Source organism: Gossypium arboreum, chromosome 6 (genome assembly GCF_025698485.1).
Source record: "Gossypium arboreum isolate Shixiya-1 chromosome 6, ASM2569848v2, whole genome shotgun sequence".
In the NCBI taxonomy this organism is placed as follows: Eukaryota; Viridiplantae; Streptophyta; class Magnoliopsida; order Malvales; family Malvaceae; genus Gossypium; species Gossypium arboreum.
The window spans coordinates 5960536-6030922 of record NC_069075.1 but is presented as its reverse complement, the minus strand read 5'-3'; the positions used below and the strand labels follow the sequence as shown (position 1 = coordinate 6030922).

Sequence of the window (70387 nt, the reverse complement as noted above, 5' to 3'; positions counted from 1 at the left end):
CACCTTCTCGTATACTTCTTCAGATGTGAAAACAGGTGTGCTGTATCCAGACGTCCTGGACAAAGGTTGACATGATAGTTGTCAAATTGAACATGTAAGAAAGGTTCAAATGCAGGATTAAAAGAGAACCATGACAACAAACATATGTTTTACTCAGAGCATGTGACTAAAATATCGGGACCATTAAGTTTGGGATCAAGAAAAGCAAATATTCAATAATAAAAAGGCCCCAAGTAATGATTTGAATGTTTAGCATAAAAGAAACCAGTTCCAGAAAACTATAAGAACTCAAAACAAAATCATCTATGGGGGAGAAAGAAGATCAGAAAAGGCATGGCATCATTAAGGGCTATGTTACTTGGACTCTGATATGAGTTGGTTATAGGGGAATATGGTGTCATCAATTATTTTTCAAGATTTCCATAATTTTGGAAGGTCGATGAAGGATCATATCCTCATATCCTATACCTACAACGAGACATGGATTGGACTGTTTAGCATAAAAGAAACCAGTTCCAGAAAACTATAAGAACTCAAAACAAAATAATCTACGGGGGAGAAAGAAGATCAGAAAAGGCATGGCATCATTAAGGGCTATGTTACTTGGACTCTGATATGAGTTGGTTATAGGGGAATATGGTGTCATCAATTATTTTTCAAGATTTCCATAATTTTGGAAGGTCGATGAAGGATCATATCCTCATATCCTATACCTACAAAGAGACATGGATTGGACATGGCTACTAAAAGAAAAGTGAAATGGATATGGATGCTTCAAGAAAAATAAAATCAGAGAAATACAGATTAAGGGTCCACAAGGGCGAGCACACAAAACGAGTCATAACTGGGCAGGGTCATCACTCAGCATAACCATATTATCATAAATGAGCTAAACAGGTCCCTCCTTGGCACTGATCTTACAATGGGAGGAGCCAAGTCTGGCTCCTGCGGGCCAAATCATATGAGGAAAATCCTTGTATCTTCTAACCCAAAAATCCTTGTATCTTCATTAAATTCAAAAATGAAAAAAAAAAAAACGCTAACTTTAATGACATTAATAATTCAAAAATAATAGAAGTTATTATGATGTCTGTCACTTTTACTTTCTCAGTTTTCTTTTGCCATAAAAGGTACCTTTTCCTATTTTATCTTTCACCTATGCAGATGATCTATATAATACTTTAGAGGGAGATCAGTGTATGCACATAAAAATATAAATTTCTAAAGATCCAAGATCTCACTGTGCTATATGAATGACTTCAAACATAATACTAAGAGCAATAACTTACTTCTTTTGCTCTGCCTCCTTCTCATCCAACCAAGTCTTCAACTTGTCCATACTGGTCGACAACTGAAAAGCAAAATGTTTATACGTTTTTGCCACAGCTTAAGCAGATACCTAATCTAGAAAATATCACAAAGAGAATTTCAAAAGTGAACAAATACCTCGTCTATTCTTTCTTTCGGCAGCCAGGGTTTTTCTGTCTCCCACCCATGAATAGTCTACACAGATACCCACAAAAGTAAATATCCATATATCAGTTAACTAAATCTTTTTGTCTCAAAGATGATGGTCTTTTGATAGATGGGTCTGAATTCTGATTTATTAAGGCATAACAACTACATAAAACCTTATAGGTAACATTTAGTAGAAAGCATGCCACAGATAAACAATCTGATGTACCTGTTTCAAGTCAGAGAGATATTGTCGAGCAACTTCTACTGCTTCTGGCCGTGCAGTCAACTCCTTAAATCTACACATTAGTTAGTCATAGAAATTGTTTCAGTCCACCATTAAGCCCTTTTAATGGAAAATTATTCAGATTATATTGCCACATTTAAAAAAGAAAAAATAATCCCAAGAAAAAAAGAGGATACCGGAAAAATATTGGATCAGCTGTTGTTTTTAATGAATTTAGACGATCTTGAAACTCCGAGGCATTCGCATCTTCACCATCAGTATACAACCATTCTTGAACCTGAAAAAAGAATGCTCTATGCTTAGTTTTTATGAGTGAACTTACTAAAACAATCTCTGAAAAGATGGTACTCACCTCATCAAGCTTTTTGATAACAGATTGGCGTTCATCATTTGAAGATACTTTTTCAAAGTCTTCAGATGTTTCAAGCTGAAAATAATACAAAACATATTACTAAAACTGAATTTGTTCTTTAAAAGAAAGACTGTATGCCGCAGACAAATGAAAAACTCATACAATTGACCAGACAGTGAAAAATTAGATAAAGTGCAGAAACTAAAACAATTTCCGTATGCAGAAAATCTGAAAAAAGGGGGAGACGTAACTCAAAAAACATCCATCATGACAGAAAGCAAATATAACAGCTAAATAAAATTAAACAGAAAAACAAAAAACCACACCTTCTCTTTCGTAGCATATATATATTCTTCAAGGTTATTTTTTAACTCTGCTGTTCTTCTTCGCTCTGCATCCTTCTTGTCCAATGCTTCCAATCTATGTTTAGATTCAGCCATAGATTCTTTTGAAAAAGGCATTCCAGGTCCTGTTGTTTTCTCCACTATCTGCAGAGAAAAGAAAATGGGAAGAGGGATAAGATAAAAAAGCAACAGTAATGAGCTAATACAAAAAAATATATATTCTAGCAAAAGCAAGGCAAATAATCGCATGTAACTAAATGTTCCAACATTGTGTGCACCTTCAGTGGAATTTTGAAGGTCCGCTTCTTTAGTTTTCTTTCTGTACCAAGATCCGTTGTACTTGGTTCTTCAACAGTACTGTTAGACCCAGTACTAACTCCGCCATCTGACTCTGAGTTACTGTTACTTTCTTCAGAAGTACTATTAGTACCATTGTCAACAGAAGCATTGGGGGAAGCACTGGTTGTGTTCTCTACAGTCAAATTCTTTTTAGGAACTTCTATCCATTCTGTTATTTGGATAACAGCATCTGCTTGATCCAAAGAAAGAATTCCACTTCTACTAAGAGAGAAATGCAAGTTTGTTTTGATGGGAGCAGACAAATTCCTTGATAAGTACCTGCATAAGGCAGATAACAAAACACCTTCGATTATTTCTTGCAGAAGTAGTAAAATAAAATTATAATAAACCATTAAGTAAGTTTTTTCTATGAATTAATTCATAATGTCTCCATAACTGATAAGTTCACATTTGACCCTCACCCTCCCAACCAAAAAGTATGAGGTCTTTCCTAAGTCATTTTCATTTGTTTCAAATGTTATGATACCAGATCTTTTATACAGTCTCAAAATCCCCTTCAAAAGAAACTAAACCAAACTATTAACACCAAATCATTGCAAGGTGACAAAGATCTGCATAGATCCTTACTTCTCAGCTGTATCTGTTAAACCAGACACCGCATAGTGAGCAAATACAGGAGAGGCTATCCCTGGAGGTAAAAGATCTTCACGATCGTAGGCAAGAAATACTTCAAAATCTTTACCGTGATTAATGGACTTGAAAATCTGTAAATGAAAAATCAGGCATTACCATTAGTAAAACTACTAAGAAGATAAGTACTCCTTTTAAACCATACCTCTACAAGGGTTCAAACAACACATGTTTTACCTTGCTGGGAAGTTTTTTCATCCTTGGAACAAGTAAAAGCCTGGTCACCTCATCTTTTGAGAGATCAGCCCCATCTAATTCAACAACAAAACCATAGGAGGAACCATCAACCATCCCCAGCTTACGATTCAACTTAATTCCATCACTTAAATTTGCAGCATGTAGTGCAGAACCAAGAACGATAGCTTCATCAGCATCGAGATGTTTGTCTAGATCTTTCCTTCCAAAATATTCCTGGAGTGTAGCCTGTTAAGGAAAACAGAAACAAGAATAAAATTTTATACCACACCTCCTCATGTATAAAAATGTGAACCTTCGACAAAAATGCAACTAGGTAATTCTACATAAAATAAGTAAACCTTCTTTCTTTCAATTCTTTTTAATGATTTGTTTCTGCACATATGCAACAGGGGAAAATGTAGAACAAACCTGCAACTTTGGAACTCTAGTAGCACCTCCAATCAGCTCCACAGCATATATATCATCAGCTTTAAGACCTGAATGCTTAAGCACTTCTTTTACAGGTACAAGAGATTTATCCCAAAGATCTGCACAGAGCTCTTCAAACTTCTCACGAGTTATGGTGCTCCTGAAGGGAAGAAAGAACAAAAAAGCAAATTCAGACAAGCACAAGCACAAGCATAGCACCCAAAGATTACCACAAATTCCAGATAATGTTCAAATTTATTTTCTCTGTGATTGTGTGACGAAATCATTGCATGACGCCTACAGACCCTTTCTAGCTTAAAATTTTGTTGTTCATTTAATTTTCTCTATTTTATTTAATATTCAAATTATGAAGTATCCATAAATATAGACACCTAGCTGTCCACTAACATTTATTTGATAAGAAAAAGCAAAACAATTTATAACTTCTAAGGACAGGATGAGAATGAATGGGTAAAGAACAATTAATAGATTTTTTTATCATTTTTGCGAACTCCACAGAAATGATGATATTTCCTAAAGGAATGATCTAAGGCCCTAAAGGGGAAGGTCGAAGAGAGCAATATCTATAAATTGTTCGCAGATTCTTACATGATATCCTGGAATTAATAAGATAAAAATATGAAACAAGTTAGAAGAGAATACAGAAAACTAGAAGATGCAAATGTTGATCCCAGAAGTACTCAAGCAGTTAAGACTAGTCAACAGTTTTAGAGAAACAGTAAACATCTCAATCCTTGGCTTCAATCATAAGTTTTTTTTCTAAGAGGAATATGAAACAAAGTCATACTCAATCTCAAGTTTTTCTATCATGGATAAGAAATATACAAATCCATACATAAGCATGTACCTAGAATTAGATAAGATGATTTAAAGGCTACATACCTGAAATCCCGATCATCATAGAGGGATTCAACAGATATTGGAGCTGCTGTATTTGCACTTAAAATTTCTTTTGTACGCTTAACCTGTTTCTTCAACTTAGCCATTGCCTTGGGATGCTTCCTCACATCGACCCCATTTCCAACTTGTTTATTGAACTCATCTGCAAAATACTCCACCAGCCGTAATTCCATGTTCTGTCCTCCTAATTCTGAGTCCCATCTAACATCCTTCACCTGAAAAAGATGTTAAATGTCAACGAACATGGAAACAATATCCAGATATGGTATGATGAGACATTTAACTGTGAGACCAGATTGGAATAATAGGCAACAGCTGGTTATCAGAAGAGTAAATCCAAAGTCCATTCGATATTGTCCTAGGAAGAAAGCAGATGCAGGAGCAGTCCTCCTTTTGGAACAACTATCAGTAGAAAAGCATTTTAAAAAGTGGTTAAAAGGTTCTTGTTCAGTGGAAATATAAGTCAGCAAGAAAGAAATTGTGGATTACAGTGATGAAATTACAGCATTACTAAATCTTTTACCAACTTTCAGTAAGTTTAAGCTCAACCAGACCCATTCTTCTCAGCATGGAAGGTATTGATGCAGTCAACGAAAAGCCTTATAAAAGAATAAAGATTCGTTCCTAATGTCAAATAAAAGAATAGACTACTGGATCCGTTAGAAACAGCGAAGCTTTTAAGAGAAACCTAAGCTTTTAGCATCTTGGTATTTCTAATCATAGAATTGTTAACAGAAAAAAGAAATCAATGATCAATCCAATTCACTGATTTGATTACAGACTATCAATCAAATTCTATTGATTAAAAGAATAAAACTAATGATCTTATCTAATTCATCGATTTAATTACAGTTTACCAATTATCCTCTATTGATTAACAGAATAAAGAATCAATGATCAATCTAATTCACTGAATTACAGGTTATCAACAATCAGATTTCAATTCCTAACAATTGCATTCATGACAAACCCTATAACTCATTAACATATCACCAACACTAACACTAAGAGATTTCTAGTTGGATGCTTAACAGTTTAAAGGCGATAGCAAAAGTAGGTTCCATATACGTTTTAAAATTGTAAAGTTTTTTGCTTTTTACCTGAAATTGGTTGACAGAAACAGTTTTCCCGAACTCCTTCGCATTATAAGCAGAATAAAAAATAAGAGCTGCATAAGTACTACTCGAACCCATATCATACAAAATCACATGTCTCGACTCATTCGAGAAATCTTTATCGATCCCATACTGTAATGCCGCCCCCGAATGCTCGTTTATCAGCGAAATGACGTTTATTCCGGCCATTTCCGCCGCCTTCAACAACCCTTTCCTCTCCGCCTGTCCAAAATACGGCGGCACCGAAATTACCGCATCTTTAACCGTCACTTTAGAATGAAACTCCGCCAAATTCGACGCGTACTTCAAAATCATCCCCAACAACTCCTCAACGGAGTAACTAACGTCGCTCGAAACTCGAATCTTGGCAGCGCCTCTAGAATCTTCAACTACATCAAACGGAAGGTACATTGAATCGGCGGAGCGCTTGACGTCTTGATAGGGCTTCCCAATCATGTCTCGAAGATTAGAGAACACTTTGTCGGGATAACGAGCAACGATCCCGGCGGCTTCTTCACCGAGCAAGCGAGTCTCCGATTGGAATGCGACCAACGCTGGGGATTTCCGCTTGGACATCTCGTTGATGGCTATGGTGATCGGACTTTGGCCAGGTTTCAGGTTCACGACGGCCACTTTTAGCCATTCTGAACCTAGATCTATGCTTGAAACAGCCGACTCCGACCTAATTAGGAATAACGATAGCAGGGATAAGAATATCCCTAATCGGAATAGCATATTCTTCCTCAAAAGTATTGCTTACAATTTTTTTTGTTCTAAAGTAATTTGAGAGAAGACTTCAGAGAAGAGACGAAGGTTCTTGACGCAGTGAGTCAGGGAGGGGCTGCTGCAGATCGAGTTCTGGTTATTTATACAGTAAGCTGACTAGGGAGTGTGTTTGACGTGGAGAGTGTAAATGTCCTATAAAAAGAAGCCACGTGGAATAACTGGCACGTGGCAATTTTTTAGCTGCTTAGATGTGTTGTGTTTTCGTGTCCATTACTTGGTCGTTTGCGGGTTCTTTGGGCAAATTCACCTTTTAATTTCACACCTTATAAAATAAATATCCTCAAAAATAAAATAAAATAAACTTTTTTTTTCATTTTCAATAGAAACTTTCATACTAAATTTATTCTTTTAAAACAAGTTTCATATCTATTATAAGAAGATCATCTCTATCCCTTTCTAGCGAGAGAATGATAAATAAGATTTTTCTTTTTAATTTTTAGCTTTTTCCTACTGACAAAAAGGGTAGGAACAACGTAAAATCATAGTTTCATACAATCTTCTCTTATTATAAAGTGAAATTAAAGTTATATATTATGAATTGTTTTTAATGTACAAGGATGTGTATTCGAGTGCATTGAAGCTTATTATCCCCATATTTATGGGTTGAGAGAGGCTATGGTTATTTCTAGACATTATGTCAAAAAACTAGATATATATGATTAGAATATATAATGAGATTGTTCAAAAAAATTCATGCATGTTTGAGATGATAGTTATGAAAAAATTTGTTAGTAATTGCATTATGTCGGACTTTCGTGTTTGAGATGTAAATTTTATCCATACAATTTTTTTACTCTGTACATGATCTCATTGGTTATTCTTAGAGGTGTTCATGGGCCTGGCAGGGCCGGGTTTGGGTCGGGCTCAACTAAAAAATCATGCCCATTTATTGGGCTTCGGTCGGGCCGGGCCTAAAATTTTGCCCAAGTCCGACCCAGATAAAAATACTAAAACCCAGCCCTCCCTCCCTCACTGTTTTAATTTTTATATTATTTTATTATTTTTTAAATATATATAATGCATCAAAATACTAAAAATATCAAAATAAATATTTCCCAACAAATTGAAAATAAATTTTGAAAAATATGTAGACTTAAATAACACTAAGATAAATGCAACTTAACAAGCAATTGCTTCTAAAATAATAAAAAATTAACAAATGCCTTTTAAAATAATAATAAAATTAACAATAAAATAAAATTTATACAATATCCAAACAATAACACCAAAATAATAGCAACATAATAGTAAAATGGTAGCAAAATATGGAGAAAACAACAAGAAAATAACATTTAAAAGTAAAAAAAAATACAGATTTTTTTTGTCCTTTAGTGAATTCGGGCCGGGCCAGGCCGATCCCGAGCTAAAAATATCTTACCCGAGGCCCGGCCTATTTTTTAAACGGGCCTTATTTTTTTGTCCAAGCCCATTTTTCGGGCTTATATTTTTTCCCAAACCCTCCCACATTTCGGGCGGGCTTTCGGGCCGGGCCAGGTAGCCCGGTGCTTGCCCATGCACACCTCTAGTTATTCTTAGTAGTTAATTGATTATGCAAATTTCTCGTGATTGAATTTGTGAAAGTATGAGTAGCACTTTCAGTGATTTTACATTTCAATGCAGAAAAGTGAAATTAGTATTCGGAGTATTTCAGTGATTCTGCACTTCAAGACAATTTAGTGTTATTTTAACATATCTTGCTTGTTCATTTGAGTCAATCATGGGCTATCGACTAAAGAGAAAATACATGGTAAGTGATTAAAAAATATTAAAAAGAGAGATATATGACTAATTAAATAAGTGTTAAAGAAAGATATGGTAAGGAAAATACGTAGTGAGAGCGTTATTATATCTAAATGCGTTATACCAAAATATAAATAGACATATTATATTGCATTAATTAAATTAAAGCAACTTAAATAAAGAGCTAGTGATATTACTTAAATTTATAATGCTTAATTAAAGTTATGATTCATATGAGTACTTATTAAGCTTTTGTGAAGCTTAACGGGTAGTATGAAATAGTATTCGAAAGGAAAAGAGTTCAATTAAGCTATATGAATCACATCTCATCATTGGCAAGGTATGAATTATGAATTGTAAAAATAAATTATGAAATTAAAGTGGCATGAACATAGATATACAATTTGGTCGAAATCGAAAAATAGTGTTCTAAATGAATTGTAATATTGAATTCAAGTAGAAATGTTCAAGTACATTGTGGATAATTGCTAAGTGGTGAACATGTGTGTTTTGGATGACATTTTGAGGTATTTTGAGAATTAAAAATGGTTAAGAATGATCGGGATTGGTTAAAGGTTGTTTATACATAAATTTGAGGTGTTTTAGGCTTGATTCTAGGTCCCCTGCACCCTTGATCGATACCAGGTGAACTTGTATTGGTACAAGTAATCCAGAGAGTAAAAATGAACAATGTCAGGAGAGTTGTACCTATACTTGGAATAGTGAGTATCGTCGGTACAAGTGCCCTGTTTTACCTTTTTTTTTTTTGTTCAAAGTTGGCTCAAACAAGTCCCAAATGATCTCCGATTGCAACCAAAACTTTCAAGCTTAAAAATTATTCAAATTACTCCAAAATATTCTAATAAACTTCACATTAAGTGTTTGATATTGTTTATAAAGTTTTGTGAAGTCGATGAACTTAGTGCCTAAATGTGGCATCCTTTGCTTGGGTTATCATTTTAACTCGAGTAAGGTGTCTTACACTATAAATAGAGGTTTGAACATCTCATTTAGAACTTTTTCATCTTTTGACAAGCTTCAACACTCTAAAAATTCTCTCCATCTTTCTACAATCACAAAAAATTTCATAGCTTTTAGTTTTCTCAATCCCCTGTTACTTCCATCATCGTCACCTACCACTACACTTGTTTTTTAATTACTGCAACACTCATTTTCACTTAATTGTAAAATTTCCTCGGTTAACCAAAAGAACTATTGTTGTATTGAATCAAAAAGCAAATATCTTCTTCAAATCGTTTGACAAAGAACTATTATTATTACCTATAATGGATTATTAGTTTATTATACTTTTAAAAAAATATTTCACTTTAGCAATTAACAATGTTGTGAAAGATAAAAATTACTTGGTGGAAATTTCATCACAATTTGATTCATCCTTTACAAAATCTGTACAAGAGGACGTAATTTTAAATACGTTGAAGTGCATTATCCTCTTATTTAATGGTTGGAGGAGGGCTATAGGTAGAGATGTTCATGGGCCGGACCGGGCCAGGTTCGGGTTGGGCTCAACTAAAAAATCATGCCCATTTATGGGCTCGGGCAGGGTCGGGCCCAAAAAATGGGCCTAAAATTTTGCCCAAGCCCGACCCGGATAAAAATACTAAAATCCGAGCCCTGCCTTATCCTCTCTTTGTATTAATTTTATATTATTTTATATTATTTTAAATATATATAATACATCAAAATACTAAAATATCAAAATAAATATTTCCCAACAAATTGAAAATAAATTTTGAAAAATATGTAGACTTAAATAACACTAAGATAAATGCAACTTAACAGTAAATGCTTCTAAAATAATAATAAAAAGTAACAAATACCTTTAAAATAATAAGAAAATTAACAATAAAATAAAATTTATACAATATCCAAACAATAAGAACAAAATAATAGCAACATAATAGTAAAATGGTAGCAAAATATGGAGAAAACAACAAGAAAATAACATTCAAAAAAAAATATGTAGATTTTTTTGTCATTTAGTGAACTAGGGCTGGGCCGGGCTAAAAATACCTTACCCGAGCCCGGCCTATTTTTTAAACGGGCCTTATTTTTTTGTCCAAGCCCATTTTTCGGGCCTATATTTTTGCCCAAACCCTCCCACATTTCAGGCGGGCCTTCGGGCCGGGCCGGGTAGCTCAGCCCATGCACACCTCTAGCTATAGGTAGTTCTAAGCATTATATCTAAAAGAGCAGATATAATAAGAACTTATAATGATATTAATGTTTTAAAAAAAAAATCATAAAGATGCAATTCACACGGTGAGCAGGGGCGTAGTCAAGGGAACTGGCAGAGGCCGCAACCCCTTTTAAAATGGAAATTTTTTCATTTAGGTCATTTAAATTTTTTAAAATTTTAAATTAATAAAGGTAAAATTATACTTTGACCACTTTAAAAATGATAAAATTTTTATTTAATCCTTTAAAATTATAAAGATATAGGCTATTCAAATAGTAAAATTGTATTTTTACTATCATAAAAATTAAAATTTAATTTTAGCCCTCCTAAAAAAATTTCTGCCTTCGCCCCTTACTTTGAGAGATTATGTAATGATCAAACCAATCTGATCAATTAGAATATTTTTTAATAAAATTTAAAGTGTTTATAGTAATAGTACGAGTAATATGACTTGCAAGAAATAAGTAGATACACGAAGCGACAAGCATTAAGATCGATGATTTGTTTATTATGGGTGTCGAATTCAATAAAAATAAATGCCCTACAAAAAAATATAAACTTTGTATATAACGGTGAGCAGGGTTGAATTTACAAATACCGGTAATAATTTTATTTCTTAAATAAAAACAAGTGAAATAAAAACAATTGGCGAGTTTTGAAATTAAAAACTAAATTATAATTAAAACTGTCAAAAGAAATATTGCAATATACAATATAATAAAGGGTCAATATATATTTTAACCCTTGAACTTGTCCATTTTTACCTAATTGGCCCCTAAATTTTTTGGACCTAGATGATCCATGAACTTGTATTTTGTCAACCAAGTTGGTACCTCCCTATAAGAAAATCAATATAATGTGAATCTAGTCAAAGGTAAAACCAATATCAATGTAAAGATAATTTTGATGTGTTATGATAAATCAATTACCATCTCACCTAACTCTCATGGTTTAAATTACGTAAATTTTTAACGACCATAGGTTATTCTAAGTTTACAAGTACAATATATTTATAATGAGTTTGGTTTTTAACTTATGTTTTACGTTGCGATTATATTTTTTTCTAAAATTCAGTGGGAAAATTTTAACGATGTTAACCATTCTTAAAATTCAAATTAACATTTTAATCAAAATAAAATATTTAGACTAACTAATAACATTATAAACATTGAGGCATCAAATTATGTCAAAATTTATTTATAAAATTAAATCTCAAATTTAAATATAATATAAAGATCGAAATTGAAATTAAAATGTGATATTTTTATATAATCTAAAACCACAATTAAAAATTAAGCATTTTTTTATAATGTAAAAACAATTTTGAAATAAAATTTAGCCTTTATTTATGATTTAGCCCTCGAATTATATGTGTTTTCTCATTTTGAAACAAAATTTCTTTTATCTTGCATTGCTATATAAAATATCATTTTTATTCTATTTTACCTAAAAATTGTCGGTTTTCAATAAGCATATGGCGTATGTCACGTTATTAAAAATATATATAAATCGGGACATTTAATAAATGTATAATGAGTTATTTGGCCCTTTAATTTTATAGAAAAATGTCCTTTTAGTTATCTATTTAATTATTTGTCTCTTTTAACCCTTAAACTTACATTATTTTCAAATCACTTCAAAATTGGATAAAAAAACTGAAATGACTTTTTTTATAAACTTAAAGGATCTAATAAATCATTAATTAGAAACAAAATTTAAAAGCCCAATTACTGAAGAGGCGGTTCAAAATAATGCTATTATGGTAACCCAGTCACCAATTAAAAATCATTGCATTTCCATTGCCGGGAATTGAACCCGGGTCTCCTGGGTGAAAGCCAGATATCCTAACCACTGGACGACAATGGAATGTTTGATGAAGTTCTAAAAAACATCTATAAATAAGGGTCCGATTGCTTGGTGTAATTGGTTTTACAAGTTAACCCAATTTTCTCATGTTTCTTCGTAAAACGTTGATAAAAGTATTATAGAATTATATATTAAGAGTTAAATTATATTTGATCCTTCTACTAAAAAATTTGACAAATTAGTTTCTATACATTAAATCAAAGAGTAAACTGGTTATTCTTTTAAAATTTTCATGTATTTCTACTATTAAAAACGAGTCTTTATACATCACCATGAGGTACATGTGACATGCCACATGTCACTGTATGATTATTTTGTTAGCCACAGAAGTTTTTAACAAAGACAAATGTATCAAAATTTTAATAGAAATAATCAATTTGCTTTTTAATCTAACGTGCAATAACTAACTTGTCTATTTTTTTAGTAGATGAGGCAAAATTGCAACCAATCTTCATCTTTCATGTACTCTACAAAGTATGAATCAACTTATTTTCACCTATGATTGAAGTTATGAAATATGGAACAAACTAGTACGATTCAACCTCTTTTTTTTTTATGCTATACTAATGTGATGCTATTAATGTAGAAAATAATTTTTTTTTAGAACAACAAATGTCTTCTTAATCACATTCCGAAACCTTAAATGTCTCACATTAAAGAGTTTGTGAGCTATCTATGGTACTTGTATCTGACACTATTCTCTCAAATGGTATCATACCCCACTATATAGTGCAAAAAAACTTATAAAACTTATATAAACTTAATTTAAAGAAAGACTTATACTAGATTATTTATAACACGTAAATTAAGTTAAAATAATATAAAATTTATAATAAATAACCTCTAGAAAAAATAATTTTATAAATTTTCCAAAACTTTCATATCACTTTTATAAAAATATATAATTTTTTATAATCATTTTGGAAAGTTATTTTTATAAATAAATTATGATAAAAGAACCTATAACACTTTTTAAAAATAAATATATTATTTTTATAATATATAATATGAATACATAAATAAATTATGTACATGCTTGGCCATAACTTTTATAAATAAATAAATTATAATATTTCTATAATACAATCTTTTGGCCATAATTTTATAAAATCAACAAAAAATATTTACTTAAAAATAAAAATATACATATTATTACTTTAATAATAAAATTATAATTTAACATATTTTTTATTAATTTTATAAAACTTAAATAACCAATTTATTTTTTTGATGAATTACAATAATAGGGTAAAGCCCGGATAACAAATATGACTAGAGCAACTCAAATCTAAATCACACCTAAGACAGTAAACACTCTTTACTATCAAACCATCGTATGGGGTTAACAAATAACCAAAACTTTTGATTATAAACAATTTTTACTTCAACGTCTTTTAAAGATCATTTTCATTTATGATCTTACTAGTATCACTGCATTTGAGTTCAAACACTTATCAACCCATTGATTTTGTCGATCACTATTGCATTAATTATTGTCATATTCTCCAATTGATCTCTAAAATGATCTTTCATCTAATTTGGTATCGTTGTCTTTCAAATATGACTTGAAATTTCATTTTGGAAGAATAAATATTTTAGGTTAAATTTGTGCGGGATAATATATTTTAGTATATTCAAATTCATATTTTTACATTGATAATAATACTTATTACAATTAAATTAAGACATAATCTACAAAAATAACATAAATTTAACATTATTGTATATAGTTAGGACAAAAATTAGAAGAGATTTACTCCGGTGCAAACAGAACTAAGCGTAGACCGATGATAAGTAGAGATGTTATTAAAAAAGGATATTGAAACCCGGATATCAAACATGAACAGAATAATTTCAAAATCATTTGAAACCCAGAAGCATAAGAAGCGCTCAAAAAACATCTTCGGCGACCCCTTTTTACCCCAAAACCAAACCAACAAGTAGCGACTCTGAGTAATATATAATTGAATTTCCTTTATATTGTTTTGGGGGTTTTAAAATCGAACTTTGGGGTTGATTTGAATCGAAAACTGTAATGTCCGCATCTACCGTCTCGATCACCGCCAACCCAGCGGCGGTGACGCCTCGCCGGCGTTCCGTCGTCGCCGATAAGAGATCGAACATTGAAGCTTTGGTTGCTGATCCAAATGCTACTGGGGTTAACCTTGTGGAAGACAAAGCCGCCGCTGCTGCCGTTGGTACTGCCGGTTACAGAAGAGATCTGAGCCACGATTCGGGTCGTGCGGAGCCGTCAAAGGACTCGTTGCAAGGGAAAAGGGTTGTCGTGGGTCAAAATTCGAACGGCCCGCTGCGACGATCGCGGAAAGGAGCGGTTAACAAGGCCGAGAAACCTCGGTGGTCGACTGCGGTTAGCATTTTTGCTAAGAATTTAGCACTTTTGCTTGTTTTGGTTGGATTAGCTCAGATTATTAGGAGATTGGCTTTGAAATCTGGGGATGTTAGTAGCGTTGGGACACATACGGGATTAACTGAATTTGAGGGTAGGGTTGCTGAGGTTGAGAGTTTTTTGAAGACCACGGCTAAGATGATTCAGGTTCAGGTAGAGGTTGTTGATAGGAAAATTGAAAACGAAATTGGTGGGTTAAGGAAGGAATTGAATGAGAGAATTGTGGATCAAACTGTGGTATTGGAGAATTCATTGAAAAAATTGGAAGAAAAGAATGAGGAATTAGATAAGTCCTTGAGTGAATTGAAGAGTGCGAATTTGTTGACAAAGGAAGAGTTTGGAAGGATGTACGAACAAATGTTAAAAGAGAAGGGTCAAAATGGTGAGTCTGAGAATGCAGTGAGTTTAAGCGATCTAGGAGCCTATGCGAGAGAGATTGTGAAGAATGAGATTGAGAAGCATGCCTCGGATGGGCTCGGCAGGGTTGATTATGCTCTCTCTTCAGGTGGGGGAAAGGTTGTTCGGCATTCAGAGCCCTTTCTTGCTGGAAAGGGAATCAATTGGTTTCTGAAAACTAGCCGAAATGGAGTTCATCAGGATGCAGACAAGATGTTGAAGCCAAGTTTTGGAGAGCCAGGGCAGTGCTTTCCATTGAAAGGAAGCAATGGGTTTGTTCAGATTAAGCTGCGCACCGCTATTATCCCTGAGGCTATTACTTTGGAACATGTTGCCAAGGTATTATTGTCATTATGCTTACATTGTTCTAAAGTTTCTTTATATTTGTCTTTGTTTTATGATGCAACGTGTAACTGTAATGCATTTCTTTTGATGAGTCTGAAGCTCTAACATAAGATCCATAGGATGGGAATATTCAAACTTGAGCTTATTTAGAAATTAAAGGAAAAAAAAAAAACATGTACAAAGATTGTACCAGGTAACAACATATATCTGGATATATATGGATTTTGAATAAGGATTGGTAAATATAACACCATCCTTCCCTGCATCCTACCTCAAATAGGTAAATATTTTTGTCTTATTTTTTACAGTTATATGTAAATAACGAGGTTTTAATAGCGTTTCCTTTCCTTCAAAAGTGGTTCCATGCAAAGAGATATTGGTTAACAATACAAATGCTGAGGATTGTTTGAATAGCGTGTGCTGATGAGGACATTGTATATATATGTAATTACTTTTAGCAGAGGCATAGTGGCATACTTGTGCAAGTGGTGAGTGAAGATATAGATTTTCCTGGCGCTGCTTGATTTGCATCTAAAGAGTACAATAGCTATTTGTATTTGTAGAAAAATAATTGATTGCTAGGAGTAGACATTTGATTGGTTGTCAATTTTTGTTTCTTATATTTAGTTTCCCGCAGGCGATTTTCAACTTAAGATATTAGGTATCTGTTGCTTGAAGAACAGAAAGGACCCTTTGGTAGATGGCTGAAAAATGCGAAAAGGGGTTTCGTTTTGGCCTTCCATTTTAACTTACAACATCTTGAAGTGCCATTATTTGTTGTTAATCTGTCTTGTTTTGCCTATCTTGACTAAACCAACCAGTGATGGATTGCCAAAGTTGAAATTTACCATTGTCACTTGATTAATGAATAAAAGAATCATTCTTGGTTGAGCTTCCCACCTTTCATTTATGATGTCAGAATTAGGATAGCTCACCGCTGTTTGTATGAATATACATGCCTTTGTTTCTTGCAGCCTTGCCCTTTTCATAATTTTAAGATAATAGCAAAAGAATTTAATATTATGGAAAATGTTGAAACACCAGGCAGAACAAGCTAATATAACAATGGCAATTTACTGAAAAATAACCAAGTATATAGCTAGAAATAATGTGGAAAAATAAGAGCACAAGGATTTATGTGTTTTGGCTTTAAGCGTAATTTGGTAGGGGCAATGAGAAATTTTTACTATGATTGTAGCAAGATGAAAAAAAAAAAAAAATAGTTTTGTGCCCAAAACTCTTTGGAATTCAGTCAAGCTGGTGCACTCAAGATAGACCTACGCAAATTGACAATTTCGTATAATTTTCATTTGAAATCGTTGGAGTGCTCTTTCTGTTTTCATTCTCTATCAACTTTGTCACAAGTGCTTATTGTGTCGTGCATGTACCATGTCCAGAGTGTTGCATACGATAGATCCAGTGCACCCAAGGATTGCCGCGTCTCTGGCTGGCTGCAAGGCCGTGATCTTGATGTCACTGTTGATGCCGACAAGATGTTTCTTTTGGTAGAATTCACGTATGACCTTGAGAAGAGTAATGCTCAGACCTTTGATGTATTGGATACAGCAGGTATCGGAATTGTTGACACAGTTAGACTGGATTTTTCTTCCAACCATGGAAGTGCTTCACATACCTGCATTTACCGTTTGAGGGTGCATGGTCACGAGCCCGATTCTGTATTAATGGTGAAAACGGAGTTGTGATCTATACTGTATTTGCTATCTGCATTCTTCTCGGTACTTGTCGATTTTGTCTATTATATATTGACTCAGATCATTCTACTAACTAGATACAGATTCCTTATCCTGTTAGAATTCCGTCTGTGTAGCAAATGAGTGTGAATCTACTTTTATGTTTCCACTTTCCAGTTAGGTTCTACTTGAATTAAGAACAATGATTTTGATATATATATATATACATACATATATATATGAACCAGAAATAGATGAATTTTGTCTCCTGGTAGGAAAATTTTCATAGAATTTTGTTTCCTACGTGTTAACCGGAAAATTCGGAATGGTATGTAGTAGATTTGATAGCTTGTGTATTCATGTCATGCTTGTGTTATTTCTGTGTCAAAATCATGTTTAAGGTGTTATTTAGTCATATGAATTCTGACATCTATATCTATACTATATGTCTATCCATCTATATTATACTATTATTTAAGCTTGTGATTGAGTTTGATGCTACAAGTTAATTAGACACCAACTCACTTAGGAAAATTACAAAATTGTCTTTTGTACCTAGAATAAATTATATTTAATCTTTTTATTTTTGAAAAAAAATTACACATTATTAGATTTGAACCCATGCCATTTAAATCATATAAAATATTAATTTCACTACTAAATCAAAGTTTTATTGTAATATACCATTTACATTTTAATTGTATTATACATGTTTTATCACTTTCATCGGTTGTATCTATATTTTTACTTTTATAAAATTATTTAAGCCCGATTGAGTTGGTGTTGGTGTGAATCAATTAAATATAAACTCGGTTAAGGAAATTACTAAAATATTTGTTTGTAATTAAAATAAATTTTTATTATTTGAGGGTATTTTAATATTTTATTTAAAAAATTACACATGATTGGATTTGAACTAAAATTTTACCACTAAATCAAATTTACATATGGTGTTCTAAATATGTGATTTTCACACACATATGCATGTGATAAAATTTAGTTAAATTTCGAGATATTGAGTTGGTGTCAACTGTAATAGAATCATAACTCAATTGTTAAATTACCAAAACTCTTATTTTAACATATTAATAAATATTAATTTAAAAATATTTTTATTTATTCATAAAAATCTAGAAAAATAATGCTTGCTCTCAAATTTTTATTTCAACCAAAATAATATTATTATATATATTTCTTCTATTTGCTTCTGTAATATCATATTTAGTTTGTTCTTTTCCATGTCTAGTACTTTTGGCGGATAAAAATTACAATGCATAATTTATTAATTTAGTTTATTTATTAATTCAAAGATAAAGTAGTGATTTATGAACTTTTTTTTGGTACATGTGTTTTATGAACTGTAATGAGCAAAAAAAGGAGGAAAAAAGGCTGTTCCTGCTGGATGATTCCTTTGGTGGTTGGAGAGGGGACAAAGGTTTCTTCAATGATTTGAATGTTGCCATGAAATACTATGATACTATTTATAATATGAAATACATTGTTGGATGGATTATGATCACCACTATCTATAATTATCAATTTATATAGCTTATCAAATCGAATAATATGTCGAATTTTAGTTAAATCTCAATCAGTCGAGTCAGATTTTTTTAATTATGACGTTCAAAACTTTTATCTATTGGATTAATGATTTTATATAACCTTTTAAATTTAATTTTTTTGAGCAATCTCATTATATGTTCTGGTCATATTTTTATTTTTTTTGACACTAGACTTAAAATTATCTATATTCTTTTTTGAACCCATAAATAGAATGATAATACACTTCAGCGCACTCGAACTCACATTCTCTTGCATTGATAACAATATCCATATCAATCGAGTTAACACTCAATCGACTTAAATTTTTTAAATTTTTATCTTTTTAACCAAAACCCATGCTTATTTGATTGTTTTATGTAGCTAATTTGGTTTCTAAATACTAAAATCAGTTTAATAGACCGGTTTTTGGGAATCCGGTTTGATGATCAAAATTAATGGTTTAGACCGGTGGGGGACCATTGATCATGAAGCGTAGATCTAGGGGAGTCAATGCTTTAAAGGGTAGGCAATGCCTTTGACCGCCCCGAGCGGCCTTTGACCCCATTTTTATGGGTTTATTAATATGGTCGGATTAAGTAAAAATAAAAATTATAAATACTTTACTAATTATGAGAATTAAATATTTATTATATTAATTTCATATAATTTATTATATATTGCAAGCTTTAGATTTTTATTTGAATAGTTTATTTAACTAGCATGTGGATAATTATTATTTTTAATAATTTTAAATAAATAAAATTTAAAATCTTAAGTAAAATTTGAAAAATTTCCTAATTTTTAAGTAAGAAAATAAAAATTATAAAATCAAGATAAATAATATTATCACAAATATAAATATTATTTATCTTAATATTTAAATTTGTTATCATTAAATTTTAAAAAATTCTCGTTATAATCTAATTTAAATTTTATTTAAAATTTGTTAGTATTAAATTAAAAAAATTGTATTTTTAATTAATAAAAATCCACTGCATATTTTAATATTTAGGTTTATGGGTATCAATTATATTTATATTTATTTTGTTTACTTAAAATTTTTTTGATTTTGATTCTAAATTATTTTTTTATCTTAATTTATCTAAAAATAAAATAAACTTTATTGATAAAAACATGACAAATGATAAATTATTATCAAGAATAAATTTTAAAAGTAAAATAGATCAAAATTAAAGTTGAACTCCGTGTGTCGACCTGGGGCTTAAGTTTGAGTCGTATTAGTCACATTATTATTAAGGTTTTACCCCGTAATCCTTCACTTCTATATATTAGGATATGTTATATTTGTATTTTTATTTATCTCTTTTTTAACTATTCGGTTTTTTTTAGTTTTGGTAGCATCATATATCTCATCAAGTGGTTTAAATTTAAAATCTTTCAATATAATAATAATATGACAAATAGATCTTTTTATTAGATAACTCCGTCCTCGAGCTCGAGGTTGTAATTCACAAAAAAATCAGAATTAAAATTTAAGTAATAAAATAAGATAAAACTTAAAATAACAAAATGAAAAAAAATAGTGATAATATTTTTATATAAAATTTATAAAAATAATTAAAAAATAAGTTGGACCAATCTCAGATCATACACGCTTTAACTACTTCCAAATCCAAAGGAATAAAAGAATTTTCTTGAACTCTTCATTCAAAAAGATCACACACAAACAAAGAAAAGAACCTAATTTATTTTATTTTCCAAGAAAAAAATACTTAAAAGCCAAGAAAAATCTAACAAAGCATCTTTTTTAACTCTTTACCCATAAAAAATGATGGAGGGGACTTTTGAGATTCGATCCCCACGCTTGACCGTTTCGTTTTGAGGAGTTTCTTTTCTTTGGGGCGTTTCATTTTATTTTCCCGAGAAAATCTATCTCCTAAAATCCGACCAACCAAGCAATAACCAAAAAAAAACCCACTCTTATATTTTTATTAATATTAATACTAATATGGGTTCTGAATATTGTCTTTGAACTATTGGGTTTTTTCTTTTCCATTTTATTTTCTCGAGAAAATCTCTCTCAAAATCCGACTAAACAAACAACAGCCAACCCCCACCCCCCAAAAAAAAAAAAAAAGCCAATGTTTATATTTTATTTAACATTCATAGAAACAAAGCAAATTTGGGTTCTTGTCTTTGAACAATAAATCTAAAGGCAGACATCTTTTTGGGAAACTCCAATACTTTTGTATTTTTGTTATTGTTTTATTTTAACCCCAATTGGTCATTGGGTTTCAATTCAACCACACACTTAAAAAGAAAATCACCCCAATATTCTTACATTTTTTCAGGTTTTCTTCTTTCTTTTTCTTTTGACCCTTTTTGTCTCCTTCAACTCCTTCTTTTGACTAAGTTTTTCTCATATTGGGAGGTATCAAATATATATAGACAATTATTTTATTTATATATATATGTTTGCTTCAGTTGACTTCTTCCTTCCTTCTATGAAAACTGATTGATTTCTAAATAGAAAGTATGGGTATTTTCTTTCTTTTTTTTTTCTTCTCTAATGAGAAAAAAAAATCACAAATTTACTGTTAAATTCATGTTTTGAATCATAATTTTCTTTTGTTGTTTATTTAATTTAATTTTTTATTTATTCATTTATTGCAGGTAATTTTAAGGTGTTTTAATTTGGTGATGATTGGGGTTGGATTTTCTGGCATTACACTAATGAATCAAGACAGAACAAACCAGCAGGCTTCAGTAAATTCTCCCCACTTTACTTATTTTCTTTTTATTTTTAAGTTTTAATTAATTTTATTTGTTAAATATTTTTCAATTTATTTTGGGTTAATTTTTTTTTCCAGTCTTTGATTGGTAAAATATTGAGTGTGAAGGGAAGAAATCAAAGTAATAAAGAGATTGAAGTGAGATTTGGTTCTTCAGGTGAGTGCTTATAGTATCAAATGAATTTACCAATTATCATAATTTTCTTCACTTTGAAGATATTTTAGCATTTGCCAAAAAAAAAATTAGAAAAAAGGTGATAGGAAAAGAAAATGTTCTTATCATATTTTTAATTATTTGATTCAAGAAGAAAAGTTGTTCTTCATGAAAGAAATTCAATTATTTTGAGTATTTGTCAAAGATGCTATTCTATTCTCCTTTTTTAAATGGAAAGTAAATAGCATCCATTTATTTTTGCTTTTTGGGGTACAAAAATATGTTGAGATTTGGGAATAGGATAAATCGGATAGTGCGATTCGAAACCCGGATTTATCCGATGCCACGATTTAAGGATGACTGCATGAACGAACCGAGTTATGTTCCGGTTCTGGATTTATTATCCAAAGCACCTTTTTTATCTTTATTTGTATTACTTGCTTTTTTGTTTTGCTTATTGAAGTGAAAAGCAAAAGGTGTTTATGGATAGATTTGTAAAGTTGCTTTTTTTTTGGTACAAAAGAGTTTCGGGTTGGGGAAATTGGGAAAGAGGGGTTGTAGATTTCGAGATTCGAAATTTGCGGGTACTTCTTAAAGATGGCTACATGAACCAACTAGATTTAAGTCCCGGAATTTCTAAGTTTCATCTTTTTCTATCTTTCATTTAGATGATAAGGTTGATACTTATGGTGATGATGAAAGCATGTATACGTATCTATGGTGATACAACATGGATAAATACATATATATATATATAATTTCAGACAATTACCACGAAAAAAGGCAAGAAAATGGCAATTCGTTTGAGAATATATTCTTGTTTTGGAACTTTTATCCATGGAAGCTTAGCATTCACCACCACTTTTGTTGATGTTTCCTTTCTCTTTTTTTTTTTTTTCTTTTTATATAGTCTTAGTTCTTAGTTTTGAATTGAGTACTGGTAGGAAAATCGAGTGTTTGATTTCTAGCAACGAATGTTTCGTCGAAAAAGAAAGTTCTTGTTCTTTATACGGTTATAAATTGCAACAAATTCTCTAAATTTTGGTTCTTTATTTTTTTATTATCTTGCTTCGTAATTGATTGTTGATTTTGTTCGTTTTTGCAGAAGAACAATATGATTTGCCACTTCAACCTTTGCTTTCGAGAGAAAAAAGCACGAAAGCTGCTAGTGAGAATATATCTTTCCGGTAGTGTCCTTAGATGGGTTTTTTTTTTAATAATTATCTTGGTCTTTTTTGAAAAGCAGGTTTGCTTATTTGATAAACCAGGCTCTTATCAATGTTTCATTTGGTTTGTTAGTGTCTTCGTTGCGACATGGAATGTAGGAGGTAAATCTCCAGATAGCAAACTCAACCTCGATGATATTCTTCAAGTTCGTGAAGAATCAGACATATATGTGTTAGGGTAATTTTCGCAATCTCTCTCAGATTTTGCCTTGAGATTCTTGGATTAACATTTAGTTTGTGCTAAAGCAAGTATAAGCTGGTTGAGTTAACCTGAAAAAAATTCCATCTTGAAGGGTTTTGTTATACGATTTTCACCAATATTCTGGTTGGATATGTTTTTATCATGCAAAGGGAATTGTTTATATTGAATTTTTTCTTTTGGGTTTATTAGTTTTCAGGAAATCGTTCCATTGAATGCCGGAAATGTGCTTGTGATCGAAGACAACGAGCCTGCGGTGAAATGGCTCACCTTAATAAACCGGTCACTAAACAAGGCGAATTTTGTTCCTTTAAGAGGACCCAGATCCATTGGCTCACCCGGGGGTTCACTGGTTTTCCCAAAAACTTCACTTAGAAAGGCCAGCAAAGCTTTGAGGACAGAGAATAAACAGAAGCTAAAGAGCTGCAACTGTCCTATAGGTTTGGAAAGGAAGAATAGCAAAGAATTCTGTTTCCGGTGCCCTCAATCGCAAACGAATGAAAATGATATTTCATCCGAAGATGATGAAGACGGACCTAACGGTCCTTCTAGTGCAAACTCGATTAAGTATAGCCTTGTAGCAAGCAAGCAAATGGTCGGAATTTTTCTCACGGTATGGATGAGGAAAGAGCTTGTACAATATGTAAGCCACCTACGGATATCCTGCGTAGGTCGCGGTATTCTCGGGTGCCTTGGCAACAAAGTAAGTTGAGAACTGAACCATGCATTGTTTATTTCCGTCGGATATATATTGAAATAAAGATTTATGAATGCAGGGCTGTATATCAGTGAGCATGCTTTTCCACAAGACAACCTTATGTTTCTTGTGCAGTCATTTGGCATCTGGAGAAAAAGAAGGCGATGAACTTCGGAGAAATTCGGATGTCATAGAGATACTTCGGAACACGCAGTTTCCGAGGATCTGCAAAACATCGAACAGTAGGGTGCCGGAAAAAATTCTGGATCATGAGTATGCATCTATGAAACTATGAACCATATTTTAAAATTGTCAAATCTGTTGCAGTTTTTGACGTTTACAATCCCGTAGTATTCAATGTTTTTCTTCAGAAAATTTCGTATTATTTTACTTATTTCCATCGGAAATTTTTTTGCAGTCGGGTCATATGGCTAGGGGATTTGAACTACAGGATAGCTTTAAGCTACTCTGATACCGGAAAGCTTCTAAAAGAGAAAGCCTGGGATACATTGTATAACAATGATCAGGTAATTTCGTATACTATATTAAAAAAGAAAAGACCTGAACATGGAAATTTTCGAGAAGTATTGTAAGCGTTTGTGTTGGATACGTACTCATATCCGATGCTTCCTTTGTTACTCAGACTGAGTAAGCAGAAATGAAGAGCCAGAGCACACAGATTTCAACTGTTGCAGGATTTTCTATATTACATCGATTTATGTTGCTCCGATTCTTTATATTTCTCTTTTAAGTACTGCATTTGGCACTTAATGTCTGACACATATATGCATGAAAGCTTCAAAAAATGCATACTTTTTTCGGACATATATCCATATTCAACTCTCTCAGAGTAATCATAGACTACATGGATTGGTTCTAATACAAGAACTATTTGTGCATCTGGACGCACAGCTAAAGATCGAAAGAGAGGCAGGGCGAGTATTCAAGGGATGGAAAGAAGGAAAAATATACTTTGCACCAACTTACAAATACTCTCTTAACTCGGACATCTATGCCGGTGAGACTGTTGAAACTAAAAGCAAAAGGAGAACTCCAGCTTGGTATGTATTTGTAAATTTTCAGGTTAAAAAACCCGGATCGGATTGGAGTTTAAACTGGTCAGATTTTAGGTGTTCGGTTTAATTGATCAGATTGGTCAGTTTAAGAATAATTTGAATGTATCCCATATAAGAACGAACTCTTTTATTGATTCTAACGGTTTTGGGTTTTCAGGTGTGACAGAATACTATGGCGTGGAAGTGAAATATATCAGCTTTCGTATGAACGGAAAGAGTCGAGGTTTTCCGATCATCGGCCAGTATGTGCGACATTTTGGGTGAGCGTTGAAGCAATGGAGGATGGATCAAAGAGAAGATGACCTTTTGTTAAATAGACAGGAAGAAGAAATCATTTTCCAAGAAGAAAAAAAAAATCATAAAATCTGGTTATTCTCTACAATTATTCCATGTTTAGGCATACAGCAAATGTAAATTAATTCACTTTGAAAATTTTAAAATAATTATTCTACTAAGATCATAAAAACGTATTATTTGTTCTACATTGGAGAAATTTTACTCAAATTCAATTATTAGAAAAAAAAATTGATAAATTTTCCTTCTTTTCCCTCGAAAACTTTATCTAAATTAGAAACATTTAATAGTCATTTATGTTTGTATCAGGTTACATTTATATTTGAAATGTTAACAGATTTTAATAGCAAAGTGATCAATTTATAAGTGGTTAAAATGTAACTTGATACAAATAAAAGTGACTATGTTGACAATTTATCCCATTCATAAACTTTAGCCAAAACTTTTCATTTATATATTCTCAATAAAATAATATAGTTTCAAACAAACTAAAAAGACCAAGATTTTTCAGGTACAAGGAAAATAATCAAGCCATGAATGACTTATATTTATATATTTTCAATAAAATAATATACTTTTCATGTACAAAAAATAATCAAGCCATGAATGATTATATTTCTTCATAGTTTTTTCATGTTTGAGCCATGAAAATTATACCTGTTGATAGTAATATAAATTGTATTTTTAATATATTTTTTGATTAATTATCAAATAAAATACTATTAAATTTAGATTTTCTTATCATGAATGAAGTTAATCTGCGAATTCAAACTTTTAAAAATGAGTAAATTGAAACAAAAAGCAAAGAGAAGGGCTTGGTTGAAAGATTGAAGATTCAAAGATGACTGAATAAAATTGAAGGGTTAAAAGATTTTTTAAAATGTGGTTAGATAAATATTAAAGGATTTTGTTATTTTTACAATTCTGTAATTAATTTAAATTTAATTTTTAAATTTAGAATTATTTGGTAATGATATTTAGAATTATTTAGTGATAATATTTAGGACTATTTAGTGATAATATTTAGGAAAAATCTAACAAATTTTAATACTAAAATCTATATAAATACCCAATAACTACAGCCAATTGAACACACACTCTCCGTTTGACATTTAATAAAATCTTTATTTTTTCCTTACATGCGTCAGTGCTGTATTCTGACATTTCAATTTTTTTCTTTTACTTTCAACCTTTTAGTTTAATTTCCTTCTAAGGCCATTCACCTTTTCATCCCCTAGAATTCTATAAATCTATTTTTAAACTAAACCCTTTTTAGCTTTAACCCAGAAATTGTTCCAATAAAACAATCGTGAGATACGAGCCTGCTCAAAAAAACTTCTTAATGCAGTATTTTCTATCTTTTTAGTATATTGGATAGTACAAATTCGTCCTTTAAAGTTTATTCAACTTCGATTCAAAAAGTGCAAGCGCACGTTGAGTTGGAGTTGTTTGGCATACAGTTTGGAAGACGAATCGACCGTATTGTGTTCGAATTTACGCGAACAAATTGGCATGGGAAAAAGCTAGTTGGATTCCGTCAATAGAGATAGAGATCTGATTTAAACGACTCATGCGGTTGAAGCCGTTGATTCGAGTTGGGTTTTTTAGATTGAAAGGCCAGGATTGACTACATAAGGAAAAGTTGGCGATCAGGAGTGTAACACCCCAAAACCCGAGACCATCGCCGGTATCGGACCCGAGGGTTAACAAACCAAGTTCACATGTTTTTGCCCACCAATTTGACATTTCCAGTCAGGCTGGAAAACTGCGTCACTGTCGCCTTAAAAATCATATCTCGAGTTTCAAAACTCGGAAACTGGTTTCGTAAATTTTCCCTAAATTTAGACTCATATATCCATCCATGGATTTATTTCTAGGATTTTTGGTCGGGCCAATCGGTACAGTTTATTAGTTAAAGTTACCCCTGTTACAGGGATCGACTGCTCCGACCTTCGCGCGGTATAACTTGAATATCTCTCTGTACAGGGCTTTAATTCTGGTGTCGTTTGTTTCTAATGAAACTAGACTCAAAATGGAATCTGTACATATAAGATATATCTCCTAATTCTTTTGGATAATTTATAGTGAATTTTTAAAGTTGCGACAGGGAACCCAGAAACCATTCTGGCCCTGTCTCACAATAGCTTTAATATCTCTTAACCTGTAACTCCTATGACCGTTTCATTTCTTCCATATGAAAATAGACTCATCAAGGTTCATTTACATAGCTTATTCACTATCTAATTCCATTCCTATGAATTTTGGTGATTTTTCACATTCACGCCACTGCAGCTGGCAGCATCTGTTTTAAGATAGGACTCACCTATTTGGTGGTCTCCATGATTCAACTAGCCTTACCATACATAGGTTCATATATGATCATTTTAACCGTGCCAATGGCTGATCATATGACCAACATTCTCATTTCCAAGCCATAGCCACATCATGACACAAAATATATACATACAACCCACAATTAGTCTAAGTTCATACTTCCCTTTTCGAGCCATTTTCGCACGGCCGTACATACTTACATTACAACATATTTAACAAACAAGGGTAGTCCTATACATGCCATCTCAAGTTCAAACAAAATTTATACCAAAATGGAGGCTTGATAGTGTGGATGACTTCGACTTCAACGATCCCAAATCCGATTGCCTCGAGCGAAATCTAGAAAACTAAGAGCCAAAGCAACGGGGTAAGCATTTTTATGCTTAGTAAGTCTCAAGGAATATAATGAACTATAATTTACAGCAATACATTCACATAGCCAAATGCATCATTTCATTAATACACATTCTTACTTCATACTTCATCATTATATAAGTTCGCAAAGCATCAATCAATTCAATAACTGAAATTCATTAGTCGATTGAGCGAATGTTGCTCAAACACGTCGACTTTCCAATGCACATATAACGTACCTTATCCTTTGGGCTGTCCGAGTGTACTAATTAAATTCATTTCAGCAACCAACACTCACCTCCAGCCCAAGATTCTTGAATATAACCGGATATAATCAAGTGCACAAATGCCTTGGTCTTAGCCGGATAGAATAACTTCGCACGAATGCCTTGGTCTTAGCCGGATGTAGCCACTAGCACAATTGCCTTCGGTCTTAACCGGATATAATTTCCAGCATAATTGTCTTCGGCTTAGCCGGATATCATTCAATTTCTCATGCACACATACATCAATAATCATTGGACATACATATTTCATTTTCGTTACTAAGGCTCAAACACAATTAATATCATTAGCATATTCGCCGGGACTTAGCCCGGTGGAATTCAAATACTCATACACACCTAATCAATAATCATACACATCCATATTTCATCTCACATAATTCAAGTAAGGTCACTTCTTGAGGACTTACCTCGGATGTTGTCGAACGGCTTTTTCGGCTATTCGATCACCTTTTCCTTCCCTTGTCCAATTGTGGCCCTCTTGGCTCTTGAGCTAATTCAAACAAATTCAATTTATTAAAACCTCATTGTGCTTGCTTATGGCGAATATGACAAGGATTTTAGATGGTCATATGGCCACTCTTTAGCTTGAATACACAATGGTCATGCACATTTTATACTACATCAAGCAATTCAATACAATTTGTTTGAACATCAAGGAAATGCTAAGGCCTTCAATGGGCTACCCAAGGCGAATATTCATGTACATGTTGAGGTCAAAATTTGCACTTAATACCTCACAAAACAGCATGCAATCTACTAATTAATGCTTGCACATTGTGGCCCAAAACTTATAATATAGCATCAAGCACTTATATGTGTGCTAGGCGAATTGTGCTTGCAATTTCACAAGCATTCTTCCACATTTTCTTCTTTAAATCAATATATTCATCACTTAGTTCATAACCAAACAAAATGTGCAATCATATATATGCATATATGAGCATGGCGAATTTTCAAGGTGTCCATAGCCATCCAAAACACAAACTTTTAACTAACATGCAAGAAGCATGAATCATGCTCAAGAATGCATCATGGCCAAGTATGACAATCATGCTCCCTTTCAACTTTAATCATGATAAAACAAAGAGAAACTCAAAATCTTACTCATGAGTAGAAAATCCATCATTGCATGCATCATCATCAAGCTTCACACTTAGCATGCAATGGCTTTATCACTATAACAACTTTGGCCAAATACCATTTCCATGGCATACCAAAGATTTGAGCCATGGCTAACATGCACATCAAGTTAGCAACCAAAACATGCATGAAACTCCCAACACAACCCCATACATACCTTAATCTTGATGCAAATTTAGCCAAATCACCTTCTAGATCTCTTCTAAACAAAGGAAATGAAGCAAAATCCCTTCTTCCTCTTAGTATTTTCGCTAAAAAGATGAGAAAGGATGAACAAGTTTTTTGTTTTCTCCTCTTGGTTGCACTGCAAGATGGGGGAATGCTACTCTCTCACACATTTTTTTTTTCATTCTTTTCTCACCCATGCTTATTTGTTTATGATTTTCTCCCTAATGCCCAACAAAACATGTTTCATGACATGTTTAACCCATATTTCTTTGTCATGGCCGGCCATTACTTGTAAAAAGGGGGAATTTGACATGCAAGTCCATTATTTTGCATGCATGCTTTAATTAGTCATCACATATTTCCCTATCGTACTTTCAAAGTTTACTACTAAGTCCTTTCTTATAAATTAGCACCTAATTAATAAAAATCGAGACACGAAATATTTACGCATACCAATTCCACATTCAATAAGTACGGAATATAACACTTAATTATTCTTGTGACTCGGTTTCGTGGTCCCGAAACCACTCTCCGACTAGGGTCACATTCGGGGTGTCACAACTCTCCCCCACTCAAGAGATTTTCGTCCCAAAAGCTTACCGTAAATAGGTTCGGATATCGCTCTCTCATAGAGTTCTCGGTCTCCCAAGTAGCTTCTTCTATCCCGTGCTTGAGCCATAACACTTTCACTAGCGGAACCCGCTTGTTTCGCAACTCTTTCACTTCTCGTGATAGGATACGAATTGGTTCTTCCTCATAACTCATATTAGCTTGAATTTCAATTTCGATGGACTAATCACGTGCGATGGATCGGATCTATAACGTCAAGCATCGACACGTGGAAGACATCGTGAACCTTTTGAGTTCGGGGCAAAATCAAACGATATGCCACCGGACCGACTCGCTCGATATCTCATATGGCCCAATGAACCTCGGGCTCAACTTGCCCTTACGGTACGAACTCGAGTATCTTTTTCCAAGGCGATACCTTGAGAAACACCTTATCACCCACGATACTCGATATCCTTACGCTTCATATCCGTACGACTTCCGACGATCGAAGGCTATCTTCAAACTTTCACGGATTACTTTCACTTTCTGCTCAGCATCCCTAATCAAATCCACCGAAAATCTTGCTTTCACCAAGCTCATCCAAAACAATGGTGTACGGCATTTACGCCCGTACAAAGCCTCATAAGGTGCCATCTTAATGCTCGATGAAAGTTTGTTGTTGTAAGCGAATTCAATCAACGGCAAATACCGCTCCCATGAACCACTAAACTCGAGGACGCAACATCTTAACATATCATCAAGTATCCGAATTACCCGCTCGGATTGACCATCGGTTTGGGGGTGAAAGCGGTCTGAAATGCAACTTGGTACCCAAAGCTTCTTGCAACTTTTTCCAAAACCGCGAGGTAAATCTCGGATCTCTATCCGACACGATAGAAATAGGCACCCGTGTAATTTCACAACTGAGAAACGTACAATTCCGCTTAATTTGTCCATTGAAAAATCCGTGCGTCGGGGGACAAAGTGGGCCGACTTAGTCAATCGATCTACCACGACCCAAACCGCATCCTTCTTACTTGCGACAATGGCGGTCCGGATACAAAGTCCATTGTGACTCGATCCCATTTCCACTCGGGTATCGTGATTGGTGAAGTAATCTCAAGGCACTGATGTTCCGCTTTCACTTGTTGACATATTAAACATCTTGAAACAAAGTCGGAGATGTCTCGCTTCATACCATGCCACCAAAATCGACGTTTCAAATCATTGTACATCTTTGTACTCCCGGGTGGATTGCCATTTGGCTACAATGGGCTTCATTCGAATTATCGAAATGAGTTCAATTCCTTGGGACACACAGACGACTTTTGAACTTCAAACAATCGTCATCGTCGATTTGAAACTCCGAGTCCTTGTTCGAACACACGCAGCCCGCTTTGCAACCAACTCGTCGTCGACTTTCTCGAGCTTCTCGAATTTGGTGTGTCAATAGTGGTTTGGCTTTCAATTCAGCCACTAACACACCGTCGGATCGGACGGACAAGTGCACATTCATCGCTCGTAAAGTGAATAACGATTTACGACTCAAGGCATCCGCAACCACATTCGCCTTTCCGGTGATAATCAATGATCGTTCATAATCCTTTAACAGCTCAAGCCAACGTCTTTGTCGCAGATTTAAGTCTCTTTGGGTCATCAAATATTTGAGACTTTTGTGATCCGAGTATACATGGCACCTTTCACCAAATAAGTAATGTCGCCAAATCTTTAAGGCGAATACGATAGCGCCAATTCGAGATCATGAGTCGGATAATTTTTCTCATGTGGCTTTAATTGCCTCGACGCGCAGGCCACAACTCGACCTTCTTGCATTAATACGCAACCTAACCCAAGTAGAGAGGCGTCGCTATAGATAACAAACTCCTTGCGGACTCGGGTTGCACTAGAATTGGGGCTTCATCAAATAAGTTTTCATTGATCGAAGCTTTTTGGCATTTCTCCGTCCATTCGAACTTAACATCCTTTTGGAGTAGCTTCGTCATCGGCGTGGCTATCGTTGAGAACCCTTTACAAATCGTCGGTAATAACCTAAGCAAGCCCAAAAAGCTCGAACCTCGAGAATATTTCTGAGGTTTCCAATTAAGTATGGCTGAAATTTTATTCGGTTAACTCGAATACCCGATCAGATACCACATGACCCAAGAAGCTAACCTCTCTTAACCGAACTCACACTTCTTGAACTTAGCATATAATTGCTTGTCCCATAAAATTTGCAAAGACTAACCGCAGTGTTCAAATGTTCGGTCTCATTTCTTGAATAGACCAAGATGTCATCAATGAACACGACTACGAATCGATCCAAATATGGTCTAAAGATCCGATTCATTAAGTCCATAAATACCGCAGGGCATTAGTGAGCCCAAACGGCATCACTAGGAACTCATAGTGACCATATCTCGCTCAAGGCGATCTTGGGCACGTCCGAATCTCGGATTCGCAATTGATAGTAGCCCGATCTCAAATCTATTTTCGAGAACACCGAGGCTCCTTCAGTTGATCGAACAAGTCATCAATACGTGGCAACGGATATTTGTTCTTTATCGTCGCTTTGTTGTCGACGATAGTCGATGCACATCGCATGGTTCCATCCTTCTTCTTCACGAACAAAGACCGCACCCCAAGGCGAAAAACTCGGGCGAGCAAAACCTCTATCCACCAATTCTTGCAATGAACTTTCAACTCCTTTAATTCCGTTGGGGCCATACGATACGGAGCTATCGAAATTGGAGTGGTACCGGTACCAATTCGATGCCAAATTCTATTTCCGAACAGTGGTAAACCCGGTAATTCTTCTGGGAAAACATCCGGTATTCACAAACCACGGCACAGATTCGGGTTTCTTCTCGATTCCTTGTCATCGAAAGCACGACGCAAGGTACGCTTCGCACCCTTTTCTTACATATTTCGGGCCAACATCGCCGATATTACGGTGGCAACCCTTTTAAGTCCGTGGACTCAACCCGAATTATTTCATTATTCGCGACCTCAAATCGATAGTCTTGCTCTTGCAATTTACAACCGCATCGTGCATGGTCAACCAATCCAAACCAAGAATAACATCGAACTCATCGAACGGCAAAAGCATCAAGTCCGGGAAAACAAGAACCTCGGAACACTAGGGACTTTTCTTGCACACTTTGTTAACAAGCACGTAATGACCCAAGGGTTTGACACCGAATTACAAACTCGAGAGACTCAATGGGCAAAGTCTTCTTTGGATGCTAAGGTTTCACATATATATGAATGAGTAGAACCGGGGTCAATCAAAGCAATTACATTTGTATTGAAAAGAGTGAAAGTACCGGTAATAACATCCGGAGAGGCAGATCCTCGCGTCGCGTGCGTATGGCATAAGTCCTAGCAGAGCACGAGCCTCGATCCGATGGTAGCATCTCTAGATCCTCTCGACCGCCAACGACATTGCCCATATTTCTAGGTGGTCTACCTCGGCGATGGTAGCACCGGGTTTGCACCACGACTTGCATTCTGTTCGTGCATCCTCGGGCAATCCTTCATAAAGTGGTCGGCCGATCCACACTTATAGCGAGAGCGATCACGAAACCAACAGCTCCCGAATGCCATTTGCCACAATGTGGACACTCCGCCTCTCTCGGCGATCATTTCCGCCACCGGCGATCGAGGTGACTCGTGTGGTCACAGGGGTCGATCGCGTCCTCGTCTAGAAAGCCCAAACGCCTCTAGACCGGCTCGCATCATCTCGAAATCTCTTCGATGCTTGTTGAAGAGACTTTCCGAGGACCTCTTCGAATTCTCCAATCCCCACATCAGCTTTTTGTTTCTCCTTTCTAAGCTCTTGACTTTACAAGCTCGCTCAACAAGTACTACGAACTCTCGTATCTCGAGAATGCCAACAAACATCCTTATATCATCATTCAGCCCATCCTCGAGCGTTTACACATAATAGCTTCGGACGAAATGCATTCTCGCAGCAAGGCTAAGCCTCACAAACTTTCGTTCGTAGTCGGTAACGGACATAGAACCTTGCTTAAGATCAAGGAACTCCTCCGCTTTTGGTCGATGAATCTCGATCGATATACTTTTTTGAACTCGGTTAGAAAGAATTCCCAAGTCACTTGCTCTCTAGGCACCACGAAGTCGAGTACTCCACCAATAGTAGGCGGACTCGCGTAGCAAGGAGATGGTACACTTTAAGCACTCATCGGGTGTCAGGATAGCTCATCAAGCACCCGGATAGTGTTATCTAACCATAATTCAGCTCGCTCGGCATCATCATCATCCGTAGCCTTAAATTCAGTGGCCCCATGTTTTCGAATCCTATCGACTGGGGGCTTACCTGACCTTATTGGGTCAGTCACCGGAGGTATCGTAGGTGCGGGGGTTGCATTCGTCGGGAATGGAGGTGGTGGAACAATGTGTTGGTTCGAATGTATTGATTAAACCATTCGTTCATCACACTATAAAAGGCTTGCCTAGCCTCATCATTAGGATTACTGGCCATAGGTTGAGAGTCCGCCGGCGCTGTCCCTTGCGCGGGAGCAGGCGCCACACTCTCCACATCATCAGCTATCGCTCGGTTGGGATCGGGATCCATTGCTATAAACAAACATGAAGTCAAATTGTCAGAATTCATCACACTATCGATTCATCATTTAATGGCATGTATAGCTAGACCCCAAACACATCACGGTAGTCCTAGAATCGACTAAACCGTGGCTCTGATACCAATAAAATTGTAACACCCCAAAACCCGAGACCATCGCCGTATCGGACCCGAGGGTTAACAAACCAAGTTCACATGTTTTTGCCCACCAATTTGACATTTCCAGTCAGGCTGGAAAACTGCGTCACTGTCGCCTTAAAATCATATCTCGAGTTTCAAAACTCGGAAACTGGTTTCGTAAATTTTCCCTGAATTTAGACTCATATATCCATCCATGGATTTATTTCTAGGATTTTTGGTCGGGCCAATTGGTACAGTTTATTAGTTAAAGTTACCCCTGTTACAGGGATCGACTGCTCCGACCTTCGCGCGGTATAACTTGAATATCTCTCTGTACAGGGCTTTAATTCTGGTGTCGTTTGTTTCTAATGAAACTAGACTCAAAATGGAATCTGTACATATAAGATATATCTCCTAATTCTTTTTGGATAATTTATAGTGAATTTTAAAGTTGCGACAGGGAACCCAGAAACCATTCTGGCCCTGTCTCACAATAGCTTTAATATCTCTTAACCTGTAACTCCTATGACCGTTTCATTTCTTCCATATGAAAATAGACTCATCAAGGTTCATTTACATAGCTTATTCACTATCTAATTCCATTCCTATGAATTTTGGTGATTTTTCACATTCACGCCACTGCAGCTGGCAGCATCTGTTTTAAGATAGGACTCACCTATTTGGTGGTCTCCATGATTCAACTAGCCTTACCATACATAGGTTCATATATGATCATTTTAACCGTGCCAATGGCTGATCATATGACCAACATTCTCATTTCCAAGCCATAGCCACATCATGACACAAAATATATACATACAACCCACAATTAGTCTAAGTTCATACTTCCTTTTCGAGCCATTTTCGCACGGCCGTACATACTTACATTACAACATATTTAACAAACAAGGGTAGTCCTATACATGCCATCTCAAGTTCAAACAAAATTTATACCAAAATGGAGGCTTGATAGTGTGGATGACTTCGACTTCAACGATCCCAAATCCGATTGCCTCGGCGAAATCTAGAAAACTAAGAGCCAAAGCAACGGGTAAGCATTTTATGCTTAGTAAGTCTCAAGGAATATAATGAACTATAATTTACAGCAATACATTCACATAGCCAAATGCATCATTTCATTAATACACATTCTTACTTCATACTTCATCATTATATAAGTTCGCAAAGCATCAATCAATTCAATAACTGAAATTCATTAGTCGATTGAGCGAATGTTGCTCAAACACGCCGACTTTCCAATGCACATATAACGTACCTTATCCTTTGGGCTGTCCGAGTGTACTAATTAAATTCATTTCAGCAACCAACACTCACCTCCAGCCCAAGATTCTTCGAATATAACCGGATATAATCAAGTGCACAAATGCCTTGGTCTTAGCCGGATAGAATAACTCGCATACGAATGCCTTGGTCTTAGCCGGATGTAGCCACTAGCACAATTGCCTTGGTCTTAACCCGGATATAATTTCCAGCATAATTGTCTTGGGCTTAGCCGGATATCATTCAATTTCTCATGCACACATACATCAATAATCATTGGACATACATATTTCATTTTCGTTACTAAGGCTCAAACACAATTAATATCATTAGCATATTCGCCGGGACTTAGCCCGGTGGAATTCAAATACTCATACACACCTAATCAATAATCATACACATCCATATTTCATCTCACATAATTCAAGTAAGGTCACTTCTTGAGGACTTACCTCGGATGTTGTCGAACGGCTTTTTCGGCTATTCGATCACCTTTTCCTTCCCTTGTCCAATTGTGGCCCTCTTGGCTCTTGAGCTAATTCAAACAAATTCAATTTATTAAAACCTCATTGTGCTTGCTTATGGCGAATATGACAAGGATTTTAGATGGTCATATGGCCACTCTTTAGCTTGAATACACAATGGTCATGCACATTTTATACTACATCAAGCAATTCAATACAATTTGTTTGAACATCAAGGAAATGCTAAGGCCTTCAATGGGCTACCCAAGGCGAATATTCATGTACATGTTGAGGTCAAAATTTGCACTTAATACCTCACAAAAACAGCATGCAATCTACTAATTAATGCTTGCACATTGTGGCCCAAAACTTATAATATAGCATCAAGCACTTATATGTGTGCTAGGCGAATTGTGCTTGCAATTTCACAAGCATTCTTCCACATTTTCTTCTTTAAATCAATATATTCATCACTTAGTTCATAACCAAACAAAATGTGCAATCATATATATGCATATATGAGCATGGCGAATTTTCAAGGTGTCCATAGCCATCCAAAACACAAACTTTTAACTAACATGCAAGAAGCATGAATCATGCTCAAGAATGCATCATGGCCAAGTATGACAATCATGCTCCCTTTCAACTTTAATCATGATAAAACAAAGAGAAAACTCAAAATCTTACTCATGAGTAGAAAATCCATCATTGCATGCATCATCATCAAGCTTCACACTTAGCATGCAATGGCTTTATCACTATAACAACTTTGGCCAAATACCATTTCCATGGCATACCAAAGATTTGAGCCATGGCTAACATGCACATCAAGTTAGCAACCAAAACATGCATGAAACTCCCAACACAACCCCATACATACCTTAATCTTGATGCAAATTTAGCCAAATCACCTTCTAGATCTCTTCTAAACAAAGGAAATGAAGCAAAATCCTTCTTCCTCTTAGTATTTTCGCTAAAAAGATGAGAAAGGATGAACAAGTTTTTTGTTTTCTCCTCTTGGTTGCACGGCAATGGGGGAATGCTACTCTCTCACACACATTTTTTTTTCATTCTTTTCTCACCCATGCTTATTTGTTTATGATTTTCTCCCTAATGCCCAACAAAACATGTTTCATGACATGTTTAACCCATATTCTTTGTCATGGCCGGCCATTACTTGTAAAAGGGGAATTTGACATGCAAGTCCATTATTTTGCATGCATGCTTTAATTAGTCATCACATATTTCCCTATCGTACTTTCAAAGTTTACTACTAAGTCCTTTCTTATAAATTAGCACCTAATTAATAAAAATCGAGACACGAAATATTTACGCATACCAATTCCACATTCAATAAGTACGGAATATAACACTTAATTATTCTTGTGACTCGGTTTCGTGGTCCCGAAACCACTCTCCGACTAGGGTCACATTCGGGGTGTCACAAGGAGGTTCTTAGTTGCTATAATCGGCTTATTGCTTGAAAGGGAAAGTTTATTTCAAGAATCAATTCAAGTTTGGAGAACACCGAGGCTAAGGCTAAGCTTAAAAAATATTTTGTTTATTATTTTTTGTATTTTCTTCTTTTATTATCTTAACCAATTCTGTGGATTCGACCTTATTACTTTATACTGCTAATTATTGTTATTTTGTCATAAAAATTTATATTTGTTGGTTCCGACGCCTATCACCTGTATTGATTATGTATAAATTGACAAGCAAACAAAATAAAGCAAATGGTAGAAGAGAGAAAAGTAGATGATCAAAGAAAAAGCACATCAAAATTGCTCACTTTTATTTATTGATAAAATGAAATGAACGAATTTTTCAGAACAGATGTTAATTCATAACTTCAAACGTCAAAAACTATATATCCTAACAGATGTTCATGAATCCAAAGATGCAGAGCATTGACCAAAAAGTATGTTGTTAGATGGGTCCTTTGCGCCGTTACTTGATGAGTCGACAAAGATATCAACCAGGGTATAATCCCAACCTGCAATTTAGGGGATAAATGGCAAAACCAATAAACTTGCTATGTTAGGATATGGGTTGGACAAAGATATCGAACATGAATCCTTCAAAAACAGATGAAGAGTCGGAGTAATATAGTTTTAATCCATATGAGAAACAGGCAAGTACGGCTGAGGCAAAGTACTTGTGTTCATAGCATTAAACACCTCAATATGGATTTTAGATGTTCTTTTAGATAGGCCATGTTAAAAACAATTGGAATAAACAAGAGAAAATCAGAGATGGAATTCATATCCTATTTCTATAGAAGGAAGGAGTTAAAATTATAATTACGGTTAGATTTGCTAATATTAAAAAGAATTTTTACCTGGACATTGTTGTCTGAAGAACCACCAATCTTCCAGGATAACAGCCTCCCTGCAAAAAATGGATGGTTGTAATCCTATCAATAAATAATTGATTTTCTCCGATTTTGTGTAATTTATATTTGTCCTCCATTTGCTTCTTGCTAATGCTTTCTGTTCCGGTGTTCTTTTATTCATTTGTCATCCAAGGGACAAACTTACTTTTCAGAGTATGTCATTAAGAAGCATGTATACCAAATTTTCGGGTTGGGGAAATTGGGAAAGAGGGGTTGTAGATGTCGAGATTCGAAATTTGCGGGTACTTCTTAAAGATGGCTACATGAACCAACTAGATTTAAGTGCCGGAATTTCTAAGTTTTATCTTTTTGTGTCCTTCATTTAGATGATAAGGTTGATACTTATGGTGATTATGAAAGCATGTATACGTATCTATGGTGATACAACATGGATAAATACATATATATATATAATTTCAGACAATTACCACGAAAAAAGGCAAGAAAATGGCAATTCGTTTGAGAATATATTCTTGTTTTGAAACATTTATCCATGGAAGCTTAGCATTCACCACCACTTTTGTTGATGTTTCCTTTCTCTTTTTTTTATATAGTCTTAGTTCTTAGTTTTGAATCGAGTACTGGTAGGAAAATCGAGTGTTTCATTTCTAGCAACGAATGTTTCGTCGAAAAAGAAAGTTCTTGTTCTTCATACGGTTATAAATTGCAACAAATTCAGTAAATTTTGTTTCTTTATTTTTTTTATCTTACTTCGTAATTGATTGTTGATTTTGTTCGTTTTTGCAGAAGAACAATATGATTTGCCAATTCAACCTTTGCTTTCGAGAGAAAAAAGCACGAAAGCTGCTAGTGAGAATATATCTTTCCGGTAGTGTCCTTAGATGGTTTTTTTTTTTAAATAATTATCTTGGTCTTTTTTGAAAAGCAGGTTTGCTTATTTGATAAACCAGGCTCTTATCAATGTTTCATTTGGTTTGTTAGTGTCTTCGTTGCGACATGGAATGTAGGACGTAAATCTCCAGATAGCGAATTCAACCTCGATGATATTCTTCAAGTTAGTGAAGAATCAGACATATATGTGTTAGGGTAATTTTCGCAATCTCTCTCAGATTTTGCCGTGAGATTCTTGGATTAACATTTAGTTTGTACTAAAGCAAGTATAAGCTGGTTGAGTTAACCTGGAAAAAAATCCATTTTGAAGGGTTTTGTTACAGGATTTTCACTAATATTCTGGTTGGATATGTTTTTATCATGCAAAGGGAATTGTTTATATTGAATTTTTTCTTTTGGGTTTATTAGTTTTCAGCAAATCGTTCCGTTGAATGCCGGAAATGTGCTTGTGATCGAAGACAACGAGCCTGCGGTGAAATGGCTCACCTTAATAAACCGGTCACTAAACAAGGCGAATTATGTTCCTTTAAGAGGATACAGATCCATTGGCTCACCCGGGGGTTCACTGGTTTTCCCAAAAACTTCACTTAGAAAGGCCAGCAAAGCTTTGAGGACAGAGAATAAACGGAAGCTGAAGACCTGCAACTGTCCTATAGGTTTGGAAAGGAAGAATAGCAAAGAATTCTGTTTCCGGTGCCCTCAATCGCAAACGAATGAAAATGATATTTCATCCGAAGATGATGAAGACGGACCTAACGGTCCTTCTAGTGCAAACTCGATTAAGTATAGCCTTGTAGCAAGCAAGCAAATGGTGGGAATTTTTCTCACGGTATGGATGTGGAAAGAGCTTGTACAATACGTAAGCCACCTACGGACATCCTGCGTTGGTCGCGGTATTTCGGGTGCCTTGGCAACAAAGTAAGTTGAGAACTGAACCATGCATTGTTTATTTCCGTAGGATATATATTGAAATAAAGATTTATGAATGCAGGGCTGTATATCGTTGAGCATGCTTTTCCGCAAGACAACCTTATGTTTCTTGTGCAGTCATTTGGCGTCTGGAGAAAAAGAAGGCGATGAACTTCGGAGAAATTCGGATGTCATAGAGATACTTCGGAACACGCAGTTTCCGAGGATCTGCAAAACATCGAACAGTAGGGTGCCGGAAAAAATTCTGGATCATGAGTATGCATCTATGAAACTATGAACCATGTTTTAAAATTGTCAAATCTGTTGCAGTTTTTGACGTTTACAATTCCGTATTATTCAATGTTTTTCTTCAGAAAAATTCGTATTATTTTACCAATTTTCATCCGAAATTTTTTTGCAGTCAGGTCATATGGCTAGGGGATTTGAACTACAGGATAGCTTTAAGCTACTCTGATACCGGAAAGCTTCTAAAAGAGGAAGCCTGGGATACATTGTATAACAATGATCAGGTAATTTCGTATACCATATTAAAAAAGAACAGACCTGAACATGGAAATTTTCGAGAAGTATTGTAAGCATTGGTGTTGGATACGTACTCATATCCGATGCTTCCTTTGTTACTCAAGACTGAGTAAGCATTCAGACACGGGTATGTGTTAGACACGAGTGTGGGATATGAATGCCAAACACGAGTACTTAAAAGAAATGAAGAGCCAGAGCAACACAGATTTCAGCTGTTGCAGGATTTTCTATATTACATCGATTTATGTTGCTCCGATTCTTTATATTTCTCTTTTAAGTACTGCATTTGGCACTTAATGTCTGACACATACATGCATGAAAGCTTCAAAAGATGCATACTTTTGTCGGACATATATCCATATTCAACTCTCTCAGAGTAATCATAAACTACATGTATTGATTCGGGTAATTGATGATTATTGTTAATACAAGAACTATTTGTGCATCTGGATGCACAGCTAAAGATCGAAAGAGAGGCGGGGCGAGTATTCAAGGGATGGAAAGAAGGAAAAATACAATTTGCACCAACTTACAAATACTCTCTTAACTCGGACATCTATGCCGGAGAGACCGTTGAAACTAAAAGCAAAAGGAGAACTCCAGCTTGGTATGTATTTGTAAATTTTCAGGTTAAAAACCCGGATCGGATTGGAGTTTAAACTGGTCAGATTTTAGGTGTTCGGTTTAATTGATCAGATTGGTCAGTTTAAAAATAATTTGAATGTATCCCACATAAGAACGAACTCTTTTATTGATTCTAACGGTTTTTGAGCTTTCAGGTGTGACAGAATACTATGGCGTGGAAGTGAAATATATCAGCTTTCGTATGAACGGAAAGAATCGAGGTTTTCCGATCATCGGCCGGTTTGTGCGACATTTTGGGTGAGCGTTGGGGCAATGGAGGATGGATCAAAGAGAAGATGGCGAGGATGGCGAGGATGGATCAAAGAGAAGATGGCCTTTTGTTAAATAGACAGGAAGAAGAAATCATTTTCCAAAAAGAAAAAAAAAATCATAAAATCTGGTTATTTTCTACAATTATTCCATGTTTAGGCATACAGCAAATGTAAATTAATTCACTTCGAAAATTAAAAATAATTATTCTACTAAGATCATAAAAACGTATTATTTGTTCTACACTGGAGAAATTTTACTCAAATTCGAATTATTATAAAAAAAATTGATAAATTTTCCTTTTTTTTTTCTCGAAAACTTTATCTAAATTAGAAACATTTGATAGTCATTTTTGTTTGTATCAGGTTACATTTATATTTGAAATGTTAACAGATCTTAACGGCAAAGTGACTATTTCATAAGTGGCTAAAATGTAGCTTGAGACAAATAAAAGTGACTATTTTGACAATTTATCCAATTCATATACTTTACCCAATCTATAAGCACTTAAATAACTTCAAAGTATCCATAAGCTGAGTCATAAAAATTCCAAAACTTTTCATTTATATATTTTAAATAAAATAATATAGTTTCAAACAAACTAAAAAGGCCAAGATTTTTAAGGAAAAAATAGCCATGAATGACTTATATTTATATATTTTCAATAAAATAATATACTTTTCAGGTACAAGGAAAATAATCAAGCTATGAATGATTATATTTCTTCATAGTTTTTCAAGTTTGAGCCATGAAAATTATACATGTTGATAGTAAGATAAATTTGTATTTTTAATATATTTATTTTAGCTAATTATCAAATAAAATATTATTAAATTTAGATTTTTCTTATCATGAATGAAATTAGTGTGCGAATTCAAACTCTTACAAAAGAACTAAATTGAAACAAAAAATAAAGAGAAGGGCTCGATTGAAAGATTGAAGAAAGATGACTGGATAAAATTAAAGGGTTGAAGATTATTTTAAAAAGTAGCTGGATAAATATTGAAGGATTTTTGTTATTGTTATAATTTTATAATTAATTTAAATTTAAATTTTAAATTTTGAATTATTTAGTAATAATATTTAGAATTATTTAATAATAATATTTAGGATTATTTAGTGATACTATTTAAGAAAAATCTAGCTAAATTTTAATACTAAATTGAACACACATTTTACCTTTGGCATTTAATAAATTCTTTATTATATGCGTCAGTGAATTTTTTTCTTTTACTTTCAACCTTTTGGTTTAATTTCCTTCCAAGGCCCTTCCCCTTTTCATCACTCACAATTCTATAAATCTATTTTTAAAGTATGATTTTTTTTTTTCATGATTAACTAAACTCTTTTTAGATTTAGCCCAGAAATTGCTCTAATAAAACAATCGTGAGATATGAGCCTGCTAAAAAAAATATCTCAACGCAGTATTTTCTATCTTTCCAGCATATGAGATAGTACAAATTCGTCATTTAAAGTTGATTCAATTTCGATTCAAAAAATACACGTTGGGTTAGAGTTGATTAGCATACAGTTAGGAAGACAAATCGGTCGTATTGTGTTTGAATTTCCGCGAACAAATTGACGTGTCTAGGTGGGAAAAGGCAGTTGGATTCCGTCAAGGGAAATAGAGATCAGATTTAAACGATCCATGCGATTGAGGCTATTGATTTGAGTTGAGCTTTTTAGAAACACGTGTATCGCAGTTAAAAATTTGATAAGAGTCAATTTGCAAATTGTACCGAGATTAACTACATAAGAAAAAATTGGCGATCGAAAGTTCTTAGTCGCTATAATCAACTTAGTGCGTGGAAGGAAAATTTTATTTCAAGAATCAATTCAAGTTTGGAGCACACCGAGGCTAAAGCTAAGTTTAAAAAATATTTTATTTATTATTTTTCATATTTTCTTCTTTTATTATCTTAACCAATTCTATGGATTCGACCCTACTGCTTTATACTGCTAATTATTGTTATTTTGTGATAGAAATTTATATTTGGTGGTTTCGACGCCCATCACCTGTATTGATTATGTATAAATTGATAAGCAAACAAAATAAAGCAAATGGTAGAACAGAGAAAAGTAGATGATCAAAGAAAAAGCACATCAAAATTGCTCACTTTTATTTATTGATAAAATGAAATGAACGAATTTTTCAGAACAGATGTTAATTCATAACTTCAAACATCAAAAACTATATATCCTAACAGATGTTCATGAATCCAAAGATGCAGAGCATTGACCAAAAAGTATGTTGTTAGATAGGTCCTTTGCGCCGTTACTTGATGAGTCGACAAACAAACTTGCTAACCCTGGAACATAATATCAACCAGGGTATAATCCCAACCTGCAATTTCGGAGATAAATGGCAAAACCAATAAACTTGCTATGCTAGGATATGGGTTGGACAAAGATATCGAACATGAATCCTTCAAAAACAGATGAAGAGTCGGAGTAATATAGTTTTAATCCATATGAGAACAGATGAAGAGTCGAAGTAATATCATTTTAATCCATACGAGAAACAGGCAAGTACGGCCGAGGCAAAGTACTTGTGTTAATGGCATTACACACCTTAATATTGATTTTAGATGGTCTTTTAGATAGGCCATGTTAAGAACAATTGGAATAAACAAGAGAAAATCAGAGATGGAATTCATATCCTATTTCTATAGAAGGAAGAAGTTAAAATTATAATTACGGTTAGATTTGCTAATATTGAAAAGAATTTTTACCCGGACATTGTTGTCTGAAGAACCCCCAATCTTCCAGTATAACAGCCTCCCTGCAAAAAATGGATGGTTGTAATCCAATCAATAAATAATCGATTTTCTCGGATTTTGTGTAATTTATATTTGTCCTCCATTTGCTTCTTGCTAATGCTTTCTGTTCCGGTGTTCTTTTATTCATTTGTCATCCAAGGGACAAACTTTTATCTACTTTTCAGAGTATGTCATTAAGAAGCATGTATACCAAACTTTATAGGCAACATGATAGTGTCAGCTCAAGCATATTTAGACAAACTGAAGTTAATAATCAATGAGGAAAATGAGCTAGAATCTAAATATTTGCCAAAATCATAATCGTGCATTACCAAAGGGTTGCACAAGATGTTGGGATACGTAAGCAACAGGAGAGCTCCAAAACCAAAGGATTATCACAACATGAGCTATAACCTGCTCAAGAAGACGATAAATCTCTTAGGATAATTAATCAAGCCAACAAGCATATACAAACTTCTAGATAGTTTCATTACACAGAGAAACACCTTTACAAGGAACAATACTTTCAAATACAAATCATATGACAGCTTCATCTCTTGGGTCAGATGTGCCTGATCTGAAATCAAATGTTGCTTCTATAAGTACAGATGATAAGTAACAACTTAGGGGTTAAAAAGAAAGGGAAATAACTAGACTATAGTGACTGTTTATGTAATGAAGCTTTCTTTTTTGGAAAAGAAAAGAAATATAGCTGAAGAACAAGAAAGAATATTTAATGATATGGTCAAGTAATTGAAGCCGGCTTTTTCCATAATATAAGTATAATCTGTACGGCAATGATATTGATCTCATTCGTCTCTCAGGATTAAATTAATCCTTACTCTCCTCACCTGTTAAACTTAACAGTAAATATTCAGTATATTTCCCCAAACAAGGTTTAAAAACCTGATATTCCATCAATTTAGACCACTAAACCCATGTTGCTTGGACCCTTCATTTTTCTTGTTGTATCCATGTCCAATACTCAGTGTCCAGCTCATGGATACGGTAATAATGAGCTCAAATGATCCTTGAAATACATGAAAAATTTAAGAAAAAATTAAACAAACCTGTGTCAGATACATACCCGTACAACACTTAACACCCGAGTCCGAGTAACATAAATCAAATCTCCATATCAACCATTATTTGATTGTTCAAAGAATCAAATTCATAAAAGCTTATGCAATGGGAAAATATTAAGCAATTAACCAAAGACTAAAACCAAAAGTGGCCTCACAATTTGCAAGTTCCTTCTCCTTGGCAGCAGCCATCCTCCTAAGCTTAGCTGCTTGTGCAAATGTAGATGGCCTATGAAGCAAAATAGATGTTGTTTATGCGCCAATTGTGATTGATAAGCTGATTAAATGGAATTAAACGCTATTTAAATCACTTACTGCGAATAGGAGGCAGCATCTTTTAGAAGCTGCTTAATCTCTGCACGAAGCTGCATTTCCTTATCAGTTTTGGATGCTCCCTAACCATGAAAAGAGAAATCTAATCACCATTGTGAAAAACCACAAGAGACTCTAGTATATTAAAATTAAGCAACCATAAATGACAATATCAAGCGGAATTTGGTACCCTCTTCAAATCTTGGAGCCGTTTGGCGGCAAATTGAAAGGCAATGATAATGAAGAAAACAAAAGGAGCTGCCAATGATCTTGTTCGTTCTAGGATTTCTCCTCCTCCCAGGACTTCTCCTCCTCCCGGCATTTCTCCTCCTCCCAGGATTTCTCCTTCTCCCATTATTTCTCCTTCCATGTTTCTCTTAAGCTGTTACATGAAAATTTTGAGGGAAAGAAAAACGTATCAAGGAAATATACCTCGGAATGAAATTTTCCTTCTTTTTTGCAGCCTGAATTACATTTTACCTTATTCAAGTCCTATACAAATAAATGTTCCATTGTAAAATCAAGCCTTTGTTCTTCCTGTTTGTAAGAGCATGAGTTTAACTAAATAAATATTATAATTAAAATTGATTCCCCAAGGCAAATTCGACTTTGATGAAATCTTCCTTTGAATCCCTATATGAACTTTTCTTTAAATAAACCATTTTTTTTTGTCTTTACTAGATCTTTCACCTTCACCGATATTAAATCGAACACGACACACTCTGAAAGTCAGAGCTTTAACTCAATGTCATTAGTTCCGCATGAAAGGAGAAACAAATTAATAATAACAATAACAATAACTTCATGGATATTGCAGCAAACCTATTTACTAGGAGATGAAAACACAAAAATTCAAAATAACAATAAATAAATAAATACAGACACCAATAACCAGTTCCAACAAACGGAAGGAAAGACCATGGGATATAGAATCAGGAATGAGACAAAAAATTGAAAACAAAATTGAAAGAGAAACCCTAATTTCTGTAATAATAACGATCTAACACGCATCTAATAAGTCTCATAAATCAAACAGTCGTTAACAGAGGAATTTCCAAACCCTAAACAAGCAAATTTATTCAAAATTCCCACCCATTAATCTCTTACTAGACCACCATAGGAATCCCGAAAAAAGCCTTTTAACACTACCTATCGAAGATAGCGTAAAATTCCAAACGCTAATTGCTAAATACCCCCACAAATATCAAGAATAATTCATAACGAGCATCGATTAAAGGAGAGAGACATGAAATTAATAACTTACCTGGGAAACAGCCGATTGCTAAATAAAAATGCAGAGCTTGCGGATATTTTTGTTTAAAAATGGAAAGAAAGGTAATTAGTGGTTAAATTCTGCTATTAGTCCTTGTAGTATGTGTAAATTATGAATTTAACTTTGTATTTTAATTTAATCATTTTAATCTCTATATACTTTCTGAATTTTAAAAATTTAATTTTGACTAACAGTAAGTCCAAAATTCTCTAGCTATGTCTTTCTCAATATACATCACAAAGTAAGTTGAAATAAAATCATCCTCCAATTTTATTTCGGAGCTTAGTCTTCATAATTTTCATGATTAAAAATATTCATTCTGTTGTTACAGTAAACATCGAAACCTCCATTTATTTAAAAATCTTATAAGGTGATAAATCCAGTTCAATTATTATCCTTCGTATTTGTAACCTCTGTTTATTTAATTAATGTCCTTTCTTTCCCATTCTTTTTAATTGTTTTGGATGTGGGGAGAGAGGTCACACGAGTTAAGCCATTGACAATAGATTGTTCCCTGACTTAAAAAAAAAATTGTTTAAAAAATTAAGGTATAATAATTTTTTTGATCCTCTAACTTTATAAAAAAATTATTTTAGACCTCTATTTATTTTTTCACCTCTTTTAGCTATTAAACTTGTATTTTTTTTTAAATCACCTCAAATTAGATGGAAAAGTCAATATTTGTTAATTTTACTGAAGTGGCATACACGTAGATTACCATGTGGATGACATGTCAACATTTGATTTTTTAAAAAATAAAAAATATTTTTATAATATTTTAATGGTTTTCAATTTTAAAAATATTTTTATAAATTTTTAAATTTTTAAAATTTTGAAAAACTAATTAAATGTTGACATGTCATCCATATGTATGCCATGTTAATAATAACTTTTCAATCAATTTTGAGGTGATTTGACAAAAAAAAGGCAAATTTAAGGGCTAAAAGAACTAAAAATTAAATGAAAGGCTAAAATATTTTTTTTGTAAAGTTAGAGGCTAAATATATCATTATACAAAAATTAAAATCAATTTTAAACATGTTAAATAAAATAATTAGACTTTAAATCATTACTTTAAAAGTGAAATATAATTATTTGAGTATAAAACATAATTTCAATCCCAATTTACATCAATATTTTATATAATTAGTATTACATTATAAATTTAAAAATTTAAAAGTTACACATATAAATTATACATAAATTCGATCTGAGAAAATTAATAGTTAAAAAGTTAAAAGCAAATAAAAATTATATATAAAAATTCAGAATTAAAAAAAATCCAAAATCAACATCCCTACTTCCAAATCACATATATCACCATCTAAAATTTCCTTGTAAAAACAGGATAATGTTTATCCATTTGTAAATATTTGGAAAATATTTTTTAATTATATTTATATATAAATTATTAATTAATCTTTATATAATCCTTAAAATGAGATAAATTATATGAATAGTCAATTAATTATAAAAATTTTTATTTTAACCACTAAAATAAAAATTTTACAATTTAAACATTTACGTTATACAATTTGATATTTCGGTCATTCCTATTAAAATAAAAAAGAAATAAAACTTTCTGTTGAATAATAATATTATTTAAAATTTCACATTTGCTTTCTTTCTTTCACCAAAACATTATAATCACAAAAAGTTGACTAAAAATTTAGAAAAGAAAATTGGAGTCGTTAATTTTCTCAGGGCGTAACTAGAGAAGGTTGGTAGAACCCGACTTCCCTCAAAATAAAAATTTTTTGCCCTTTAAAATTTTTAAAAATTTTAAATTAATAAAAATAAAATTATACTTTAATCCTCTAAAAGTGATAAAATTTAATTTAATTATTTAAAATATAAATTATTAAAATAATAAATTTATTTTTTTAAGATTGTAAAAATTACAATTTAATTTGTTGGCGAAAAAAAAATCTGTTCCCGAATCTACTCCCCCAAAAGCTTCCTCTCTGTTTCTCTTCAAATATTTTTCCCAATCCCTTTTCCATAGCCCAACAGAGAAGATAAAAAGCATGGAGATTACAAACAAAAACCAGAGATTTCAAACCCCACTTCAATTCATCACCACCTCTCATTTGCTGAAGCTAGTCATCAAGATTTTGCTCCCATTTTCACTTCTTTCTGTTATATTATCCTACCCATTTATATGCAGCTTCTAAGCTTTGGCATATGGTTTAGAATTCTTTAGTTTCAGTGTAGGCAAGAATTACATATTTTTGCTTTGCAATGGCTGCTTGTTTTCATTGCCACCAGCTCTGGTTTGATCGATAGTTGTAGTGTAGAGACTGATATTAAAGCTGAAAAGGGTGTGAAGATGAGCAAGGGAGGTAGCCAAACAGAATTAGGGGTGGAATCATCAAAGGCAGAGCCACAAGGGTCCATTTCAAAAGAGACAGTTGTTGCAGAATATGATGAAAGAGAAGAAGAGGGTGCCCTTGGTTGTAGAACTAGAAGACGAAGACGATAGATCAAATGAGGTTGTTTCAATACAGGAGGATGAAGATGATCTTAAGTCATTGAGTAATGAAGAGTTAAACAAGAAATGTGAAGATTTTATTAGAAAGATGAAACAAGTGATCCATTTTGATACTATCATCCAAACTCTGAATTTAGCATTTTTAATATGAAATGGACTTGGTAAAATTTTAGATTTATTTTTTGGTCTAGATTATATTAATTTAGATTAATATTTTAGACGTATTTTTTGTGCGTGAATCAAGTAGATAAAAATATACTCAACCTTTTTCTAAATTTTTAATGAGTAAAGGACGATGGTGGTAATGAAATAAAGAAATAAAAGGCGTAGTTTTTGAAATAATAATATTATTTAACAAAAAATTTCATTTTTGTTTGGATTTTAACGAGACCTGACTTTGGGTTTAAATCAAGTTGATGTAAAATTTTAGGTTTATGTTTAGTTTAGTCCAAAATGAGTCTAAAATTATGTCCAAATCTAATTTAGATTAAAAATATTAAACCCGAGTTTGATCCAGTTTGTTCGTATTAAATTATTATTATTATATAAAAACAAATTTAAAAAATTTGATACATACAAAAAGTATTTAAACTTAAATAACACTAAACATTAGTTTAACAATGTCTTTCAAAAGTATTTTTGGGTCAAAAAAACACTTTTGAGTAAAAGTTAAATTTTTTTACTTCTGCTTTTAGCAAAAAAAAAAGTTTTTCCAGAGTGTTTTTTTCTGTTTCAAAAGTACTTTTGAAACATCTTGTTAAGTAATACTGTTATCTCAAAAGTACTTCTGAGAAATAATGTTAAACTGAACTAAGATAGTTGCAACTTAATAAATAAATACTCTAAAATAGTAGCACAATTAATAATATTATAATAAAATGGTAACAAAGCAGCAACGAAACAATAATAAATTCAGGTAGAGAAAGGATAAAAAAATTTACATGAAACTTAGCTCGTTCAAAAAATAAATCTTATTTTTTGTTCAAACTCATTTTTCAATACTATATCTCACTTTTTAAACCAACCTTTGAGTAATCAAATTTATGATTGGGTCTAAACAAGATTCATCAAAATGATTAAACTAATGTTTAAATTATAAATATTTTATTTGAATACCTAAAATGAAAATGTTGGATAATTGAGTTTGCTCAAAAAATAAATAATAATAAATCTTCCTTTTTTTTCTCCATTATCTCCTCTACTTTTGACGATTTTTATTCTCTTTCTCTCTCTTAAGCTTTTGGCTTCCCATTCTCTCTCATTTCCTTCTCTTACTTCCCTTTTCTTTATTATTTTTTTTTCATTTTCTCATTCGATTTTCTCTCTCCCCAATCACAAATCCTCAAAATTCCAATAAAAAATAAAAAGGAAAAAGAAAAGATTTCCCATTTGTGTTTTTTAATCGTTTGTTTTGCTGAATCTCGATGTTTTGTTCTTTTTATTCTCGGATCCTTTTTCTTCTAGCTCAAAAATTACGGTTAGAATTCATATATATATATATATTGGTTTAAGGGTTTCCTCTTTTGTTATTAATGATTGTTAGATCAAGGATTTTGTTGTAATTTTAATTATCTTTTTCGTGTTGATTTTCAGATTTCTAGTTTTCGGTATTACCTCAGCTCTCAGTTCAATCAGAAACCATTATTGAGCTAATTCAAAGAGTTCGTATTTTTGGCAAAAATTTCCCCTACTCCTTAAGGCAGGTAATCGATTCTACATTTCCTTAGATTTTTTTTTCGTGTAGTTCTTTTCTTCTTTTTTCTGATTCTTTATTGAAATTGGTAGATATGGATTAATCTAATGGAACTAGATAGTTGACAGTGCAATTATTGCAGCGTATAGATTATTAATGACGGATTATTGGAGTAACTTATGACAGAATTATTCTGCAATAAATGCATTTTGGATTTTACCTTTTATCTGAACTTATTTATTGTCATCATTTCTGGAAATGTGTTATTCGCTTTCTAAAATAGGTTAAAGGGTTTAATTGAACTTCCAAAGATTGAAGCGATTTTTCCTTTTTTGGAATAGAATTGGACCTTGATACACGGTTTACATCCATGTTTTCTGTATTTTATACTCTGTGGATAAATTGTTTTCTGTCAACCGTCTCTAATCTTTCTGCATTCCATGACTTTTTCGGTCATTTGCGAATCGGTTATCTGTAGATAGATGACGTTTTCTTTTGTTCGCTAAACAGCTATCCTTTGAGAGAGGACTTTATATGTCGTCTCTGAATTTGTTCTATTTGGAGAGATGTGAATATATTTTCCCAACGACTTTTGTTTGGTTCCATTGATTTAAAATGTGTATTTATGCTTTCTTAATTTCTTCTTTAATATTTGAATAAATGAGTCAGCTGGTTGATCCACTTGTAGCTTGTCGTGATGCATAAAGCGCGTATATCGTAAAAAAGAGAGAGATAGAGAGAGAGAGAGATAATCATGTACCTATAGCAGTTTGAGTGCAATTATGAAAAAGTGAGAGGAAAAGGTTCTGCGTTCTCTTTGGTTCTCGGTATTTTAAATTTGCGTGTTTTCCATCTTTTCTCTTGTTTCAGGTTTTGGATGGTTCTCACTTGTTGGTAGGGAGTTTGTGTATGATTACAAAGAGATGAGTCACACAAAAAATGAGAGGGAAGATGGGATTCTCTCTAAGGATCAGACAGAATCATCGTTGATTGATGATGGCAACTGTGGAGGAGGTACCGGTGGGGGAGTTGTTCTGAAGAAAGGACCATGGACGTCTGCTGAAGATGCAATTTTAATTGACTATGTGAAGAAGCATGGGGAAGGCAACTGGAATGCTGTTCAGAAGCACTCTGGACTATTTCGTTGTGGAAAAAGTTGTCGCTTACGTTGGGCAAATCACTTGAGGCCAAACTTGAAGAAAGGGGCATTTACTCAAGAAGAAGAACAGCTGATCATTGAACTCCATGCAAAGATGGGAAATAAATGGGCTCGAATGGCTGCACATGTGAGTGTTCAATTCAGTTAATGTGGATCTAGTTATTTTCATGATTGGTTGAATACAGAAATTTTTTGAACCTACCATAAAAAAGAGTTAAAAAGTATTGCATAAAAAAAGTATACTTTGAACACTTTCCTTCTATAACAAATTTAGAGAGGTTAAATGACTTGAGACAGTGGGTTAGTGATTTTTATGTGATTTCACTCATAAGAGCAATGTTATTCCTGGCCTGGTTGAACTGGTCATATCCCAGGATTATAACAATTAATAAAAAACACTGCTCGGTATCATGATTTCCCCTTCTTCCGTCCCCTGTTCTTATCAGGTCTTACTCCTGAAGCAAAAAGGAATATTAGTGAGAGAACAGGAAGACAATTTAGTCATTCTTTGAAATGAATAAACCACATTTAGCATTTTTTCTGTGTTATGATTTTTTGTGCTAGATGCTGAACAAATTTATGTTTTCCAGAATTCTATGGCAGCTATTTCACCTTGAAAATGCTAAACACTTGTGCAAAGCATGATTAAACTGCCAGCTACCAAAGTTTTATACATCTGTCTTTTAGGTGTCTGAAACTCTTTGCTCTGTTGTGCAGTTGCCTGGTCGTACAGATAATGAGATAAAAAATTATTGGAATACCCGGATTAAGAGACGTCAGCGTGCTGGGTTACCTCTCTACCCTCCTGAAGTGTGCTTGCAAGCGTTGCAGGACAGTCACGGTACCAGTGCAGTTAATGGAGGGGATAAAGGACCTCATGATATCTTGCAGAACAACAGCTATGAGATACCTGATGTCATATTTGACAGTTTAAAGACAAGTCAAAATGTCCTGCCTTACGTCCCTGAACTTCCTGATATATCTACAAGCAGCATGCTGATGAAAGGTCTAGGTTCTCAATATTGTAGTTTCATGCCACCAACAATCCATCGCCAGAAACGTCTTCGAGAAGCTACAGCCTTTTTCCCTGGTTACACTGGTGCTGTTAAAAATGAATGCCCCTTGTTTGAGCAGTTTCAAGATGATATCTCAGACAAGGCTGCTCAATCCTTTGGGTTGTCTTTTCCAATTGAACCAGATCCTGCAACCAAGAACTCCTTGCAATTTGGTGTATTCCCAGGTAGCCATAACCTTTCAAATGGCAATTTCTCTGCTTCAGAGCCTCCTTTGGAGGCTGTGAAGTTGGAGCTCCCTTCACTCCAATATCCAGAAACTGAATTAGGTAACTGGGGCACATTTTCTTGCCCACCACCTTTACTTGAGTCTGTTGATGCTTTTATCCAGTCACCACCACCACCCAGCATAGCAGAGTCAGATAGCCTTTCACCCCGTAATAGTGGCCTGCTGGATGCTTTACTTCATGAGGCAAAAACTCTAAGCAGCGCAAAGAACCATGCATCTGAGAAGAGTTCAAATTCAGCTACTCCCGGTGATGTAGCTGAAAGTTCCACCTTCAACATCTGTGAGACAGAATGGGAAAACTGTGGAGAGCCTCTTTCTCCAATGGGTCATTCAGCAACTTCTCTTTTAAGTGAGTGTATCAGTGCAAGTGGCAGTACGTTGGATGAACAGCCACCTGCTGAAACCTTTACTGGTGAGCATCTCTCTGATCTAAACTTGCTAAACATGATATTCTGTAGTTTTTACTAAAATGTAAATGGATATCGTATTCAGATATCCTAGGATTCCTATCTGTATCTGCTCCGAATTTGTCTCGGGTTATAAATCTAATATCTGTATATCAGATATGAATCCGCAAAAATCGGATCAAATAGTGTTGGATATCCAACTTTTAACTATCCATCGTCATCCCTACTTGATCTAATATTCCAAGTGTACTGGCGAGAAATGTACATGCTCAATTTCTCTATTGTTTTTCTAGTGTGTAGTAACTCGATTTTGGATTGTTTTTCAGAGTCTCAAGTGAAATCAGAGCCAGCTGACCATGTTTTCACCCCAGAGATACAAAATGAGGCTCCTATTCGGTTGGACAGTTGTCACCCTGATACATTACTTGCTTCTAATTGGCTTGAGCAAGATTCTGGTTACGATAAGGACCAAACCATCATGACCGATTCCATAGCAGCCCTTCTCGGTGATGATTTGAGTACTGAATACAAGAATATGGCAGCTGGAACATCTATCTCGAGTCAAGCATGGGGCCTTGGTTCTTGTGCATGGAACAATATGCCTGCCGTCTGTCAAATGTCCGAACTCCCTTGAGATGAGCCATCTTGATTGTATGAACTTCTCTGAAGCTATTTTCTTTTTGTTTCATTCATTGCATGATTTGTTTGACGTGTGTGGTCAAGCGGGCCTGATGTAACGAAGTTCATTTGGGGTGAGACTATAATATGGTAAGAGTCGTGAATGTCCGGTTTGTTGTTTTTGATGTTTTTCTTGTTGAACTGTTGAATGTGTGTATGCCGATACAGAACTATTAGGCATACAGATGCGTTCAAGATGTTGTTATAATTTTAGAATAATTGTGCACTTTTAGCATGGAATCTTGGTACCATGGTTTTGGATATTTGATGCATGTGTCTTAGCTGATGCTGATTTGTGTATGAAACCCATTTTTAGTTCTCAGTCATACCAACATTGCATCTATGTTACTCGGATTCGGGTACAAGTATCAAATAGGAGTATGTGTTCGATACAGGTTGTTCAATAATCTCTTAGTTCTTTTTCATGTATTCGGAGTGTCTTTACTATACTTATATCGGACACAGGTGTTTTTAGTGCGCAACATGGCTCTGAAAGAAACGTATGAAAAGTTTCTTTAACCACTTTTGGTGGTTATGTTGGTGTTTGGTTCCTTCTTTGAAGTTCTATTTTATTAACTTCTTTGAAGATTTATTTATTTGCACTTTTGGGACTTCTTACTTTTTAATGTTTACAGTTTGGTACATATTTTTATGGGGAGTTGCGGTGGATTGGATTGGTACCTTTCTACTTGCGGTTGCCGTCTTATTTAGTTTTTGCTCCCCTCTTTTTAATTTTTTAGTATGATTTTCCCATGCTTCACGTTGGTTGTTTATACCAAATTATAGAGAAAAAAAAATTTTGAAGTTCAAATATGATTCGAGTCTCTGTACACCTCTACTTTTATTTTTAGGAATTTAATTAATTTATTTTTAAAATTTAAAATTTAAAATTTAGTTGTTATTTCTGTTAAAATTCTTCCATTAAATGTGACATTTCAAAATTAAGAAAAAGTTGAAATTCTTCCAAGTTGAAAATATTGATGTAAATTTTTTTTTACTAAAATCACCTATTCAAATTCAATACGATGAAATAATGTTTTTGTAAGAAAAGAAAAATAGCATCAACATTGTAGTTGTAATAGAAATAGATAATAATATTAATTATTTAGATAAAATTATAAAAATATAAATACAAAATTATATTAAAAATTAATTACAGAACTTAAAATTGAAATTCAAGACTTCTCTGAATTGGGAAGGAGAAAAAATCTCACACCTTGGTTAAAGGAGTAGGTAGAGGCGTAGAATGGCAAATGCCATATAGGTATACATATTTATGGTTTTTCTTTCTATTACTTTTATTTGTGTTACTCGGAGTATTATGCTGTGTAAACTACTCAGTTTGTCACTTTTTTTAATATTTTCTTGTTTTCATCAGTTAGATTTTTTTATTAATTTAGTGCTCGTTAGTTTAATTTCATCTTTTTGTCACTTTATCGTTAAAATGCTTTCGTCACCGTATGAGAATATTGATATTACTTTCTTTTAATTGTTTAGCTCTTAATATTATAAATAATTTATTAATTTGATTTTAAATCTAAAAAAAAATAATAAATTTATCCCTCAATTTTTGCATATGCCATCAATTTGCTCCTAATCCTAAAAATTCAAAAAACTTACCGAACTTAATCCACAAATTGATATTTAAGCTATACCCTTTTACCCATTTTAGCACCTAAACTTTTTTTTTAGTCACAAGTTTATAAACTACTTTTTTTTTCTAAGTTGATACATTCATTAGTTAAACTGTTAAGTCTATTTTTTAAAAAGACTTAAGCCACAAATTGGTACCTAAACTATGACTTATTCCTCATTTTGGTACCTAAATATTTTTTGTCACAAATGATATTTAAATTATTCTTATTTACCCAATTTACATCAAAATGATATATTCGTTAAAAAAATCCAGTAAATAATGAACTGCCAGTTCTTATAAACTAAAAAATATATTTTAATTCTTTTATTTTTCCTTCTTTTACATTATTATCTCTACTTTTTCTTCTTCCTATATTATGACTAGGAATATAAGCAATTCTCAAAATTTGCCCTCTAAAGATTGAAATGTTAGCGATTAATTTTATTTTCAAACTTCGCTACCTACTTGCTCTACCTAACAAGATATAAAATTGTGTTTCATCAATTAAAATTAGTATTTTCAAAACTAGATTAAGAATTGGTCGGGGTATTGATCCGAAAACAAGGTTGAATGTACTGATCTACAAACTAATACAGTCCAATTGAACCAAGCTAAAACCAATAGAACTAAGTTTCTTTAATTTTAAATATTTTTACCTTTATGAATTTTTAAATGATTTATTTGATAAGTTGGACTAATCATATTGAAAACTAATGGCTTGATTGGTTCGACTATCGGTCTAATTCTAAAGAGAGAAAAGATTTGCAATTTAACTAACAATTGAGCTAACAAAGATACCACATTGACTTGTATGAAGCGATTGTTAAAACTCTTATTAGACACGTATTCAAAATATGTTACCCCATCCCCTACCTCCAATATTGTTAAAAAAAAAAAACTAATAGAGGTACCAACTTAGAAAAAAATAATTTAGATACCATCCGTGCTAAAAATTGTTTAATAAGATATAATTTAGATACTAATTTATAAGTTAAACCTCTTATAAAATACTTAATAGTTTGACAAATGAACCTACCAACTCGAGAACAAAACAGTAATTGAGTATTAAAACATATAAATAGTAGTAAATAATGTAAAAACAAAATTAAATATTATAAAACATTTAAAAATTTAAAGAACTAAAAATGGGTTGAATATTAAAAACGAGGGCTACCACAACCACCCAATTCCTCCTGCTTCGGTGGCGATGGCATCAACAACAGTGGTAAAAGCAAACACGTGCCAATGAAATTATGAAACCAAATTTGCTTCGGTATGTATCAACATCTGCTTTGGTAAGAGTCTCTCAGATTCTCCAGTAAATTTAACATACATACATGCACACACATTTATGCTTATAAATCGCAATAAACAACACACATAAAATGATGTTCATGACTTGTAAAAGACACACAACACATAGCAACTTAGTATAAATCACAAAAATGTTGGGTAAATTAGAATCAAAACAATGATTGAAACCATAATGCATTAATTAAAACAAAAATGGCCATTGTTATAGGTATCTATGCAAATACTGCTCCATACAAAAATCAATGAGATGTAGCATAATTTATATCAATATATAAAGCTAATTGCTGCAGAAAACATCTGTTATGGAAACCTCTATGCCATACCAGAAGTCAGAATGTAGGAACTAAGGAGAGAGGTTGGTTTCGTTACACATATGTTGTAGCTCAGGCAGGTTCTGAATTGCGTTAATACGATTCCCTAGTGAAGATATATCTCACTTCTCAGCCCCTCGGTGTTTAATCAAGTGACTAAGCTGTGCTTTTCTTGCTTCTAAAGTTTTCCTTCAGTAATGCAAATTTTTTCTTGCATTGGTTTACGGTCTTCCCAGGAACAGCGGTGGCTACTCGTTCCCAACGCTGACTGGTTTCCTTTGGGAATGTCTTCAGAGCCTGAATCAGTGCTCTTTCTTGTACAGCAGACCATACATCTTGCTCCGAACTTGATGAAACACCATTGCCAGAAACCACATCGACAGGACTACTTCCAGTTTTACCCGAGTCCTCAGGGCTACTTGTCTTCGCAGTTGTGTTTTCAGTCCTTGAAGGCATAGAAACTACTCCTACTTCCTCCCTAGTGGAAAGTGGAGATGCAATAGTTGCCGCCGGTTTCCTCTTCTCGAGAAAAGAGTCAAATGCTTTGGTAGCATCAGGCTTCTGGAGGAGTACTGTTTTGGTAGCTTTTAGAATCTCTTCCACAGACCGACCCGTTCCAATGTACTCTGAAATAACCTCCCACCTACGAGATGTCCCTTTCGGATATTTCTGGGTTCCTTTTCTCAAAAGCTCAATCTCTTCCTTGGTCCAAGGTTTCTCCTTCTTCTCAAAGCTGCTGCTCGAGAGGATACTTCCATTTGAATCCACAGAACCATTCAGATGTGAACCATTCGTTTCATCAATTTTTTTCCCTTCAGTGTTGCTATTGTATCCACGGGCATCTTGGATAAGTTTAGCCCGCTCTAATGCTTCTTTGTTATCCATCTTATCACATAAACTTCTAAGCTGCTCAATGCCAAGGGTCATACATAAACTTTCTACATCCTCCTCAGAAAGATCATGTAAATGTTGCAATAAAACAGGTGCAGAAAGTGTTCGAAGTCGAGTTCGCTCTTTCCGGAGGAGCTTCTTCTCTTTCTCCTTATTTTTCTTATGCTGTAAAGCAGCTTCGGCAGCTCGTTTATCCTCCTCCTCTTTCCGGCGTCTCTCCTCTTCAGCAGCCCTAGCAGCTTCTTCCTCCTGCAACTGCTTTGCACGAACCTTGGCTTCTTTTTTCCTCTGTTTCTCAGCTTTCTCCTCTTCCTTCCTCCTAAGTATTCTTGGGTCTCTTTTATATGCATTATCAACAAGTGCACGAATCCGAGCATATTCCTCCTTCCTAGCCTTCTCAGAAAGTTTTGCATTCTGCCTCTCCATCCACCTTTTATGGTCCCGAGACTCAGCTTGTTCGAGGTCATACTCATCCGCATGTGGGAATTCCCTCCAGCTTTTGAAACTATACCAAAAATTATAGAAATTGTCTACATCTTTTAGCGGAGTACTGTCATCTCCTAAAGACGGGATAGGCTGGGTCACCGACCATCGCCCATTCCTCATGAAAGCTGGACCAAACACCTTGAAGAAGTCTTGTGGGGCACATTCGGTAGGAATTTCATCATCAAACTCATCAGTGGAATCATAGATTCTTCTCCTTACAGGATCGATCAAAATCTCATATGCTTCTTGGATGGACTTGAAGTGATTCTCAATTTCATCCTTCTTAGCTTGTTTTGCAGCCTCCGTCTCCTCTGCAAGAAGAAGATTCGCAAGTTTGTCAGGATGATGTCTCAAGGCAGCTTCACGGTAACTTTTCCTTATCTGATCCTCAGTGGCAAGATATCTTAAATGGCTCAACCCAAGCAATGCATAGTGATCTTGCTGCTTGCCATCAGCACCAGATTTCTTTTTCCCTTTGTTGCTATACGAATCAGATGATGGCATATACGCTTGCTCCTTATCATTACCGACTTTCTGATCATCAACTTCAGTAGTATCATCTTCCTCACAGCCAAAGAGTTTAAGAGCAGCATTATGAAAGGCATGGCCAGCCGGTTCATATTTTAAAGCCTTAACAGGAAGGCAATTTGAAGAAACATAGAGTGGCTGTCCGTCCACAAGCTCCTGAGAATACGATATAAGCTGAATGCTTGTGCGGACCGCCATAATGTTTATGGTGGATACACAAACCACAAAAGGACAATAAATGCCAAAACCAATATCTGGGAATAGCTTTTGCTAGTTTGACAATCTGCAAAAAGTCGCAATCAGCTCAGCTTGTGTTAATACGTTCAAAACAGATATATAATGATGCAACCAAAAGATTATTTCACGATATCGGCTCGGTGAGCAGGAACCATTCGGTTAGCTTAGCCCTACAGTACCAGACTGCTCGATCGGAGCTAACAAATGTACGATTAAAGAAACAGAAAGACCAGAAAGAAAACATAAATTATCTCTTCATCCACAACCCCCAACCACAATCATTCCTAAAATAAAAATCATTACTTGAAACCTCCGTTACCCGGACTCGGCAGTTAGGGGTGCCGTACCGGTATCGACACGGATTCCGACACTGGACACGGATCAGATCCCGCGAAATCGACGGACGCGGCGGTGGGAGAACTGAGAAGAAAAAACGATGACAGGAAAGATAAAAAGGAGGAGGATACACGGCTGCGGCGATAGTAGAGATCTGATAAAAGCCCCTAACGGCAGTCGGTCGGCAACAACAGAGAAGAAGATAACATGTACTCGTAACTTTTACAGTTTTAGTTCCTAGGGTTTTATTGTTAATGATGGGGTTTTATGGTTACCTTGGATTAACGGGCGAGGAGGCAATGAATGTTATTGGTGACGCAGTTTCCTTTGATCCGAAACTCGGGAATTACATATGTGCATGTGTATATATATAATATAAGTAAAAGGGTAAATGCGTCGGCTTTCGGCCGAGTATGGAAGATAAGCAGGGCACGCAACTGAGACACTTGGGTTAGCCCAAATCTTAAGCCTAATTACTCAAAATAGGGGCGCATTTTATTTTATTTTATTTTTCACTTAAAAGATAAACTCGAACAAAATTTATTAGTTAGGATTAGATATGATTATGGGTTAGGTCTGATCGGGTTTAAGTCAAATCGATATAAATTTTTAAGTCTATTTTTTAGGTTTAGATCTGGTTAGGTTTAAAAAATGAGCTTAAAATTTTGTTTAAACTTGACTCAAATTGAGACAATGCTATCCTCGAGTTCGGCTGGTTCGCCCGTATTAAATTTTTATATTATTTTTAATATAAAAACAAGTTTAAAAATATAATACATCAAATGTACTAAAAATATTAAAATAAATATTTTCAACAAATTGAAAATACATTAAAAAATTATACTTAAATAACAATAAGATAGTTGCAACTTAACAAGTAAATTTCTCTAAAATAGTAGCAAAATTAAGAATAAAACAAAAGTTATGTAATATCCAAACAAAAAAAATAGTAACAATATAATAGTAAAATGATAGTAAAATAACAATAAAAAAAGTTTAAGCTCATTTAGACCTTGGCAAAAAAAATCTACTTGAGACCTGACATCTTTAGAAAATGAATCTTTTTTTTGTCCAAATCCATTCTTGATTTTATATTTTTATTCAAACCCCCACACTTTTCAAGCGGACTTTTAAGCCTTGAGTGACTCGACCCATGATCAGGTCTAGTTGAAACCGATTTCATATTTAAAGAGAATCAGTAAAAATGTCTTTCTAGTCCCTCTTAATTTTGATATTAAGTAAATTGATCTCTCTTAAAAAATTAGAGCAATTTAATGCTTACTAATTTCAAAAGTGAACAACTAAAGACAATTAATTACGGTGTTAACATTCTCATCGTTATATATAATTTTGATTGATATAATAGCAAATTTAACTCTCAATGTTTATGTATTTTGTGTTACTGTTAATGGAATGTCTAAATGTTTCAAGCCAAAATTTTAAATAAATATGTAAGTTTTGAAAATTAAATTTATTATTATTCCAATAAAAATATTTATATTTGATGAAAAATATTAATGTTATAATTAATTGTCCTTACTTACTCATTTTCGAAATTAATTGAAATTAATTTTTGAAGGGATCAATTTACTCAACAGCATTTCTAATTTAGTTTGGTTAATTTATTTAAAACTACTTAAATATAAAATTTAATTCAGTTTAAATAATTGTGATGAGGCAGGGAAGAACATTCACCCTAAAACATGATGAAATTATAAGTTTGCCTTTCAAAATAATTTTAAATAAATAAGTTAATTATAAAATTATCTTTTTAACTTATATTTTAAAAATTAAATTAAAATCTTATCATTTTAGAAGTTAAAAGTATAATTTTACTAGCCTGCTGCCGTTTATATCTTCAAGTTTAAAATTTAGGTGGTCCTGTCACATCATTTGATTGATTAACAACTGGACTAATGAGATAGAGAAAAATGAATGCATGAGAACCAAAGTAATCAAGAAAAAAATTGAGGTACCAAATTCAAAATATATGCATAATACAAGAATCAAAATAGGTATTAAGCCTTTAATATATGGATTAATTCAATCAAATATATTCAAACTACAATCAAAATTTTAAATTTTAATTGAATTATTAAAATATCAATATTACATCAATCAAGTTCTTCCATCAACCTAACCTAACCTAACCTAACCATTAGTTTGAGTGTTACATGATAATTCAAATATAACATGAAGCATAATTAAAACACATTAATCATATTATAAATAGGCTCAAAACAAATAATCTCCTAATTTTAACGATTTTTTGAACATGTTTAATTATATATGTGCTTACAATTTGATTATGTAAATTTTACACAAAATTTAAATTGACATTTAACGTCTAAATTGACAAAAAAAACCAATATAATATTAATGTTAATAATTAGCTAAACTTTATGCTATCTAAACTCTAAACTAGTGATATTTTTGAGTGATAATTATATCCAATTTATTAATCAACAATAGTAAAGCTCAATCAACATAAGAATTCAACCCTAATTATAATATTATTCACAACACAAAATATTTATTGATAAAAATATATATATAATGTTAACACAGTATACAAGAATTATCCACCCACCATTCTTGTTGAAACTTAAATATAATGGTTGCAACCTGTCTGCAGAAAAATGCATATATAGACAAATATGGTATCAGAGCTTTTGAGTTCAAATTTTAGCAACTGTATCTTTTGTATTTCTTCATTCAATGTTTTATTGTAACCATATTGCTCTAAACCTGAAATACAAAAAGAGACCCTAACCTAAAATCGAAAGTCTAACCCGTTAAGTTAAAAGGGAAGGTTACCTCATTTATTGTTGTAATCCCACAAGTTCGTAGCTCTGCAAACTTCCTTTTGGGATTGAGAATGTTGTTTGCTTCATCGGTAATGACTTATTTTCGCCATCGTCTGATGAAATCTCGAGGCCACATGCATGGCAAAGGGATTCCACATCCAATTCCTATAAAAACAATTCCACATCCAAATCAAAGTACATTCATGTACAATGCTAAAATAAAGGATCTATGTTATTCCAACTCTTCTTTTATTTTGAAGAATTCGTGTTCACGTATCTGAAAACTTAGAAAAAATTGAACATGCTGATATCTGACACTCGTATTTGAATCCAAGTAACATAATAAAAAATCTCAAGTGTAGGAAATAATACCTTCATCATCAAAAGTTTGGACAATTGTTCCAAAGGATAAGGATGAAGCTTGTAGCAACAATTATTTATATAGGAAATTGCCAGTGCTCGAACCTGTAAAAATATTTGAAAGTGGAAATGAAAATTAAAGGGCAAAACACGTACAACAAATACAAGGAACTTATCTATGTTACTTGAACCTGGGTATAAATATTAGACATAGATATGTATCGGCACAAGCATTCTCAAAATTTTTCATGTATTTAAAAGGTCCATGAAAGATCATATCTCAATACCAAAGACTTGCTAACATTTATTAGGAATTTTTGTAAGATTTAAAATTTGAAGGATATTAAAAAATTGAAGAATATTTAACCTATTTCCAAATTATCTTTAAGCTTAAAAAATGAAAAATTATCATAAAAACAATCTTACAATCCCACAAAAAAATCATTCTATTTTGATTTAGTATATGTTAAAATACTTTTCTAGCAATTTTTTCGTATAGTTTACACATAAATTGACTATAACAGAATTTGTATATGCCAACTTTCATATCTGGCTTTTTTTTCCTTTGTTTATTGAAGTACTCATGTCCAACATTCGTGTCCGATATATATCCGGATATAGGTATGGGATATCCTCCAAGGACTCAAATACATGAAAAGAAATTTAGGGAAAAGAATATGAGCAAACCAATGTCACACACACTCGAATCCTGTTAACATAAGTTTTTAACATTATGTCCACAAAGCATTGTACCACTATACTCAATACTATGGTTGAAAACTATGTGCAACAAATCAAAAAAGAGAATGCCAAAAAAGAGAAAGGTTATGCAACAAATGATGTGGTAGATTACCTCGTTCACATGAGGCTCTATAATACAGTACTGTAAATATGATGACTCAGTCGATACGGTACAGAGAAAACGCTTATAATTTCCCATTCGATAAAATCTGTAGAGAAATAAAGAGATATCTTAGTTCCCTTCCGATTTGAGATTAATTTCTGAGAAAATAATTAAGAAATTGCAGCAGTAGGCATTGAGAAACTTCAAGGTTACCTTAGAACTTGCCGGGCAAAATGCATTTCTTTAGACTTCATTACGGGAGAAGGTACATTGCGAAACCAATATGACAACGACTCCTGCTGCAAATCCGAAGCAGTAGTTCAGAACCAATAAGGATGAAATTATGGATGGAGTACATAGTCATGAAAACAGTGAAATATAGATATCACCATTTGTTGGTTCTTTGAATCGAGGTGAAGAAGCACGTAAAATGAATGAAACTGCGCTTCATTCTCGTAAACAAAGTTGTTGTTGCGATTAGCTTCATTCTCGTAAACAAAGTTGTTGTTGCGATTAGCTTCATACAAAACATACAGAGATGCCAAAGCCTTTGTAAGCTGCTCCATGTTTAGATATTGCAATGACGAAATACTCGAACTGGTACAGTTTCTGAGCCTTTGGTGAGAGATTACATGAAATTTTACCTGTGGGGTGAAATATATAAATATTATATATTGGATCAAGCTTTTACCTATGTGGTAAGAACTGAATCAGAGGTTGAACTGGTTGGACCTCCAATCCCAGTTCAATTGGTTGACCCGGGCAATTCAACCTCTTAGAAAAAGAATAAATTAATCATTAAATTTTTTTTAAATTAAGAAAACTATATTTTCAAAATTCAAAGATAAACAATGAACCAAAACACAATGAAAAAATCCAAATCTTTTTGTTAAAAGATAAAAAAAAAAATAAAGGAAAAACAAAAAATCTGGTTTTTTCTATTCCCAATTTCCAACTTTTTACTGTTTCAACTTTGTTTTGGCTAATTCCAGTTATTTCTCACTGATTGGACCTTTGATTCCCGGTTCAACCAACTGGTCTGGCTCAATTCTGACAACACTGGATTTTGTTCTATCTAAGCAAGACTATTCAAGCTACTCTGCCACAATACAACCAGATATGTTACTCGGATTTGGACGTAAGCATTGGATACAGGCATGTGTCCCCCATAAGTTCGCTCAATTGGTTTAAAATTTTTTCATGCATGTGACGATATCCCTGTGGAGTCAAAATCCCACACTCATGTCCAAATATATGTCAAATACAAATATCAAACATTGATACTTCAAGTTAAATGAAGGGCCAGAGTAACATAACCAACCGAAACCTACAATGATAAATGAGTTAAAAACACAGTATCCACCAGAAAGATACCATCATCAATAAGATGAAGGATGTAAGCTTTTTTAAGGTTTAGAATGCAATGCAAGTGAGTAGAATGAAGTATCATCAATAGGCATAATTCTGACATAGAATCAGGAGAAGAGTAAATCAAGCAATACAACAGTTGCTCCAACTCTTCATTTTTCTTTAAGTTTCTATGCTTGACACTCAACTCATATCTTGACGTGTGATGAGGATATAATCCTCCAAGGACTCTCAAAATATATGAATATCTTGAAAATTTGAACATATCTGTGTCCACCACTCACAATCAACTTCGAGTAACATAGGTGCAACTCATGATTATGTTGTTCAGACTATTCACCTTTCTGTAAGTATATGTGTTTGACACTTGTGTCTAAAATTTGGATGTAGGTATGAAAATGAAGATACCCATGTTAGAAACATTTGTATCCAACACTTTCACTTGAGTTTGAGTAACATAGGCTCTTGATACAACAAATATAAAGGTCTAAACAAAAGGCAAATGTTTATGGCAAGCAAATCATTCCCTCCAAATATAAGAAAATCTTCAAAGAAAAACTTAATATACCCATGTTAGACAAACACACTCCTTATTCAACACTCTCATTTGATTCCAAATAATAAAAGGCATATGTTCCTGGGCAAGAATATCGTACCATTTTCTCGTACATGCAAATTGCTCTATCATTGACAATATGCTGCATGCTAAGATCCTGCCTTATTGATCGAGTCCTATCGAAAATGAAGTCATGAACCACTTCGAAAGGATGTTCACTCGAGTCCAGCAGGTTTAAAAGGTAGTTTAATGTATCTTCTAATACTGCAAGAGGGCGCACATCCGATGCTTGGACATGCTTTACTGATATGGTTCTGCAAAACTAGCAAAAGTAAAGGATTATCAACAGCCTTCAACATTCGATAAAATGCATTTAAATAATAGATATTGTCATATTTAAGCAACGGGATTAAGCATACAGATTAACTTCCTTATTTATTAAACATTGCTTTCCACGTGATTGTGATTAATCTAATAAAGTAGTAGTAGCATGGTTATTTTACTCCAACTCTTCATTTTTATTTAAGTATCAATACATAAAACTCAGATTCGACACATATCTGGAAATGGGTATGGGAATATGATCCTTTAAGGACTCTCTACATCTGACACTCAAAACAGAGTCCAAGTAACACAGAATAAAAGTGCACAAGACTCCTAAATTCTTGGTCGGGGGATTTAACTGTGATGTTCAAATCATTGGATAGACCATGTCTGAAAATGCATTGAACACGAATACTATGAAAAATAAAGAGTTAAAAAAACATAGACACGATCAGAATTTTGATATCATGGTAGATAACATGCATGATTCATTTTTTAGGATCATATTAATAGCAAATCCATAAACATAACAACATAAAAGATTGATTATATTTAGAAGTACAAAATTTATATAACATATGAATTTGGATAAAGAATATCTGATGGTTAATATCTGCATTTGCTCCTAATTTGTTATGGATGATAATTATGGTATCCGAATCAGCAAAAAAAACAGATCAAGTATTTGCGGATATCTGAATCTACGCCATTACAATCTGTAATTTTATTAACAATTTATTAAAGATGATAAATTTCAATCAACCTCAAAGGCAATGCACGAATACCCATTGTGAACACCTTAATGAACTACATATTAAAAAGCTGTCCAAACAAATAAAACAACAAAAATTTTAAATGCTTGAAAGTACAACAGCTTACCTTTTTGACAGCTAAAGATGGAGATGTTTTCCTAGGATCTCCATGTAACCTTTCGAAAACAGCTAAATCTCGTAGGCGTTCCCGCTGAGCCCTCTCCCCATCTGTTGTAACAATGAAGAAAAGGTTACAAACTACATACTTTGATAAATAACTAGCATCTAAGAAGCACAGATACTTCTCTCAACGCAGTGTACAAGTGTGGGATACAATTCCAACACAATAAAATATGTGTCGGAAAAATAAAATTAAAAATTAAAAACAAAGTCGGACACTGTTAAAACATGATCATAACATGGTTGGACGCGTACGGACATATTTTCGGTACTAGAGGTATCTTGGTAGCTAGCAATCTAGCATAAACCAATTGCTACTTGGTTTCGTATTTATGTCTGCAAAGTAAGTTGCAATTAGACCTTCATGTTTCTACCATTTTCTTCAGCTTCTAGGAACCAACGTTAAGTAACGAAAGTAACAATCGAGCAAATTTATGAAAAATCATAAACCAACATAAAAAAAAAACGGAAAACCCGACTTTCAGAACATTAAAACAAGACTAAAGTTGATAACTTTTAGCTTCTAATCACAAATTTTGAAATAATTAAATGAATAAATACCAGGGCACATGAAAGGGCAAGTTCCAATTATAGAACCAACGTCTTCTCTTGCTTCTTGTTCTTCTTGCTGTTGATTAATCCCAGCATATGTTTCGGATTTCCGGTTACGGATATGGCCGGGATTTCTAGTATTGTTAGGGGTAGTTGCAGTGGTAGAATTGGAGCGTGGAACGAAGTTTGAGGATTGGGTGGTTTTGGTTGGATTTGTAGAGAAATTTTGAGACCGGAAACGTGTTGGGCCGGTCGAGGAAGAAGAAGAAAAGGAGGGCTGGTTTCGACGTTGTTGAAGGCGGCGGGTGCTGTCGTCCATGGCGTCTATTGCCCGGTTGAGCTTCGGTTTTCACCTTCGACAGCGGTGTTTATACGGTCACAACAGATATATAATGCTAAAACGATGCAACCAAAAGATTATTTCACGATATTGGTTCGGTGAGCAGGAACCATTCCGTTGGCTTAGCCGTACTGTAGCAGACTGCTCGATGGGAGCTACCAAATGTACGATCAAAGGAAAAAAAAAACTAGAAAGAAAAGTAAATTATCTCTTCATCCAGAACCCGCAGCCACAATCCTTCCAAAAATAAAAATCATTACTTGAGACCTCCATTACCCGAACTCGACAGTTAGGGGTGCCGTACCGGTGTCGACACTGATCAGATCCGGCGAAATCGAAGGACGCGGCGGTGGGAGAACTGAGAAGAAAAAACGATGAGGAGGAAAGGATAAAGAAAGGAGGAGGATACACGGCTGCAGTGGCGATCGTAGACGATATCTGATAAAGTAGCTGCTGGTGGGAAAGCCCCCAACTGAAGTCGGTCGGCAGTAACAGAGAAGGAAATAACATGCACTCGTGACTTTTAGACTGTTAAAATATAGCTATCATAAAACAATATCCAAAATCAATTAAAAAATCAAAATATTATGAGAATAATTTTCTTTAATATTAATTAAAAATTTTGGAAAAAAATTAAAAATAGGAATTTTAAAAGTAATAAATAATATTTATTAAAATTAATTAAAATTTTTTCAGAAAATGATAAACTATCCCTTTTAAATTTTAATAAAACCATAAAAATATTTGTAATAAATTCACAAATATCATATTCAACACTCGCCGATTTTAAAGATTGAAGACTTTTTTAAAATATTTTAATAATTTTTTCATGTTATAAATATAAAATTTTGATATTTTTTCACGTGAATCAATTCTAGATTTGTTAAATAATGAATTAACTTTTATGAAATTTAATTCATTAAAAATGAGACTAATCTTACAATAAAAGAGTTACAAAATAAGAACATACAATATACTATGTTTTTGGATGGACCGTAATTGAGTACAATGAAATCTTTTACTTCACAATTATAGTAATTAAAGTCATTGTCACCGTTATTTTTAATCTTGAGTTGCTAACTTGTCGTTACTAATCAATATGATTTTTTAA

The 70387-nt window shown here is 33.6% G+C and overlaps 7 protein-coding genes, 1 non-coding gene and 1 pseudogene across 23 annotated transcripts in view; 4 read left to right on the top strand and 5 right to left on the bottom strand.

The window, feature by feature from the left end:
- Positions 1–7035, bottom strand: part of LOC108486242 (heat shock 70 kDa protein 17-like) — a 7773-nt gene extending 738 nt beyond the window's left edge. The window contains exons 1-13 of the mRNA XM_017790193.2: positions 6016–7035; positions 4898–5130; positions 3995–4154; positions 3566–3811; positions 3326–3462; positions 2677–3016; positions 2381–2542; positions 2055–2129; positions 1879–1979; positions 1685–1754; positions 1447–1503; positions 1290–1351; positions 1–55 (exon numbers count right to left, since the gene is read on the bottom strand). The exon at positions 1–55 is cut by the window's left edge and continues 18 nt beyond it. Of these exons, the coding sequence (XP_017645682.1) occupies positions 1–55; positions 1290–1351; positions 1447–1503; positions 1685–1754; positions 1879–1979; positions 2055–2129; positions 2381–2542; positions 2677–3016; positions 3326–3462; positions 3566–3811; positions 3995–4154; positions 4898–5130; positions 6016–6765 (2448 nt within the window). The 5' untranslated portion in view covers positions 6766–7035. The remainder of the gene's footprint in view (positions 56–1289; positions 1352–1446; positions 1504–1684; positions 1755–1878; positions 1980–2054; positions 2130–2380; positions 2543–2676; positions 3017–3325; positions 3463–3565; positions 3812–3994; positions 4155–4897; positions 5131–6015) is intronic.
- Positions 7036–12550: 5515 nt separating this feature from the next.
- TRNAE-UUC (transfer RNA glutamic acid (anticodon UUC)) lies at positions 12551–12622 on the bottom strand. Its single transcript has one exon. It is a non-coding gene; the product is annotated as a tRNA-Glu (tRNA).
- Positions 12623–14377: 1755 nt separating this feature from the next.
- LOC108486719 (SUN domain-containing protein 2-like) lies at positions 14378–17712 on the top strand. Of its 2 annotated transcripts, none has more exons than XM_017790917.2 (2): positions 14378–15764; positions 17168–17712. In XM_017790917.2, exons 1-2 carry the CDS (start codon positions 14658–14660, stop codon positions 17471–17473), a joined length of 1413 nt encoding a protein of 470 aa, XP_017646406.1. In that variant the 5' UTR covers positions 14378–14657; the 3' UTR covers positions 17474–17712. The 2 variants fall into 2 exon arrangements, with proteins under 2 accessions (XP_017646406.1, XP_017646407.1); XM_017790918.2 differs by lacking the exon at positions 17168–17712 and adding an exon at positions 16408–17011 and having other exon boundaries at positions 14403–15764.
- Positions 17713–20662: 2950 nt separating this feature from the next.
- On the top strand, positions 20663–25641 carry LOC108485456 (type I inositol polyphosphate 5-phosphatase 10). Of its 6 annotated transcripts, none has more exons than XM_017789294.2 (10): positions 20663–21315; positions 21638–21730; positions 21835–21913; positions 23016–23097; positions 23210–23314; positions 23528–24038; positions 24112–24305; positions 24451–24559; positions 24945–25093; positions 25266–25641. In XM_017789294.2, the coding sequence occupies exons 2-10, from the start codon at positions 21665–21667 to the stop codon at positions 25408–25410; spliced, it is 1440 nt and encodes a 479-aa protein (XP_017644783.1). In that variant the 5' UTR covers positions 20663–21315; positions 21638–21664; the 3' UTR covers positions 25411–25641. The 6 variants fall into 6 exon arrangements, with proteins under 6 accessions (XP_017644783.1, XP_017644782.1, XP_017644781.1 ...); XM_017789293.2 differs by having other exon boundaries at positions 20663–21497; XM_017789292.2 differs by having other exon boundaries at positions 21123–21395.
- Positions 25642–39547: 13906 nt separating this feature from the next.
- Positions 39548–42593, top strand: LOC108485076 (type I inositol polyphosphate 5-phosphatase 10-like; annotated as a pseudogene).
- Positions 42594–44382: 1789 nt separating this feature from the next.
- On the bottom strand, positions 44383–47843 carry LOC108484008 (protein GET1). Of its 6 annotated transcripts, none has more exons than XM_053030092.1 (9): positions 47716–47770; positions 46932–46988; positions 46642–46833; positions 46455–46534; positions 46298–46368; positions 45564–45634; positions 45390–45471; positions 45031–45080; positions 44383–44642 (listed from the first exon to the last, which is right to left on the bottom strand). In XM_053030092.1, exons 3-9 carry the CDS (start codon positions 46819–46821, stop codon positions 44574–44576), a joined length of 603 nt encoding a protein of 200 aa, XP_052886052.1. In that variant the 5' UTR covers positions 46822–46833; positions 46932–46988; positions 47716–47770; the 3' UTR covers positions 44383–44573. The 6 variants fall into 6 exon arrangements, with proteins under 6 accessions (XP_052886052.1, XP_017643096.1, XP_017643097.1 ...); XM_017787607.2 differs by having other exon boundaries at positions 47601–47719; XM_017787608.2 differs by lacking the exon at positions 47716–47770 and adding an exon at positions 47544–47695.
- Positions 47844–51396: 3553 nt separating this feature from the next.
- On the top strand, positions 51397–55694 carry LOC108484188 (transcription factor MYB33-like). Of its 3 annotated transcripts, XM_017787887.2 has the most exons (5): positions 51397–51692; positions 51809–51918; positions 52779–53194; positions 53785–54781; positions 55103–55694. In XM_017787887.2, the coding sequence occupies exons 3-5, from the start codon at positions 52832–52834 to the stop codon at positions 55408–55410; spliced, it is 1668 nt and encodes a 555-aa protein (XP_017643376.1). In that variant the 5' UTR covers positions 51397–51692; positions 51809–51918; positions 52779–52831; the 3' UTR covers positions 55411–55694. The 3 variants fall into 3 exon arrangements, with proteins under 3 accessions (XP_017643376.1, XP_052886051.1, XP_017643378.1); XM_053030091.1 differs by lacking the exon at positions 51397–51692 and having other exon boundaries at positions 51793–51918; XM_017787889.2 differs by lacking the exons at positions 51397–51692; positions 51809–51918 and having other exon boundaries at positions 52136–53194.
- Positions 55695–58562: 2868 nt separating this feature from the next.
- On the bottom strand, positions 58563–61640 carry LOC108486485 (uncharacterized). Its single transcript, XM_017790560.2, has 2 exons — positions 61469–61640; positions 58563–60903 (listed from the first exon to the last, which is right to left on the bottom strand). Exon 2 carries the CDS (start codon positions 60816–60818, stop codon positions 58872–58874), a length of 1947 nt encoding a protein of 648 aa, XP_017646049.1. The 5' UTR covers positions 60819–60903; positions 61469–61640; the 3' UTR covers positions 58563–58871.
- Positions 61641–63267: 1627 nt separating this feature from the next.
- LOC108486749 (SAC3 family protein C) lies at positions 63268–69841 on the bottom strand. 3 transcript variants are annotated; one of them, XM_053030090.1, is made up of 9 exons: positions 68946–69841; positions 68332–68432; positions 67229–67450; positions 65594–65848; positions 65418–65503; positions 65214–65310; positions 64373–64465; positions 64011–64165; positions 63268–63822 (listed from the first exon to the last, which is right to left on the bottom strand). In XM_053030090.1, exons 1-8 carry the CDS (start codon positions 69253–69255, stop codon positions 64016–64018), a joined length of 1314 nt encoding a protein of 437 aa, XP_052886050.1. In that variant the 5' UTR covers positions 69256–69841; the 3' UTR covers positions 63268–63822; positions 64011–64015. The 3 variants fall into 3 exon arrangements, with proteins under 3 accessions (XP_052886050.1, XP_017646446.1, XP_017646447.1); XM_017790957.2 differs by having other exon boundaries at positions 63707–64165; XM_017790958.2 differs by having other exon boundaries at positions 63707–64165; positions 65418–65500.
- Positions 69842–70387: the final 546 nt, after the last annotated feature.

Excerpts from the sequence above, each read along its gene's own strand:
- LOC108484008 (XM_017787610.2), bottom strand. The coding sequence starts at position 46,821 with ATGGAAGGAGAAATAATGGGAGAAGGAGAAATCCTGGGAGGAGGAGAA. Across the intron at positions 45,635-46,297 it reads GGAGAAGGAACTTGCAAATT|ATCAGGCACATCTGACCCAA; the intron begins GTGAGGCCACTT and ends ATTTGATTTCAG. Across the intron at positions 45,081-45,389 it reads ACATCTTGTGCAACCCTTTG|GGAGGCTGTTATACTGGAAG; the intron begins GTAATGCACGAT and ends CATTTTTTGCAG.
- LOC108486485 (XM_017790560.2), bottom strand. The coding sequence starts at position 60,818 with ATGGCGGTCCGCACAAGCATTCAGCTTATATCGTATTCTCAGGAGCTT.
- LOC108486749 (XM_053030090.1), bottom strand. The coding sequence starts at position 69,255 with ATGGACGACAGCACCCGCCGCCTTCAACAACGTCGAAACCAGCCCTCC. Across the intron at positions 65,311-65,417 it reads TTTGCCCGGCAAGTTCTAAG|ATTTTATCGAATGGGAAATT; the intron begins GTAACCTTGAAG and ends ATTTCTCTACAG. Across the intron at positions 64,466-65,213 it reads TAGAGCCTCATGTGAACGAG|GTTCGAGCACTGGCAATTTC; the intron begins GTAATCTACCAC and ends ATATTTTTACAG.
- LOC108485456 (XM_017789294.2), top strand. The coding sequence starts at position 21,665 with ATGATTGGGGTTGGATTTTCTGGCATTACACTAATGAATCAAGACAGA. Across the intron at positions 21,914-23,015 it reads AGTGAGATTTGGTTCTTCAG|AAGAACAATATGATTTGCCA; the intron begins GTGAGTGCTTAT and ends TCGTTTTTGCAG. Across the intron at positions 24,560-24,944 it reads CATTGTATAACAATGATCAG|CTAAAGATCGAAAGAGAGGC; the intron begins GTAATTTCGTAT and ends CTGGACGCACAG.
- LOC108486719 (XM_017790917.2), top strand. The coding sequence starts at position 14,658 with ATGTCCGCATCTACCGTCTCGATCACCGCCAACCCAGCGGCGGTGACG. Across the intron at positions 15,765-17,167 it reads CTTTGGAACATGTTGCCAAG|AGTGTTGCATACGATAGATC; the intron begins GTATTATTGTCA and ends TACCATGTCCAG.
- LOC108484188 (XM_017787887.2), top strand. The coding sequence starts at position 52,832 with ATGAGTCACACAAAAAATGAGAGGGAAGATGGGATTCTCTCTAAGGAT. Across the intron at positions 53,195-53,784 it reads GGGCTCGAATGGCTGCACAT|TTGCCTGGTCGTACAGATAA; the intron begins GTGAGTGTTCAA and ends TCTGTTGTGCAG. Across the intron at positions 54,782-55,102 it reads ACCTGCTGAAACCTTTACTG|AGTCTCAAGTGAAATCAGAG; the intron begins GTGAGCATCTCT and ends ATTGTTTTTCAG.